The following is a 72,089-nucleotide window of genomic DNA, read 5'->3' as shown; positions in this document are numbered from 1 at the left end:
GACATTGATATTTTTGAGTTGTACGAATCAAGTGTTTTCCAAAATGTCCCCCAATTGGGCTTTGTCTGATGTTTTTCTCATGATTAGATTGGGGTAATAAGTTTTGGGGAGCAAAACTGTGGAAGTGAATTGACATTCTCATCACATGGTAACAAGAGTACATATTATCAATGTGACTTATCACTGCTCGCCTGAGGGAGGGTTTGTCAGGTTTCTCTGCTACAAAGTTACTTCTCTATCTTTTCCATACTACACTTTTTGGAAAGGAGTTTGCTATATGCAACTTAGATACAAGGAGTGGAGGGTTCTGCTCCCCCTCTTTGAGGGTGGAGTATCTACATAAATTGTTTGAAATTCTTCTGCCTGTGGGATTTGACTGCTTTTCCCTATTAATAATTTATTCAATCATTGATTTATGTCGGTATGTTATCATGGAAACATTTCACACTTGAGATAATAATTCAGCTCTGAAATTCTACTTTATTTTGTTACTCCCATTGTCCTGCCTTGGCCATGGGAAACATTTTCAACTGGCTCCTGTGTTATTTTGACATACTCCATTCTTGTCTGTCTTTCTTCTATTTCTTTCTCTTTTTTCTCTTTCTTTCTTTTCTCTCCTTCTTTCTCTCTTCTGCTTTCCTTTCTTTCTTTCATTCATTCTTTTTTCTTCATCTATCTCTTTCCTTCCTTCCTTCTTAACTTCATTTCTTCTTTCCTTCCTCTCTTTCTTACCACTTCCTTACTTTCAGACACTATAATATGCTCTGGACTCATTCTATACATTTCCAGTCAATTCCTAAAATCAGTCAAGTCTCAAGAAAGCTCTGGTTCCTTACATTGAAGAGTATTATTAGAATCTAATATCTGGGCAGTAGATATATTTGTTGCTGGTGAGATGTCAAGCTTCTAGCCCTTATTAGCTAGCAGAGCAAGGAAATATATATGTGTATACTAACTCATGTGGATATACATATCTATAACTATTTCATTTAGAAACCTTGGTATCTGTATTAAGCTGTACATGACTTCATGCTGATGACTCTGACACTGATCCATTATCACACTGATCGTTCTGGTTTCCTCTCATTGCTATTCTGCAACCTCCCACCCTAACAGTGAAAAACTTGGCCCCCAGTAAATGGATATGTGCCATCCATTTACTTGTTTAATTCCAGTATGCATGTATAATGGATCCAGAATTATTAAACCATATCCAAATGAGAGCTAACATTGTAACTAGAATACAGGACTACATACGGTCATTTCTGTCTTACATACTCTACTCATTTCTAATGTTACTTAGCTCAATACATTTCACTCCACTGCCTTCATGGAAATGTTTCACACATTTTTAATTTGGTAGATAGTTTTGTCACTTTCTGCATTCCATTTTTGGTTCCTCTGACCTCTTAAATGATTTGTTTTAATATTTGCATTCATTAAGATTTACACTTTTGCCCATAAACCTCTATGGGTATTTGAAAAAGGCAGTGTCACATATCCACCATTAGCATTTCCTACAGAACGGTTTCACTAGAGTGAAAAATAAAACCCTTGTGCTTTACCTATTTAACCCTTTTATTTTACCATTGAACCACTGACAACCACTGATCTGTTTACTATCTCTATAGTTTTGCCTTTTACATTATGTCATATAAAAAGAATATTGTTGGCTTTGCAAGCTAGTTTCTTTCTCTTAGAAGCATGCCTTGAAGATTCATCAGTGTCTTTGTATGGCTGGATAGGTCAATTTCTTTTATTGCTGAATAGTGTTCCATTGTATGGATGTATCACAGTTTTTTTACCCATTCATCTATAGAAGTATATTTGGTTGCTTCCAGTGTTTATCAATTATGAACATAGCTGTAATAAACAAAATTTTATTTTGAGTAAATCAAATCTTTTGGGTAGATACCAAGAATGTGGCTGTTGAGGTGGTCATGAATACCTACAGATTTGCTGATAGACATGGGCTGATTTGTTTGGAGTAGGGCTTGAAAAAACTCATAATCAGAGGTATTTTCAAGCCAAACATGATCTCAGTGATTTGTCTCTAAAAGCCCAAAGTTGTAGACGGAGTGAGATCACAGTGCTGGTTGGTATAACCAACAGAGTATATGAACAGCTACAGATTTAATAGAGTGCTCATGCTCAGTATCTTCCACCATTAAATAGATGCAAATTAAAACCACAATGTGGTTCCACTACATACCCTCTAGAATGACTCTAATCAAAAGGACTGATGAAATTTATGTGAAGTGTTAGGATGTGAAGAAACTGGAACACTCATATTGAATGTTGCAAAATTCTCTCTCTAGGCCCGCTATCTGAGGGTCTGAATGAAATCGAGTATATTTCTGACAGACAAGTGGTGTAGGTCCATGTCCAAGAATTGAACCCAGGTCACTGAAGCAGAGCATGATGAACTTACCCACTAGGCCACCAGGGCAGGCCCAGGTTCAAATATTTTTAGTAGATTAATTTCAAAGATGGATTATTCTGCTTATTCTTTGGAAATGCCCAGCATGGTTACATTCATTTTATAAATGATACTCCGTTCATATACTATCACATAGATTTACTCAATTCTGATTTAAGTCTGAGATATAATATAGTTGCCTCTATGTGTTCAAAGTTGTACAGTTTATTTTGGTGTACAATCACTGATAAAAAATCTATCAGAAAACAGAACAAGATATTTTGCAAATCAATTAATTTTTTTTCATCTAATGATATAAAGAATTTGCATGAACATGGTCCAGTGAATGCTTAATATTATCACAATAGAATAAATTTTTCACACACTAAAGAAGAGTCATACTTAGAATAATGAGAAAGGAAGAATTTTAGAGAATCCACAAAGTTTATCAATCAAATTGTACCCAGGATGAAAGCATATCCAATGATGGTACTCTCAGTCTTTCATAAAACAGTTGTATAAATTGCATCAATTGAAATAGAAAAAAATTCAATATAAATTTTGCAGATATAAAATCTGATGTTTCTGGAAAGTAGGTATCAGAGCAGGACAATGCTATTACACCAACAATGTTGCAGAAAAAATGATTAATTACATTGGAAGAGCAGTAAGACATAGAGAATACAGCAGATGAAGCCACCACAGCTGTGGAAAAGCTATAAAGGTACGTGAGGGATACCAGGAGAAAGCAGACCCGCTGAGATACAACTACCATGTAGAGCAGGGGATTGCAGATGGCCACATAGCAGTCATAGGCCATCACAGCTAACATGAAGACTTCAGCTACAATGAAAACCAAGAACACCCCCAGTTGGGTGGCACATTCATAGTAAAAGGTGGTTTTCTTCTTTACGAAAAAATTTATCAGCCTTTTAGAGGCAATAACAGTAGAATTGCCAAAATTTATCATAGCCAAATGTCGGAGGAAAAAATACATGGAGGTCTGAAGTCGAGAGTCAACACTGGTGAGAGTGATGATGATCAGGCTCCCCGCCACAGTCAGTCCATAGATGACCAGGAAAACAAAGAAGAGTGGAATCTGGAGTTCTGGACAGTCTGAGACACCTGTGAGGATAAACTCAGTGACCCGGGTGAAATTTCCAGGAGCCACGTAAGAGTTTGGAAATTCATCTGTTTGGGGAAGGAAAGAAGAAGTGGTTACATCATTTGGAGAATTCTTTTCTAGAACTGGCATTAGATAGCAAGGGCAATTCCTTGGGTAAGAAGTCCTGCAATTATGTATTAATCTGTTATTAAAGTTAAGGTTCGGGGCCGGCTCAGTGGCCGAGTGGTTAAGTTCACGTGCTCCGCTGCGGCGGCCCAGGGTTCGGATCCTGGGCATGGACATGGCGCTGCTTGTCAGGCCAAGTTGAGGTGGCGTCCCACATCTCACAACTAGAAGGATGTGCAACTACGATATACAACTGTGTACAGGGGGTTTTGGGGAGATAAAGCAGGGGAAAAAAAAGTTAAGGTTCTAGGTCTAACATAGAAACCTCACAACAGTTTGGGAGATAGAAAAAGTAAACGTGGTAAACTAAATAGATGATTCAGCATCATGTATGTTTTGAGGATTTACTTCCTCACAATTTCATTAAGTTATGGATATCTTACTGGCTTACATGACTTGCAATAGAAGCCATGATTCATTTCTTATGTCTCTTGCATTGAGTGTGAGAAAGACTTGAAGAATTGTATACCTCAAATAATTCAATGTTGTTTCTGATTTCTTAATTGAGATTTCTTGCTTTTTCTCAAGAATACATGATTTAGCCACAATCCTACTCCATTTTCTTTATTTGATCTTACTATAACTTCTATTCAATGTGCATTGAACTTGAAATTCTACCATCCATGTCTGTTAACTGCTTTTTTCAGACAAAAATACATGGAGATATGTCCTCAAGTGTATTTTTCAGTTTACTGATTCTCTTTTCAGCTTTAAAAAAATGACATCTGTGAAAATATTATCATTTTTGTAATTCCGTCACACTATGCTTTACTGGATTCGACTTCCTTTTCCTTCAATGTAACTCTTTTTCTTCTTGCCCCATAAGTTGATGAAATTCCTTATATTGTTTCCACTGTGTTTTTGCTTTAAGCAGTATTTTTATTTATATAATTTTAAAAATTTATGATATATATCTGGCCTTAATTTTTAGTTGACTTTTCCTTGATATTTTTTCACACTTTGATATTTTTTGTTATGTCATAATATTAAACACACTTATTTTTATAGTTTCTATGATAGTTACATTGCATATATTTGCCAAAGAATCAGCATGTAATTATAATATGTTCTAACATTTTTCTAGATATTTTCTTTTCTAAGATGGTCACCTGCTCCTAACCAAGCCTATTAAAGTCCATTTCCATTCACAACTGATAGTTCCAATGGGGAGACCTGGACCAAAAAAAGTCTTGTTATAGTCTCTTATCTGAAGATTTGTAGTTGAGTTGCAGAGTGTCAAAACTATGTCGTCATTTAACGTCCGATCTACCCATTCACAAAAATTTATGTATACATACACGCAAAATAATAATAAATTAAGGAGCAAGAGGAAACTTTTGGAGATGAAGGATATGGTTATGGCATAGATTGAGGTGATGGTTTCAAGGATGCCCACTTATCTCCAAACTCATCGAGTTCTGTACATTAAACGTGTTCAGCTTTTTGTATGTCACTCTTACCTCAAAAAAGCTCTTTTTTAAAAAAAATTGACCTAATTGTGAAAGTCCAGAGTTACTGACATGATCTCTCCTAAAACAAATGATAAAATAGAAAGAAAAATAGAAAATTATTCTGCAGTGAGAAAAAAAGAATGAAGCAACAATGCAAACAGATTCAGAAAAATAAGACAAAAATAGCTTTTAACATTGTTGAGTATATGACATCAGTTTGTTTCCAACACCAAACATCATCCTTTTGCTAAGTTCCATTGAATCATCCTCCTAATTATTTACCAAGTATTTGTTGATTTGCTACTTGTGCCACGCAATGTTCAAGTTTCGGATAAATTATTCATTCATCATGTCTTGGACGTTCTGTTTTAATCATAAGGAAGAGACAAGAAGCTGGTAACAAAACATATAAGCAGATTATTGTAAATTTTAGCAAGCATAATAAGAAAATTTAACATCAAGAAGCATCAGGATAACCTGGGAGAATTATTTCACATGGTATGTTAAGGGACGGCCTGTCTAAGAGGGTGATATGTGAGTCGGAACCTAAAAAATGGGATGGAACCAACTATTTAATAAATCATAGGAAGAACATTTCAAGATTCCAGACAGGAGTGTATTTCTTGAAAATGCTGCTCTACAGTAGAAAAGACGTTACATTATTTGTTTGTTTGCTTTTGAGAGGAAATTTAACTGAGCCCAGTGTCACTAGATAGTAATGAGGAAGTGGAGAATTACTAGAATCAGATAATGTGGGTCACAATAAATATTTGGATTTCATTTTAAGTAAATTGTAAGGCATTGATAAATTTTAAGGTAGGTGACCATGATCAGCTTTTAAGTTTTAAAAACATTACTCTTGCTATTATAATGATAATGAATTAAAGGGTAGAAATTATGAGTGAAAATTTAAAAACTGAGTCAAGTTGTTGTTATAGGATTCCCCATATAATATAATGTTGACTTGGGCCAAAGTGGAGAAGCTGGTGATAAGGGAAATAAGATACACTCAACGGTTGGAAGCAGAAACATGATATCTTCAACATAATTCATACTATGAATTATGTGAAAAACATATGAGGGAATGACAGATGAGGGGGTAGATCAAGAAAGACATTAGTGATTTTTTTGCAATTGAGTCAATGGCCATGACAGTTTCTGCATTTTTAGAGGATATGATTTAAGATGGAGTGATGGTTTTGAACATGATAAGCTTTCAGTGCTAATGACACATTTAAACAATCATTTAGGCCAGCTAATATTTATGTCTGGAGAGCCTAGATGTGGTTAGGCTTGCAAACTTAAGAAACCTCAATATAGATGATACACTATATTTTTTAAATCTATTTCAAAATCCTTTAAAAACTTGCAACAAAAATTCCTAATATGTTCCTCAATCAATCTGTATTCTTTTCCACTGAGGGACAACTGTCTGTTTTGAGATTGTAACTTCTTTTTATCCCCAAGCACTACACTAGAGGATGTTGCTTCTGTGCCCCCTCCCATGCCTCTGTCTTGTCTTGCCTTCTTTGTGTTTACAATTTGATTTGTTTTTGTGTGAGGAAAGTTGGCCCAGAGCTAACATTTTTTGCCAATCTTCCTCTTTTTGCTTGAGGAAGATTGTCCCTGAGCTAACATCTGTGCCAATCTTCCTCTATGTTTTGCATGTGGGATGCCACCACAGCATGGCTTGATGAGCTCTGTGTAGGTCCATGCCCAGGATCCAAACCCATGGATGTGGGGCCGCTGAAGCAGAGCATATGAACTTAACCACTCTACCACTGGTCTGGCCCCAAGTGTGTTTACAATTTTTAATATTTTGTCTGCAGACTTCAGTCTCTCCATCATCTTCGTTAGCAAACATATCAACTATCATCCAAAACTAATGCTTCTAAATTACACCAGCTCTTCTATTTCTGCTGAAATTTAATGTATTGCTGATTCTGTACTTTATTTTAAACTGCAATGATAAATTTTAACAAGCAAACATTGTAAACCACAAACACACATACAGCCTCTAATTTTCCCTTTCAAAGTTCCACATGTTATTATATGTCAGTTTCCATAAGTACTCTCTTATCCTAAGCATCTTCCTCTTCCACTTCCTCAGGTCAAGCTTTCATTAAGACTATCATTGACTGTTGTATCCTTCTTGGTCTCCATGCCATGATTCTCTCACATTAGCTGGTAGGCAAACGACAGTCACTAAGCTTTTGGAGTAATCAAGATATGTAATCAGAGCTATTTTTTTAGGATAATTGAAATATGCATTAGCCTCATTCCCAATGCATTCCACATTCAGGTCCATATCACCTTTCCAGTCATACAACCCTACCAGGCACACATTCAACATACATTTTCGCCTCTGTCCCTCTACATCCTTACTCATATTAATTGCTCTGAGATTACTCCACTTACTTTGATAGGTGGCATGTTATCTAAAAAAAGTCTGCTCAACATTTATTTGTAGCAGTGACCCCACACTATCAGAAAGTGTAAATGAACATAGGGTCAAAGGAGGCTGACAAACTTGATTTTGGAGAATTAAAAAATGTCATTCCTGATTATACCTTAGATATTAACAATCTTCTTATGAATACTAATGAGTAAAGGAAGGGTAAAAAGATAGTGCGTTGTCTTCAAATTAGCACAAATGTTTTATGGCTAATGATTAATAATAATAGCATTAAAAAGTGCTTATTAATGGGGCCAGCCCCATGGCAAAGCAGTTAGAGTGCCAAATGCTCCACTTTGGCATCCCAGGTTCATGGGTTCAAATCCCAGGTGCAAACCTACTCCACTCATCAGCTGTGCTGTGGAGGCATCCCATATACAAAACAGAGGAAGACTGGCACAGATGTTAACTCAGGGCTAATCTTCCTCAAGCAAAAGAAGGGGAGGATTGGCAATAGAATTTAGCTCAGAGCGAATCTTCCTCACCAAAAGAACAAATAAAGCATATAGAAATAGTTTCTATGTACTTCTATGTACTTAGAATGCTTATTATAAAATGATGAGGCAGAATATGAAGAAAATAAACTTAGTTTTGCACATCTTATTTTGGGTCTGTGGAACTAAGAGCAGCCAGAAAATGAACATTTTCTTCTGGGTTTTATTTCCTCCTTGAGAATGTTATAGAGGCTCTGTTCCATCACGCTAGGAATCTATGGGTCTGCATTTCTTAAAATCTTCCTCCTGCTTGTGCAGTGACTTCCCTCAAATAGAAGTCCTTCTTTTTGAGATCTTCTCAACTAAAATGTTGACAGATTATTTTACTATAAGATATGTGGTTTATCTAAACATGTTTCATCATTATATTGATTACTTATTATGCTTCTATATATACACTTGCCTGAATGTTTTCAAGTTAATTGAAAATTTTCCTGAGAAAATTAATGATCTAGAATTATATACTCAAAAAAGGAGCATCGTTTGGAATTTGGGTAGTTGTATGTCCAGCTTTCTTTCACAGGATGCTCTATAACACATGCTATTTTCATTTTAGATAATATTGCTGAAGTAAAACTATGATATCAACAATCTCAGTGAGCAATAATCCTATATTTCAGTAGTGATATAATTTATTTAAGTATACAAAACACAAGGATAGCAGTTCTAATTTGGAAACATAAAATCTGTGTCATTTTTGGCACCCTGTGTTGTCCAAAACAGTTATAAATCTTGGAAAAAAGCCTTAGTTTAAACACTGTATTATTTGTTTATATACAATACCCAGTGCCTTCCAAAATGAAAGAGAAGTGACTCATTTTAAGGTACAGTTTTCAATCATTTAAACGTCATAATACAAAAATAAGATAAATATTTTCTGCCCACCTGTTTCAAGATAATCTGTTTCAAGTTCTTAGGGAGAACGTCTATATTGCGGTGGCAAGGAGGGTTGCCATTGATGGTATTTATGCAAAGTGTTAGTGAGGATGTGAAGAAACTGGAACACTCATATTGAGTGTGTTAACATTCTCTCTCTAGACCCTCTATCTACCTGAGGGTCCAAATGAAATCAAGAATATTTTCTAGGACATTCTTCATGTACCAGGTACATGCCTAGCTTAGGGGTTCAAACTTCTTTTTCAATTCTGAGGAAGATTCACCCTGAGCTAACATCTGTTGCCAATCTTCCTCTATTTTCTATGTGAGCTGCCACCACAGCACAGCCACTGACAAGTGGTGTAGGTCCATGTCCAGGAATCAAACCTACACCACTGAAGCAGAGCATACTGAACTTAACCACTAGGCCACAAGGGCAGGCCCAGGTTCAAATATTTTTAGTAAAATAATTTCAAAGCTGGATTCTTCTTCTTCTTTGGAAATGCCCAGCATGGTAATGTTCACTATATAAACGATACACATTAATTTAATATCACATTGGTTAACTCAGTTCTGATTTGATAAGTCTTCGATATAATATGGTCACCTTTACATATTCAAAGTTGTACAATTTATTTTGCTGTACACTCACTAATCAAAATCTATCAGAAAACAGAACAAAAATTTTACAAATCAATTGAATCTTTCCTGTAATGATGTAAAGAACTTACACAAACATGGTCCAATGAATGCTTAATATTGCCACAATAGAGTAAATTTATTAGACACACTAAAAAAGACTCAGAATAACGAGAAAGGAAAACTTTTACAAAATCCATGAGGTTTATCAATCAAAATGTACAAAGAAGGAAAGCATATTCAATGACGATACTCTCAGTCTTTCATTAAAAAGTTGTATAAATTACATCAATGGATATAAAAACAAGTTCAGTTATATTTTAGCTGGCGTTCAGGATATAAGTCCATTGGTAGTATATATTTTTTCATTGAAATATGATATTTAAAAAAGTCAAGGAGTTTTATTTTAAATATATTTGTCAGTTTAATTTTGCTGACTTCACTTTAAGAAAGTTTTTAGCCATCTGCAACAACAGTTTTTCAAAGTTCATTGACTAAACATACCCAGGAACAAAAAAGAAGCCAAAGAATAAGAAAGATGGACTTACTTCTCTGATCCATATTCTGTTACTCGGTTTTAACTAATTTAATTTTTTTCAAGTTATATCTCTCCTGAATGTTAGAACTATTTCTTTCAATCTACCTACCTACATACTCTTTGGCAAAGTCAGTGAATAATGCTTTGTTTCTGTATTAACCTCATAACTCCTAGAGCTTCAGTTGATTTTTTAATTCACTGCTTTCTAAATCCTAGCTCCCTTTAATTCCCAGGATTATTTGCTTGTAAAGTAAGTAGGTCGGTCACCTAACCTTTACTTTCTCTGGCATAATGGCAGCCTATCTTAAACTTCTCTTCATTTACTTATAGAGTCCTAAAATCATATTGATTTAGAATAGCATGAATTTTTCAGAAATCTCTTCAAGGCAGCCTTCACCTCCTTATTTCGAAGGCTGTAGATCATGGGATTCAGCATGGGGATCACCACTGTGTAGAATACGGAAGCCAACTTATCAGTATCCATTGAATGGTTAATTTGAGGCTGTACATACATGAATAGCATTGTTCCATAGAAAACCGTGACTGCCATCATGTGTGAAGCACATGTGGAAAAGGCTTTTTTTCTTCCCTCTGATGACCGTATCCTTAGAATGGACAAAACAATGTTGAAATAAGATGTTACAACTATAACAATGGAAAAAACCAAATTTGTAGCTGCAGATATAAAAACTACTGTTTCTGGAAAGTAAGTATCAGAGCAGGACAATGCTAACAGAGGGACAATATCACAGAAAAAATGATTGATTACGTTAGAAGAGCAATAAGACACAGTGAATACAGAAGATGAAGCCACCACAGCTGTGGAAAAGCTATAGAGGTACGTGAGGGATACCAGCAGAAAGCAGATCTGCCGAGATACCACTACCATGTAGAGCAGGGGATTACAGATGGCCACATAGCGGTCGTAGGCTATCACAGCTAACAGGAAAACCTCAGCTACAATGAAAACCAAGAACACCCCTAGTTGGGTGGCACATTCATAGTAAAAGGTGGTTTTCTTCTTTGCTAAAAAATTGATGAGCATTTTAGGGGCAATAACAGTAGAATTGCCAAAATTTATCATAGCCAAATGTCGGAGGAAATAATACATAGGGGTCTGAAGTCGAGAGTCAACACTGGTGAGAGTGATGATGCTCAGATTTCCTGCCACTGTCAGTCCATAGATGACCAGGAAAACAAAGAAGAGTGGAATCTGGAGTTCTGGACGGTCTGAGACACCCGTGAGGATAAACTCAGTGACCCGGGTGAAATTTCCAGGAGCCATGTAAGAGTTGGGAAATTCATCTGTCTGGAGAAGGAAAGGAGAAGTGGTTACTAACTCTTAGGAATTCTTTCCTAGAACCGGCATTAGACGGCAAGGGCAATTCCTTGGGTGAGAATTCTTGCAATCATTTACTAATCTGTTATTAAACTTAATGTTCTAGGTCTAATATATAAACCTTGCAACCATTTGGGAGGTAGAAAAAGTAAATGTGGTAAATTAACTAGATTATTTAGCATCATGCATATTTTGAGGATTTACTTTCTCACAATTTTGTTAAAGTATAAATGTCATACTGGCTTGCAAACAATAGAAGGCATGATTCATTTCTTATGTCTGTTACATTGAGGTGAGAAAGACTTGAGAAATTGTATGCCTCAAATAATTCAACGTTGTTTTGTGATTTATTAATTGAGATTTCTTGATTTTTCTCAAGAATAGATGATTTAGCCACAATCCTGCTCCATTTTCTTTATTTGATCTTTCTATAACTTCTATTCGATGTACATTGAACTTGAAGTTCTACCATGCATGTCTGTTAACTGTTTTTTTCAGACACAAATACATAGAGATATGTCCTGAAATATATTTTTCAGTTTACTGATTCTCTTTTCAGCTTTAAAAAAAATCTGTGAAAATATTATAATTTTTGAAATTCCATCACATCGCACTTTGCTGGATTCAACTTCCTTTCCTTCCTTCTCATAACTCTTTTCCTTCTTGCCCCACAAATCGATGCAGTTCCTCATATTGTTTCCACTATGTTTTTGTGTTAATCAGTATTTTTATTTATAGAATTTTAAAACATTATTTAAAAAATTTATGGAATATACTTGGCCTTAATTTTTAGTTGACCTTTCTTGATATTTTGTCACATTTTGATATTTTTCGTTATTGTCATAATATTAAACATCCTTATTTTATAGTTTTTCTATAATTACATTGCATATACTTGCCAAAGAATCAGCATGCTATTATAATATGATCAAATATTTTTCTAGAGATTTTTTTTCTCTGATGATCACCTGCTCCAAACTAGGCCTATTAGAGTCCCTTTCCAATCACAATTGATAGTTCCACTGGGGGCACCTGGCCTAAAGAAAGTCCTTTCATAGTCTCTTTTCTGAAGATTTGAGTTCAGTTGCAGAGTGTCAAGACTATATCATCATTTAACATAAGATCTACACTTTCACAAAAATTTAAGTATACATACACACAAAATAATAATGATAAATAAAGAGGCAAAAGGAAACTTTTGGAGATGGGGATATATTTATCTCATAGACTGTGGTGATGGTTTCAAGGAGGCACACATCTCCAAACCATCAAGTTATGTACATTAAATGTGTTGAGCTTTTTGTATGTCATTCTTACCTCAATAAAGCTTTTTTAAAAAAGATTATGTATCATGAATGCCTGAATTGTGAAAGCCAAGAGTTACTGACATTATCTCTCCTAAAAACAGGACAGAATAGAAAGAAAAATAGACAACTATTCTGCAGTGAGATAAAATAATGAAGCAACAGTGCAAGAAGATTCAGAGACGTAGACTAAAATAGCTAACATTGTTGAGTATATGATATCAGTTTGTTTCCAACACCAAACATCTTTCTTTCACTAAGTTTCTTTGAATCATCCTCCCATTTATTTACTTACCAAGTATTTGTTGATTTCCTACTTGTGCCAGGCAATGCTCAGGTTACAGATAATTATTCATTCCACACCTCATGGGCCTTCTATTTTAATCATAAGGAAGACCCAAGAAGCTGGTAACAAAACAGACAAGCAGATGATTGTAAATTGTAGTAACCACGATAAGAAAATTTAACAAAAAGATGCATCAGGATAACCTGGGAGAATAATTCACGTGACATGTTAAGGGCAGTCCTGTCTGAGAGGGTGACATGTGAGCTGAAACCTGAAAAACGGGATAGAGACAACTATTTAATTAATCATAGGAAGATAATGCACAGATTCCAGGCAGGCTGTATTTCTTGAAAATGCTGTTCCACAGTAGAAAAGAAGTTAGGTTTTTGGTTTTTTGTTTTTGAGGGGAAATTTAATGGAGTACAGCATCACTGGATTATAATGAGGAAGCAGAAAATTACTAGAATCAGATAATGTAGATCACAATAGATATTCGGATTTCATTTTAGGTAAATTTTAAGGCATTCACAAATTTTAAGGTGGGTGAACATGATCAGCTTTAAGTTTTAAAAAGATTAATCTTGCTGTTATGATGATAATTAATTATAGGATTAAAGGGGTTGAAATTATGAATGAAAATTTAAAAAATGAGTCAAGCAGTTGTTATAGGAGTCCTCACGTAAGATAATGTTGACTTGGGCCAAAGTGGGGAAGCTGGTGATAAGGAGAACAAGATACACTCCACAGTTGGGAACAGAAAAAAGATGATGTCTTCAATATAATTCATATTATGAATTATACGAGAGAGTTATGAGGGAATGACAGATGGGGGTAGATCAAGAAAGACATTAATGATTTTTTTGCCATTGGGTCAATAGTCATGACATTTTTTGCATATTAGAGGGTATGGTTTAAAATGGAGTGATCAAAGTGATATTTCGAACATGTTAAGTTTTCAGTACTAATGAGATATTTTAATAATCATTTAGGCCAGCTAATATTTATGTCTGGAGCACATAGGATTGGTTAGGCTTGCAAACTTAAGAAACATCAACCCAGATGATATACTATATATTTTTAATCTATTCCAACATCCATTTTAAAATTTGCAACAAAAATTCCTAATACGTTCCTCAATCAAACTGCATTCTTTTCCACTGAGGGACAACCCTCTGTTTTGAGATTGTAGCTTTCCTTTTGTCCTCAAACACTACACTAGATGATATTGCTTGTGTGTCTCCTCTCATGCCTGTTTCTCATATTGCCTTCTCTGTGTTTACAATTTGTTTTTGTGTGAGGAAGATTGGCCCAGAGGTAACATCTGTTGCCAAACTTCCTCTGTTGCTGGAGGAAGATTGTCCCTGAGTTAACATCTGTGACAATCTTCCTCTGTTTTTTGTATGTGGGCTGCTGCCACAGCATGGCTTGATGAAAAGTGTGTAGGTCTGTACCCAGGATCCAAACCTGTAAACCCAGGGCCACCGAAGCAGAACATGTTAACTTAACTCCTACACAACTGGGCTGGCCCCAAGTGTGTCTATAATTTTTAATATTTTGTCTGCAGACTTCAGTCTCTCCATTGTCTCTGTTGGAAATATATCAACCATCACCCAAAAGAAATGCTTCTAAATTACATCAGCTCCTCTATTTCTCTTGAAGTCTAATGTATTGCTGGTAATATTCTTTATTTTAAATTGCAATGATAAATTTTAACAAGCAAACATTTTAAATCACAAACATATATCCATCTTCTAATTTTCTCTTTGAAAGCTCCATATGGTATTATATGTCAGTTTCCATAAGTACTTTCTCATCCTAAGCATCCTTGTCCTCGACTTCCTTCTTTCACTAATACTGTCATTAACTATTGTATCCTTCTTGGTCTCCATGCCATGATTCTCTCACATTAGATGGTAGGCAAATGACAGTCATTAAAGCTTTTGGAGTAATTAAGATATGTAATCAGAGCTATTTTTTATGATAATGGAAATAAGCTTTAGCCTCATTTCCTATGCATCCCACATTCAGGTCTATAGGACCTTTCCAGTCATACAACCCTATCAGGCACACATTCAACATACATTTTCGCCTCTGTCCCTCTACATCCTTACTCATATTAATTTCTCTGATATTACTCCACTTATTTGTGAGAGGTGACATGTTATCTAAAAGAAGTTTGCTCACCATGTGTAGCAGTGGCCCCATGCAATCAGAAATTGGAAATTAACATAGTGTAAAATGAGGTTAACAAACTTGATTTTGGAGTATTTAAAAATGCCATTCTTAATCATACTCTAGCTATTAAAAATTTTCTTCTGAATACTAATGAGTAAATGGAGGGTAAGAAGATAGTGAGTTGTCTTTACCTTAGCACAAATGTTTTATGGCTAGTGATTAATAATAATAGCATTGAAAAGTGCTTATGCGGGGAGCTGGCACCATGGCCAAGTGGTTAAACTTCCACACGCTCCACTTTGATGGCCTGGGTTCATGGGTTCAGATGCTAGGCACAGACCTATTCCACTCATCAGCTGTGCTGTGGAGGCATCCCATATACAAAGGAGAGGAAGACTAGCACAGATGTTAGCTCAGGGCTAATCTTCCTCAAGCCAAAAGAGGGGAAGGTTGGCAATGGATGTTATCTCGGAGCGAATCTTCCTCATCAGAAAAAAAAAAGAAAAAGCTTATGGGAGTAGTTTATACTTAGAATGTTTTTATTATAAAATGATAAGGCAGAATATAAAGAAAATAAATTTAGTCTTGCACACCTTATTTTAGGTTTGTGGAACTACGAGCGACGCAGGAAATAAACATTCTCTTCTGGGTTTTATTTCCTCTTTGCGAATGTTATAGAGGTTCTGCTCCATCAAACTAGGAATGTATGGGTCTGCATTTCTTAAAATCTTGCTCCTGTTTATGTACTAAATTCCCTCAAATAGAAGTCCTTCTTTTTCAGATCGTCTCAATTAAACTGTTGGCAGTTTATTTTACTATAAAATATGTGGTTTATCTAAACGTTTCATTATTATATTGATACTTATTATGCTTCTATATATACATTTGCCTTTATGTTTTCAGACTTAATGGAAAATTTTCCTGAGAAAATTTGTGATTTAGAGTTATATTCTCAAAAAAGCATTGCTTGGATTTTGGGTACCTCTTTATCTAGGTTTCTTTTACAGGATATTATACAAAACATGCTGTTTTCATTTTAGGTAATATTGCTGAAATAAAACTATGATATGAAGATTCTCAGTGAGCAAAAATACAATATTTTAGTAGTGATATAATTTATTTAAGTACATAAGATACAATGATGGGAGTTCTAATTTGTAAACATAAAATCTGTGTCATATTTGGCACCCTGTGTTCCCCAAAACAGTTATAAATCTTGGAAGCAAACCTTAATCTTTGTATTGTTTGATTATATGTAATACTGAGTGCCTCCAAAATGAAGGGGAAGTGGCTCATTTTAAGGTATAGTTTTGGATGTTTTAAAGGCCGTTATACAAAAATAACATAAATATTTTCTACTCACCTGTAATGTAGAATCTGTTTCAAGCTCTTAGGTAGAATTTCTATGTTTCTGTGGCAATGAGAATTGATGGGGCTCTATAAACCTTTGAGACCAAAACTCTAAAGCACAGGTGATTGAAGGATCTACAAATTTCCTTTTACATCCTTGGGGAAGATGCCACCTGGGGTTGGTTCCTTAACAAGGTCTTCCTCCAGAAGTTCAACCACACACCCCATGAGTCTTTGTTGCACTTTGGGCCTAAGCTATTGAAGTGAACTCAACTCCATGACAGCTAAGGGGCAGAGTGATTAAAGTGTGTCTCTCAAAGTAACTCATTTGCATTCAGACATTCATTATTACAAAATGCAATATTTACGAGCTAGAAACCAAGGGCCTAGCAGTGAAATTAGATCAAACTCTATCTATAAATAGTATTTTTATCATACCACTATCCTTTTTTTTTCCACTTTTACTTCAAAGTATACAGTTGACATAGTCATTATTTCAAGGAATGGGGTAAAGTGGATGCTAAAAGGAGGATGTGATCTCCAAAAAAAATAATTTTAGGCAATAAAAATATGATTTTATTCTTTTCATTATGATTGTATTTCAGGTGAAAAGAGGAGCATGTAACTACTAGAGAAGAGCCAAACAGAATAGTTATAAATGAAGCCCTTCTGTTATCTTCAACATGTCTATAAATTCCCTTTCACACAAATGTGTTTTTAAATATCAAATATCTTAGATATATATTTTTTATGCATGTAATGACTAGTAGAATTGTAAACTATTCAAATTTTAGTATATGCGTTGCTATAGCAAATCTATGACTAATATAATTATGTAGAAAGAAAACTGCACCGGGGCAATTCTCTTCTTGGGGGCTTAAGTCTTCTTTGCAGCAATACTTATTTTTTTGTCATCAGATATTCCTCTATAGGCCATAAATTTAAAGCTAGAAGTTGAGATATACGGCAAAACGACATTTATATAAAGTATAAATGCATGCACATGAAAGAGTAATATATATTTTGTAAGAACATAAGAACATTAGCAGATTCACATTAAATATATTGGGATGGATACCTGATGGTGGTAGAGGGAACTAGTTATAGAAATAAAGATGAAGGATGTATTAGTTACTAGTGTTGCCATAGCAAAATACCCTAGACTGGCTTAAACCACAGAAATATATTCTCTCAACTCTGGAGCCTAGAAGAGCAAGATCAAAGGGTTGGCAGGTTTGATTTCTTCTGAGGCCTCTGCTTGGCTTGCAGATGGTCACCTTCTTGCTATGTCTTCATATGGTCATTGCCGGGTTGGTGTATGTGTCTAGTGTCTCTCTCTGTGTCCTAATCTCCTCTCCATATAAAACATCAATCAGATTGGATTAGAGCACACCTAATGAGCCCATTTTAATGAACTACCTTTTTAAAGGCCCTGTCTCAAAATATGGTCACATTCTGAAATACTGCTGATTAGAGTTTCAACACATGAATTTTGATGGGACACAAGACAGCCTATAACAAATTGAAATAAAAAATAACTTAAGAAAAGAGATGGGCTTTGCCTCACTCAATAATGATAAAGTGTCATGAACTGAGGAACATAATTATTCTAAATCTCTTATCTTAGGTCCAAAAATAGTTGAAAACACGCATATCTAAATTGGATGGAAAACTTTCTCCTAGAAATCTGTTCTGCAGAAGCAACACAAATTATTAAAATACACAAAAATATTCATAAGATTATTATTAGTATGGTGTAATGCTGGAAACCAAATACATAGTTTGTAAGTTTATCAAGTAAATTATAGACATATTTTAGTATAATTTTATATATCTTATGAAACTTTGTCCATATGCATTACATAGAAATTCAAAAGCTTCTGAGAAACAAATTAAGAATAATATTTAAAAGGTCATATTGCATTGGTTTCTTTAAAAAAAAATTATTAAGGTATATTTTAGGTACAATAAAATGCCAAGAGTGCATGGATAACATTTGAAAAATGATGTCACCTTTGCTACTACTGCTTCCAATAAGATAGCATTTGCAATACCTCAAAATGTTCTTCAATGTCTCTTTGTAGGAAATTACCCAACAGTATATCTCAGAACACAAATACTACGATTTCTATCACCATTGGTTTATTTTCCTTGTTTTCAAATTTCATATAAACGAAATGATATACTATGTTTGCGTCTGGTTTCTTTTCCTCCACTTAATGCTATTGAAATTCACCCACACTATTGCATGCATGTGCAGTTCATTCCATTTCATTGCTGGCAGTATTTTATTTATGTATCACCGCTCATCTTTTTACCTGTTGATGAATAGCTGAATATCTCCATTTTGTACCATTATAAATAAAGCTATCAGTAACAGTAATATACACATTTTTCTGGCCATGTTCTCATTCATCTTGACTTAGCATCATGAGGGGAATTCCTGGGATGTATGGTGGTAACTTGTTTAACTTTACTTAAAACTGTCAAACTGTTTTCCAAAGTGAAGTACCATTGTGCTCTCCCACCAGCAATGTGTGATAATTTCAGGAGCTGAAAGCAGGAGCTGAGATGATACTTTGTATTTGGTAATTTAGTATTTTTAATTTTACCAAGACTAGTGGGTGGGAGGTAAAATCTCATTGTTATTGTAATTTCATTTTCCTGGTGACTAATACCGTTAGGCTTTTTTGGATGTGTTTATTGACCATTCATATTTTCTTCCTTGAAATGTCTTTCCAGATGTTTTCCCCCAGTTTTAATAAGTTGTATTTTCCTTATTGATTTGTAGAGAATATTTATATATATCTTGGATCCCATTGAATTATTTTGGCTTCTTAGCTGATAATCTATTGAACATATACACGTGCACAAGTTTTAGACTCTTCATTCTTTTTTTTTATTTTTGGGATTATAGGTAAGATTTTTTATTTCTGTGTTTTGTATTTTTTCAAATTCTCTGAATTGATCATGTATCACTCTCATAAAAAGAAAAATGTTTGCTTAAAAATCCACTGAAATTTAACAATACATACAATATTTCATTTTTGGTAACTTCTATTACATTTTTCAATTTATATTTAGTTAATAATAATGGTCTCATTTATATAAACTTAATACATTAGAATTTAGAAAACCTCTTGATAATTCATAATATTTCTACATCGTTGAGGTCTCTAAATCAATATCTGAAAGTGTACTGTCCATATGTATAATTTATTAACCAGAAGTGTACTAAATAATTAATAGATCTTTGAAAATTTTTCAAAAAGAATTCATTTATTTATTTATGTTTCATTTGTGCTCTGGTTGTTTTTTTGTTTTTTGTTTTTTCAATTTTATTTATTTATTTATTTTTAATTGCAGTGACATTGGATTATATAGCTTTCGGGTGTACATCATAATAGACTCTTCATTCTTTTCCATTGATCTATTTAGTATCTTTATAAAATATTGCACTATCTTGATTACTATAGATTTGTAGATAATCTTGAACACAGTATTATAAATTCCCTTACTTTATTCTTTTTCTAGATGGTTTAACTATTCTAGATCTTTCCTTTACTGTTGAGAAGCAGATGTAAAGCCACACATGGGGACCTTGTTTGTCTTGGGAAGAGGAAATTTTACCCCCTCCCCCTCTTGAATTCTTATGGCTGGACTAATTATAAAATTGACACAAGGCCAGATCAATGGGGAAAAAAAAAATTGATACGTGTGCACTGGAGAGCATAAAAGATGATGCTCAGAGAGGGAACACAGCAGGCAGTTTATACATTTTTTTGCACAAAGTAACAATGAATTTGTGAGGATTTGACGGGACAAAGAAGCTTTGCTTTGAGTGCTTAATTAGTGAGGGATTTAGCAGAGTTTGGGTTTGGGGTGATAAATTACCAAAGAAGTAACAATGTTTGTTTATATAGCCTTCTCAGCCCTGATTTTCCCACTTCAGTGATAAAAAATGTAGAGAAAGCACCTTTCACATGCGGGAATTATTTCCTGATTTCAGGAGGAAGAGAGAGAGGAGGGTCCAAATGTCTCTTCGTTTTTCGTGGACTGCTTCACAAGTACCTTTACTTCATAGCAATCCATATTCCATTGTGGGATACTTTCAGGAGGCCTGCCCTGGGCCTCAATAATTGTATTCCATGTGCTTAGGTCCAGAACTGTCTACTCTGAGAACAATCATATTTGGTAGCTGTTATTAAATTATCTGAATATTAAAATGTGATCCCTAACTTAAAAGTGAACCTTGTTAAAAATTATAATTTAGTCTCAAAACTATGGTGTTAAATTAAGGGTTGAACAACTTGAGAACTTTGTTAAGATGTTGAAAGAGAGAATTCTTTTTTAAGCCATCTCTCTCCGTCATCTTAAAGCCAGAAGACTTCTTGATACATGTTGAAAATTTGAAGTCTTTGAGGAAACCCCTTCAAGAAAGAGTATATCTTGCTCTCTTCATAAAGAAGTCATGGAATATGAATTGAAGAAACTTTTGCAGAGTATGTAGGAAATCCACATTGGGGAATTTTATAAATAATCAGAGGTTGAGTTTATGCAATTGAGTCGTTACTGCTTTGCAAGTATTTCCGTTTAAGAATTAATACAAATCTACTCCAATTTCTTAGCTGAAAGCTTTTGGTAGAGCAAGCCATTAATTAGATATGAAGTGAAAATAAATAATCAAAAGAAAATTAAAGTTTCTAGCTCTGGGAAGAATTTGAGAGTGTACAAATACTAAAAGATTGTCACATAAATTGGCAGCATTATTTCTAAACTATTCACCAGTACAATGATGATGACAAAATGTACTTTGTGGCAATAAGGGACAACGGCCCTATCCAGTGACATCAGGAATACTGTAAGCTTTCTATAGAAAACAAGGTAATGTTTTAGAACACTTCTTGTTGTATCTATGATATCAAATATGTGATGCTACCCACCTATTATCAGTTTTGCAATTTTATCATCACACAATGAAAATGATATGTCAGCAAACATTAGTATCCTTTCTTTGATAATAAAAAAACAAAATATTACTCGGCAAAAAATCACAATGCATAGAACCTTTTCTCAATGTTTTCCTTTTGATCTCAAATTATTATGGATATTTGTAAAACATTGAACCAACATCTCATCATTAGCATTGGACAGAATCTTATATATTTATTTTAGAAATAAAAAGCAATAGTATTTTATGTTATAATCACAAGGCTGTTCATTACAGCATTTTCTATAGTGGAAAAACAAATAAAAAGCTACAATCAAATGTTCATCACCCAAAGTATGGCCAAATACAAAGTGATTGATCTATACTCAACTGTATATTAAAAATGACATTTATGCTGATATTCAAAATAATATCTAATGTTTATTGGCTAAGAAAGATGTTGATGGTGAATTCTCATGTAAGAAAAGTAAGTTGCCAGGAGTATGATGTATTATGTTTTTTTTAAAGCCCTTTCCATATGGATGATATTGGGAAATGCTGTTAATATTATTTAACTTAACTTTTGGTTTGTAAATAGTAATAGAAATGATAGAATTTGTTAAAAATTATACTAAATGGTAAACAAATTAATATGATTATAAAATGTAATTTTGTGTTTCTTCTATTGTGTTCAATTTATGTTTTATTTTATTTTTTAATTTAAAAATTTTTGTCCAGCTTTGTTGAAGTTACAAGTGATAAACAAAAAGTGTGTATATTTAAGGTGTACAATATGATGCTTTGATATATTTATGTATTGGGAAAAGACTACCAAAATCAAGTTAATTAACATATCCATCACATCACATAGTTTTTTTTTTTATTTTTGGGATGAGAACACTTTAGATCAACTTTTTTTAATAATGTAAACATCACTACATTAAAAAGGGGAAAAATTAAACAAAATTCATGAGTAGATGTGCCCAAGCTAGTGTTTGGCCACAAACTCGAGAAGATTTTGTAATGTAAATACTTCAAATGCAGATGGATTAAATTCTACAACGGCAGATACAGGCAAAATGGATTTTAAAAAATCATGGTCCAACTATATGCTGTTTGCAAGAGACTCATTTTGTTTACATTGTTGTTTTAGGTTCAGAAAATACAATGAAAACAAGATTCAGAAGATACATGCTTTAAAAAAAAACTGACAGAAGCAAACACATAAATTATTGATGTCGAGTTTGATAAGAGTTTCCACTAGGAGAAATATGAGGTTCTACTGGATCACTAAAGGGAACATTGAATCAAAAACAAGGGAATATTGAGGAAGGAGTGACAATTAATTGAGGTCTAAAATATGAGAATTAATTTGGCTGAATATATGGGAAACAATCTACTTGTGCATTATAATTAGTTTTTGCTCTGGAGCCAAAAAAATGTAATTATATCTATGAGAAAAATTATCAAGTGACACTTGCCTTTTTCATAGTTTATTAAAACAACATTCTGCATTAAATATTAGCTACAAAGTTTGCACTGATTCTTAAAAACTCTGTGAAATGCATTTTTTACCTCTTTGTTCCTTAAGCTGTAGATCAAGGGGTTAAGCATGGGGATCACTAAAGTGTAAAACACAGAGGCCATTTTATCAGTATCAAAAGAATGAGTGGATTTGGGCTGCATGTACATAAATAGTAGAGACCCGTAGAATACAACCACCACCATCAAATGAGAACCACATGTGGAGAAAGCTTTTTTCCTCCCCTCTGTGGAATGCATTTGAAATATGGCTATCAGAATGAGTATGTAGGACACTAGGACTACCATGAGGGAAGAGATCAAATTCAGTGCTGAAAATATTATGATCAACAATTCTATTTCTCTTGCATTTGAGCAAAGCATAAGTAACAAGGGAAGATCATCACAGTAGAAATGACTGATGATGTTAGAGCCACAGAAGGTCAATGTAAAAATCTTAGTAGTAAACATTAGAGCCTGAAAGGTACTATAGACGTATGGAATGCCTACCAGCACATGACAAAGTCTCCGGGACATGATAACATTGTAGAGCAAAGGGTTACAGATGGCCAAATAACGGTCATAGGCCATGGCTGACAAGATGAAAAATTCACTGATTATGAACATAAGGAAGAAAGCCAACTGTGTGGCACATGCATAATAGGAAATGGTATTTTTATCCACCACAAAATTTACCAGCATCTTGGGACAAATGACAGTAGCGTTACCAAGATCAATGAAAGCCAGGTGTTTGATAAAAAAATACATAGGTGTGTGTAGATGGGAATCTACCTGGGTCACGATGATCATGCCCAGATTGCCCACCACTGTGACTGTGTAGATGATGAGGAAGATTCCAAACAGGGGAACCTGAAGCTCAGGCTGCCTTGTGACTCCCATCAGAATGAATTCCGTCAGCAATGTTAGATTCTGTTGGCTCATTTAGCCCAGTTAGCTCTTGTGGGAAGAAACAGAGAGGTTGTTATTAGCTTTCATGTAGGGCCATGTAAACAAATTATGTTTCTAGACAGAATGGAGGTTTTTCTTCATAATAAGGAGTATAAAAATAATTCTCATGTCTAATTTTAAAACTAAAACAAATGATGGAAGCTTCTACTTCCCAAGAGGAGGGATCCATATGAAACGCATGCACCGTTATGACAGATTAAACGCCAAGCAGACTCAGCAATGTTCGGAACATATGCATTGATCTAAAATGCCATGTAGGAATTAATATAGAAGTATTAGACTTTATTTTCTCTATGCAATTGCATCAAAAGTTTAATTTAGCACATTTCCATTCTTGTCTGAAATTCTTGTGGAATTTTGATACTCGTAAAGAGAGAGGTAAAGATAATAGAAAGCTAATGAAATTTAAGATATAGATTCCTTCAACTGTACTTTCAAGGACCTGGGTGAGGCCTTAGCAACAAACTCACCAAGGAGATATATCTTTGTAAAAGTTGCAAATGTAAAATATTTTAACCTTGATCCATTAAGCCCACTTTCTCTTTTCGTTTCAATTTTTGGTCCATCACGCTTCAACTAATATCAGGATGCTCTGGCATGTCTGCAAACATTTGTAAGGTCCAGCAAAGGGAAGACTGAATTAATAATACTTTGTTTTATACTTAAATGGTATGGTTATATGTTTAAAAATCAATTACATTTATCATTGAATAATGCTATATTTTGGTGTAGGAATGACTTCCAAGACCAATCCTGCCACCAAATATGCTGAGATATGTCTGCAATTTCATTAATAAAAATGTTATACTTATAGATTTTATGATATCTGTCACTATGTTTTTAAAACTGAACTTTTATAATTATTTTGCCATTCTAAATAAATATTCACATTTATGTCTCAACTTACACGTACAATTTTATTTCTTTTTCTTGAAAATAAAACCTTCAAATTAGTGTTAGCTTCAAGACGCATAAGATCTGGATCCATTCCTGCTAAAATATATGATTTATATCAATATTCAGGGATTTTGAATATTTAATTTTATGTTCCTTATTTCCTTTAAATCCTGATTTATATGCATAGGTTAATTCCTTCACTGTGGATATTATTGGTACATAAGGCATTTAAAATATCTATTTGAGCATTTATTACAGCTCATATTACTGCCAATTTATTTCTTAAATTGTACAATGAAGTATGCATAAAGTATAGCACTGATTTTAAAATATTTCAGTGATGAGTCCTGCCCTCTTCATTTCATAGAATTTACATGGGAAGTCAGTAAAACAAAGTGGAACTTCTCTGATTGAAGATAGTGAAGCTGCTTTAGCTTAATCCACTCGTATTTTCTTTCTCTCACATTCAGTTTCTCCTCAACAAAAATCTGGGCCTCTATGAGCACAATTTTCAGTTGAAGGAATGATTAGAGTTCAAAATGCTGTCAGTTAAAACACAAGATGAAATTATTATAATATAATGTAATGCTCAGCCTTAGCCTACACTGCTGTCAAGTAGAACCTTATGGAAGTCTACCACAAGACCCAAACCCAATGTTTGGAGCAGGTCAATCTGGTTCCACCCTGTGACATTTGGCAGAATTCTAGGAATCTGCTAATGTTTGGTGTTGATTTAATCAGTCTGAACCAAAAAGGGGGCTGGGGGAGGAAGGTACTACTGGAGATTGCTGAGCCACTTCTATCCCTTTTTCTAGTTGAAGCTGTCTGCTGTTTCTCCATTGAGTCTCACTCTGCTTTCATGTCCTTTCCTCTTTCATAAATAAGAACCAAGTGTTTCATGGCCTGCTATCATGGATTTTCCTAAAGAATTCAAGATACACTGGGTTAGGCAAAGGATTTCAGAATTCCAGTACCAATCTCATCACTTTGAAGCCTTTAATTCTTTGCTAAGAATTATTCTAGTGTTTATTGATTTTTATCTCAATTTTCCTCCTCCCTCTAAATATATCTGGATTCTTTTACCCTGCTCACTCTTCTTTTTGTAATTTCAATTTTTATCTTATTGTGGTAAGAATGGTTAACATGAGATCCACCCTGCTAAAAGATTTTTAAGTGTACAATACAGTATTGTTAACTAGAGGCACAATGTTGTAGAGCAGATGTCTAGATCTTATTTATCTTGCCTAACTGAAACTTTATGCTTGTTAATTCAGTAACTCCCTATAAGATCTAGCAATCCCACTTTGGGGTATTTATTGAAAAGAATTTTTATCAGGATCTTAAAACTACGGTAGTACCCTGCCCTTTCTTCTCATTTAGAAAAGGATACATCTGATCAGTTTTGAACATCTTGATATATACATTTTAAATAGTTCCATTTGAGCTAACAATTAGAGCAGACAAGATATAACAACGATGCAAAAGGATGACTGACTTTTCAATCTTAAAACAGTTAGGAATTATTTGAGGATGAGGGCTTTCGCCATAACTCTTACAAATCATTCTATTTATTTGTCAGTCTATTCAATCAGTCTGTAAAGTCCATTCTGTAAAAAACAAACTGAGTAGTCAGCAACCAGTAGGGAGAACAAGCAAACAACTGAAAAATCTGTAAGTTCAGGCATGGGAGATTATCCTTATATATAGGGATATATATATATCCTTATATAAAAATTATTTGCAGTTTATAAAATATTACATGGGTAATACATATCTTAAAATGTTATTTTTCAAATATTTCATTGGGTATATTCATATAAAAGAATACTTATCAAATATTACATAGGACATATACTAAAAATGATTTGTTATTTACCTAAAATTCATATGTAGCTGGGCATTCTGTGTTTTATCTGCAAATCTTAATCTTAATAGCTTCTAATAGGTGAAATTGATGATGATTTTTTTCAGATATTTCTAACTTTCTCTTCACTTGCAATATCCAAGTGCCACTATTAACTCTCACAAATCAAATGGATCTATGACATCTAGTCAATTCACAGGATTTAATGCCCTAAAAATACCATACTATTCCAGGAAACCCAGTTAACAAAGGAGATAAGAAATTTTTGTGATGTAAAGAATCAGCTGTCGGTGACCATAAGAGTGTCCAGGGTCAGAAGCTAGGAATCGCAGGAAATTACCCACACCTGCAGGTGGTGATCTAAATCAACAGCAATTCCTATTTACTCACCTTTAATGAAGAGTTGAATTTTCTTCTCCCAAACTACTCTTATTTTTTCTTTGGATAGGGAGAATTTATGCTTCTTCTCTCTTTGTAATGCTCACTGAGGAAGTAGCATGTAATTCACTCAGATGATTATGCCAAAACCATCTGAGATATTTAAAAATTGCCTTTTGTTGCCTACTAATTATGCAGAACACTCTACATATTCCCTAGTGAGAAAATTAGAGGGATGATTCAAGGAAATGAACAAAACAACATAAATTATCTGTACAGTTTCAAGGAGACCTACAGGATGTAAATGTACTTACTCCCTTGACACAGAGACAATGATTAAAGTATCAGTGGAAAATACTTTGACATCAGATTTCTCCAAGTAAAATTGGAACTATTCAAAAACTGTAAATGACATTACTATCATCACATGGGATTTTTTCTTTGAATTTATTGTTCAAACAAAAATATGTAGTAGGCACTGAGTTAAAACCATATCATTTAACCTGTGAGATAGATATTATTATTACTGTATTCAGAGGACACTAAGCTCAGATAAACTATGTAATTTGCCCAAAGTCATATGATTGATAACTATAAGATTTGAAATTAATGTTTCATCTTAGAAAACTGATATATATGCCTTGTCTTTACATATGGCAAACACATAACAGTTATTATAATGCAAAGTGTTATTATAAAGAGTGTCTCAAATGCAGTATTTCCTGAACTGAGATTCCAGCACTGCTTGGACAATGTTCATGAAAACCTCACTGAGCGTAAAATCTAATATAAAATAACACGTTCCTTCTTTCATAAACTTTACCCATGCACTCTTTTTCTATGACTTCTTTTGTACAAGAATTAAGGTAGATTTATGTACATGGATCTAAATGGTACAAATTGGTAAGTTTTGAAAAAATGTGTTTAATTGTTCCTAATACCTACATCAAGATATAAAACATTTTCAACACGGAACAAAGTTCCCTAATGCTTCATACTCCCCACATCCTAGGCCACTCCCTTCATAAGGAAATTTTCCTCATACCATAACCCTCAAATAATATCCTCACACTCCCAGCATAAGCCACTCTGGTTCTATGCTTAGATGTATTTTCCTTGTTTCTGAATTTCATGTAAATGGAATCACACAATACCTACTCTCAATTTGGTTTCTTTTACTCAGCATAGTGATTTTAAAATTCATCCATGTTGTGTTTATATTGCTGCATGATATCCCATTGCATGAATATACCACAATTCTTTAACTATTCTTCTAACCATGGGTACTTGAGATTTGGGTTTTTATGAAAAGTCTAGTGTAAATACTCCTATTAAGTATATTTGTGGATATATGCATTAATTTCTCTTTGTTATATATTTGTGAGTGAAATTACTATATCACAGGGTAAATGGATGCTTAAGTTTGTAAGAAACTGCCAGCTTTCCAAACTTATGGTAGCATGTTACATTACCTGTAGCTATGTATGTTAGTCCCGTTTCCCCCACTTCTTTGCCAATATTTGACTAGAGATCTTTTTAATTTTTAAAAATTTTTAAATTTATTTTATTGTTATTTTATACATTTTTAATTTAGAATTGAAGATTGATATAAAATGATATCCCATTGTGATTTTAATTTTCCTTAACTGATGACTAATGATAATGAACACTTTCTATGTACTTGGTGGTCATTCATACATCTTTGTAAAGTATCTAACTTTTGCCCATTTTAATTTGGGTTGTTTTTTCTGGTGATATTTTATTTGTCCTCTAGAAAAAACTACTTTTTTCAGGTTTTCTTCTAGAAGTTTCATTGTTTTGACCTTTATACTTAGTTCTTTGGCCCAAGATCCTGCAGTGTTGCAAAGCAGAAATGTACTACACCAGAGAGGACAGAAAACTCTCTCCCAATTAAGAGCTATAAATATAAAAACAGATTTAGATGCAGAGACGGAAAGTGTAAGAGAGACAAGAAAGCTAATAAAACCGCAACACCAGTTACACATAACTCTCCCAACTTGGAAAAAGGAGCAGGAGAAGTAAGAACCACTCTCTGTTACCACTTCAAGGCTCCCTCTAATTTTCCTGTACATTTGCATGTCAAGAAACTTGGGATTCTATCTTGGACATTGCGCTTTATGCTGTGAAGATGTCTGAATTTTGTTATATTCTTCTTAGGAGTGTTGATTTTGTGTGTTCTATTTTTTTTAATTTTAGCAGGAAGTTAACATGGTTTTATTCAGACTGCAAACTCTGTCTCATGGGTGGTAATACAAATATCAATTCATATTTTTAGCCTTGTCAGAGCTACTGGAATCTGCCCCACACATACAAAGTTCAGGGTGAGTGAAGTGGACAGAGTTTGTACACAGAATACAGATCTAACTTTCCCTGGCTGTCTCCTTTCTGGAATTCATCCCCAAGTTTCCTATAGTTGGGGTTGTCCCAAACTCTGTCTTGTTCTTTAGATCAGAAATACTGTGGGTTATATATAAGATTTCTATTTGAATGATACAGACTGGGGAATTCCTCAAAACAGAAGTTGTAAAATGGGAAAATCACCCATTCCGTTAATGTCTAATAACTTTCAGAATCTACCTGATTTTGGTTTCTCTCTAGTACTTCTTTTTCCCCCTACGATGTTAGCTTTTGACTGTGGGTGGTGTATCTTAACGAGGCTTACTTGGTCATTACTAGAAACAGATCAGTAAATCAAATATTTCTTTCAGTTTTTCAACTGTGCTTTTGATTGATATAGAATCGTAGTGAGATATTTTTCCAATGTTTTAAATAGGTTGCTCCTTTTTCTTCTGGCTTGCATTATTTTTGTCACAAAGTCTTTTTTCATATCCTTTTTTTCTCTGTGTGATGTATTTTCCACAGATCTTGAAAATACATAAATGTTTAATCCTTTTTTGTGTGTCTTGGTACTTAAATTTGGATAATTTCCAATCTCTTATCTTCAAATCCACCATATTTTTCTGCAACGTCTAATCTCTTTTAAACAAATGAACAATGAGATATTAACTTCTGTTATTATATTCAGACCTCACAACTCAAATAAGTTCTCTGTTATAATTCTTATTTATCTTTTTAATATTCATGTTTGCCTTTAAATTTTTTCAGATATTTCTAGCTGTTTTAAAATCCTTGTCTGCTAATTCCATTATCTGTTACTATTGGGTCTAGTACTGAGGATTAATTCTTCTCAAGGTTATTGGTGACAGTTTCCTGTTTCTTCAATCTGCACACATATATTTCTTTGGATGCTGGATACTGTGAACATTTTCCTGTTGAGTCTTGGGTTTTAATTTTTCTTTAAACAACGATGAGTTTCTATTTGGCAGACAATTTATTTACTTGCGAATCTGCTTAACTCTTTTGAGAGTTAATCTTGAGCTCTGTTAATGGAGGTTAATGAATCCTTTCCTCTGGGTTAAGTTCTTCTCTCCTGCTGTCTCCATTCAATCCCCTAAATATTCCATCAGTTTCCTCACTAAAATGTGACAGAATTTGAACATATCCCAACCCAGTGTGTACTGGTGATTTTCATCATACAGATCTCTGGTAGTTCTCTTTTCCTGGTAGTTATTCTACATCTGTCCTTAAGGAGTCATATCTTAATATGTACAGTTTAGGAATCATTCAAAGACTCAAGCAGACTTCCTGATGATATCTTTATAATTTTATCTGCTTATGTCTCTCCAGTATTCAGGTCCCCATATTCCAGGCAACTCAGCCCTTCCTGATTTGATTTTGTGTCTTCAACTTAACACGCTTATTGTGCTCTACCATCACCCCATGTTAGGGACCAATAAATGTGTCCCTTCTCTCACAAATCATAGTCCTGTGCCACCATTGTCAAATATCTGGAAATATTTGTTACTGTGTGTTCTCCAAATTTCCAGTTGTTTTCAGTAGCAGAGTTATTAAAATCCAAGATTCTAGTTACAGAGATTGAAAAAAGTCCTTAGGAAATGCATACTACCAATTTTCTCTTACCAGTCTAATTTTTTAACATCTCTCTCATTTTTCCCTGTGATGAATACTCATTTTTTTAGGAATGATTTTCTAGATATTCTGATATAAGAGTCCTTGGGAGTATATTTATTCTTCAATTTTTCTAAAAATGAATGTTCAATCATTTTTGATAACTGCTTTATCTCTAGTATGTAACAGAATGCCTAAAGTATATCATCCACGGGTTTGAGGAATGTAAGCATTTAGTCTAAGCCAGGTTTCTGGTAGGATTCTTCCCAACTCAATCTGCATGTTAAATTAAGAATAGAGATAGGCATCCTAACCATCAGAAATTCACCGTGTACTCTGTGTGTGTATGTTTCTTTTAATTTTTTTTTAAATTAGTGGCACTTCTCAGGATCCTTGTCTTTTACATTTGCATAAAGACACAGTTTGTAGGAAGCCTAGTAACATCTAAGCATTTAGCAGTTAGATAATTCACTATTCTATTGAGCAATTTCTTTTCAATTATTGTTCATATTATATTTTACCGAATTCAAGAATCCTTCCATCTTTTGCTTGATGTTTTCTTAAATTCTTCATAGCATTTTCGTTAATTATATACTCTAGGGAGATATAGGAGTCACGGGAAAATGTAAAATCCCTTAAGAAATAGAGTGTTTCCTAAGGTTACATTTGTTGCTCTATAATATTTAAGCTGTGACAGAGCTCATTAGAGGCTGATGTAAATGTAAATACATAGCTGTCCCTTCTATCCAAATTAACCCTTTTAGAGGAAAAAAAATAAATGTGTTAAGACTTTATTTGTTCGTTTGCTATTCTGCTTGTTGTGTATTAATAGTTAAGTTTTAAATTTATATTCAGCTGCATACTATTAAATTATTTAATAACTCTGTATATCATATAGTCGTTAACTGAATATTTTTTAGTAAAGGGCAAGAAACCATGGAAAAGGATATGACATTACTAAAGCTGAATTTTTTTTAAAGTTTGTCCCCTGCGCTAACATCTGTTGCCATTCTTTTTTTTTTCTTCTCCTCCCCAAAACCCCCCAGTACATAGTTGTATATTCTAGTTCTGAGTTCCTCTGGTTGTGCTATGTGGCACACCACCTCAGCATAGCCTGATGAGCTGTGCCATGTCCACACCCAGGATCCAAACTGGGGAAATCATGGGCCATCAAAGCAGATTGCACGAACTTTGCTCAACCACGGAGCTGGCCCCTAAAAATTTTAAATATTTTCTTTTGTAAGTCGAAATAGATTTTTCCTTTTTATTTAATTTTCCTCATATTTATTAGATCAGTTAGAAACTTTGTTTTAAATTTGGTAGAATCATATGAGTTGTAATAATAATAGAGGTCAATTAATCCAACTGTGCAACCTATCATTCATTTCTGTTACAATATGACCTTAAATTCTGCAGAGAATGGGCATCTCTTAATATGTAAGATAATTGAATTTCTAAATTCCATTTACTTAATTGTGTTTTCAATGATAACTGTTTGCAATGTAAACTGTTTACAATAGATAATCCTTTCTTGAGAAAATTGTATTCAATTGGTATTCTAAAGAGATGAATCTGAGAGTTAGATGAGACCTCTAACCAATACAACTTTCTGCAATAATGAAAATGTTCTTCAATCTGTGTTTTTAAACATAGTGGCTACTAGTCACATATGGCTGTTGAGCACTTGAATTGGGACTAATTCAAAGAGCTAGTCACTAGAGCTATCAAAAATTTAATTTTATTTAATTTCAATTTCTATTTAAATACTCACATGAAGTTAGTAGCTACTGTATTGGACACTTCAGATGTGATGAATTGATATTATATCCACTTTTGAAATGTCATGTCTTAACATTATTTGTTGAAAGATCTCATGCAATTTGGCAAATGTTTTGGTAGTTTCTAGCAGCATATGAGAAATTGTGAAAATTTATAGGCTAATAATTTATCAGAGAAAGTTGTAGACCATGTGTCTGCATTTCCACTTAATTATCATTTTAAATTAAATAAACTAGAGATTTAAAATTGAGTGAAGGGGAGGAAGGCATATTCCTTTAACCTCTAGTTCTTCTGGCTAGTCTAAGAAATAGATTGACATGAGACAGAATAACACGAGAAAATCAAGCGAATTTAATAACATTTATACATGGGAGAAACCCAGGTAAACTGAGTAACTGGCCAAATGGCTGAAGCCACCACCTTAAATACCATCTTCAGATAATGACGAAGGAGGATGTTGGGAGTAGTTGAGAAATGGTTTATACATAAACAATACAAAACAAACAATAAACTGCTATCCACTCTCGGTGTGGTTAACTTGATGGTCATTGATTTGGATGTGGGGCACATTTTTATTGAACACCTACTCTGGGCCAGGCTCTTTACTTTGATCTGCTCACTTGGTGCTTATAGTGATGCTTTAACTGTGGAGACACCAATAATTAATTTCCAAGTGTATGCTATTAAAGGCCTGAATAAATCACCTGACTTTTTAACAACAGGTATTTATAATTACAGTGGTTTATGCTTATGTTTTACTTCATACAAATTATTATATCAAAAATTAACAATATTTTGGTGTAATTATGACATTGGGAATCAGGGCAACTACATGGTCCCCTTGATCAAGCAGAGCATACCTCATATGAGCTGCTAACAATTCAGTTCTCCTGTGGCACACGCAACTGGAGCAAATGGACCACAGAAGGATGTGATCATATACATTAAGTTGTTTTGATTTTTCTCAGTTTTCTTACATCTAAAAGGAGCTACTAATATTTGCCTCGAGAATTTATATGTATAGAAAAGAAGTTTAATAAACAGGATGCAAAAAGTGATTATGTAAAGCATTCAAAATCAAACAATTCAGAAGTGGAACAATTCAGATTGGAATTCAGCCTGTCGATTCCATGTCTGACTCCTATTGCTAAGTTACTGAAATACTAAACTTAATAAGTGTTCTGGGAGCAATAGTTCCATAAGATGAGTAGTGGAAATGGGTGGAATGGAAGAAAATTTATAAAAATCATTGGTCACTATTTGACCTTCACAAAGCTTATAAAAAACACAGAAATAGAGAATTTTGCTCCCATGAAGATCAAGTAACTTTACTTTCCCCTACTCAACCACTAAGGACCCTAGACGTGTTACATAAAACAAACTTAAGAAGACACTGAAAAGTGGAAATAAGAAGACAGACACACTAGGGACCCTGAAACTTAAGGAATAACACAGTGGTGAGGGCCCTGGGTTTTCTTTTGTGATGTATATCCCAGATTGGAAGCTGAAGAAACCAGAACACAGAAATTCCAACAGGTGCAGACAAAGAAAAGCACCCACCAAAATCAAGCTCTCTCAAGACAGACGACCAGGGAAGGGGCAGTCTAGCAAGGCAAGAAATGTTTAGAAAATAATCCCTCTATTCCTGTCAAACACTTTAGAAAAAACTTCTGCCACATCACCAATCACAGAAACAAATGTGAAAGGGGGAGCCTAGACTTCCACCCACATAAAGCTGTAAGGAGGTGTTCTAGCTATCCTGTAGGAATGCATGATGTCAGAGAAGGTCAAGTAGAGAGCCAGGATTTTCATTCTAGCCTTCTGATAACGAACATCTTTCCCCAAATATATGGTGTCAATGGAGACCAGGTATGGAGCCTGAAAGTTCACTCATTGGCAGTATCGAGGTACCTCTCCCCATATATGCTAGCGTGGTGTCAGATGAGGGCATTTCCCAGTGGCAATGAGGCCACCCTCACTGCACTGTCAGTAGAAAGCTTCTACAGTATTAGAACTCTGATGACTTCCTGTAATGAAGATCCGACATCTGATCATTTTTTTACAGTTGAACCCCATTGCTTGAACCTGGATTTGTTGAGTGATCCACTATAGGCATGGGAAAAGCATTCTTAAGTGATGCAATGGGGAATGGCCCAGTGCCACATGAAGTCGTGAAGGTTGGGAACCACGTTATTTTAGAGTGTGCGATTCATATAGATGTGAAAAAAAACATCTCCCCAAAGATGTACAATATATTGAATATTGCTGTGATTCACGTAAATACCCAAATTCTCCCCACCACAGTGATTAGACAGATAAAAGGAACAGCATACAATTCCAAATGGCTATCAACCACCTGAAAAGAAACTTCACTAATCAACCTATCTAGCTTGTCATTGAAATAGCTCCTGAAAACCAGAGATATTGACAGGGACCAAATGGGGAATCTAGACTTCTGCTTTGACCTGGCATTCATGAGGCAGTTTCCTCCTTCCCCTGCCAGAGCATTGTCAAAGAAAGTCAGTTCAACAGACAATGGAAAATAAGACCAGTGTCATATAATACAAACATATTCAAGTTTCACCTATGTAAAAGAAACCTGACAGAAAGGTCCAAGGATGAGATGATTACATTTCTATGAAATGGCAGAATGGGCAAACTCAGACACAGGAAAGAAATTGTTAGTTACCTGAGTCTGGGTATCGAGGACATGGATGGGAAAAGAGGACTAACTACTAATGGGCACAAAGTTTCTTTGTGGGGTAATGAAATGTTTTAAAATTGATTGTGGTGTTAGGTGTACAACTCTGTGAATATACTACAATCACTGAATTGTGCACTTACAATGGGTGAATGTTATGGTCTGCAAATTATATCTCAATAAAATTTCTATAGAAATAAGATTAGCAACAAGAGAAAAAAGTCAATTTGTGTGATTATTACTAGATCTGGAATCAAGAGGTTAATATATGTACAACCCATCCTTCAAGAATAGAAACCATGTTTATTCAATATATATTAAATTCTTTATGACTAGACAAAATACATGAAAATTTGATGACTTTGTCAAAAATAAAGGCTTGAAAGAAATCTTTATATTTTTCTATTGCTAAATCATTTTTAATAAGTCCACAATTTTTAGAGAATTGATGTTGACTGTGACGACCAAGGAATAATTCCATGAAGAGGTAAGTTTTAAAAATACCAACATTTTCTATGACAGAATACAAACAGAAATTTTACTTTGTCTACTCTTTGGTTTACTGATTTCTAACTCTGAAATATAAACCAATATATTGAACTATGAATTATATAAATAGACTGCTGCATCTGATGATATATCTTGGTACCATTCATGTATTATCCCACATAAGTTTCTTGGGATTTAAAGAATATCATACAAAATATTTTATTCCCTATCACCAAGGAGCTAACAAAGGTAAGATTGACTGTAAATACAATGTAAACGTCTCCTCAAATATGACACAGTAGGAAAAGAGACAAATAGTACATGCTCTTGGGAAAAGCATGACCCTCATAGTTCCAGGGTCTGCCACACACATATACTAGAAATTAGAGTACAGCTCCTCCTTTTGCATGACTTCTGAGACCTCTCTACCTCGTAGCATTCCTGTTCAGCTCTCTAGCGGTTACTCTTTTTCCAGGGAGTTCCAAGATACATGTGGTACCAATTTGTCTTTTCCTGTACACTCTTTTCCCGGTGGTGCTTTTCTCCAATTAAGAAACCATGTGCAGATGCAATTTGACACAGGATTATGATTATTGTGGGTCATTAAACATTTAATGAATCACAGATTATTTCTTATTCTAAAGACAATATTCAAATTTTTCAATTAGTATCCTCTTTCTCCCATATTTTCAGGATCTTTTTCATTGACAAACTGTGTAGGTTGATTTGTGAAACTTCTTTTCATGAGGTTGATAGATATTCTTGAGTCATATGTTGTTCTTTTTATCTAGCCTAATCACTGAGATGGGCAGCCTTTCAATGTTTATGTGAATCAGAGCAATGCTTAATATATTGTACAACTTCAGGGAGGTGTTTTTCATATCTTAGTCAGCATGGATGACACATGCTGAAGTAACATGGTGCTTAACTTTTGGAACTGCATGTGGCATCCTTCTTTTCCCTATTGTGTCATTTAGGAATGCTTTTCCCATGCATTTAATGGGTCACTCAACAAATATTGGCTCAAGGAGGAGGACAATAACAAAACAGTGATCACCTGTTGGGCCTCATGTCTTTCATTGGTTCAGTAGCTCAACAATATTGGAGTCAATATATTCTCTTGTCGTTAAATTAATTTCCCAAATGGCTTAAACTCATATAAAAAGTTCCCTCAAATTCTGAGAAACAGAAAGGGATGGAGAATGAATTCCTTACAAAGACATCTCTTTTTTTGGGAAAGAACATTTATATCTCATATTGTCCCTGGCAGAATTCCTCCTAGAAATCATTAGCAATAGACATTTGGCTTTTTTAGAATTCTGCTTTATTTCTCAATCTTCATTTCTCAAATGCAACACAACTTAGAACAAAAATCATTTCTTAAAATGGGAGCATCCTTATTTCCTTTTCAGTATGTTCCTGACAACGTAATGGCAATTCTTGCCAACCCTCCAATTTATTGTAGATCTCCTCAGACTTTGCCTTGCCTTCACTTTGTTATGGTTTTTTATTTGAGCAAATAACTCATCCAAAATGGTCTGATCAATTGATATTTCTATGATTCAGTTTATTTATTTTTAGTTGACTAATTACATCTTTCTTGAATTCACTTTCTGTGCTGGACATGAATTTCACTGTTTTTGTTTTTTGTTTTTTGAATCTCTCTGTTGGTTCTCCTCTTCCAATATGAGATCTGCCAAAGGGAAATTTAACTTTATGTCATCTCTGGGATGACATCAGCAAAGCATAAAAATAATACTAAGAGAAAATGTAGGGTACTTATTGAGAACATGAATCCTCAAGCATGATCTAGACCACCTGGCTTTGAAACCTGGTTGTAACACCTAGTACCTTTGTGGATTCTGACAATTTATTTACCCTCTCTGAATCATCATTTTATAATGTGAAAAATGGAAATTTTAATAGACTATGTCTCATGGAGCTGTTCTGATGACTAAATTCATCAAGACTTGAGGAATATCTGTCACATAGTACTCAAAAGTGTGAGAAATTATTACCTGGTAGTCTTTATGACCATTGTAAAGATTCCTTTTAACTGCATCAACATTTTCCTAATATTTACCCTCACATGCTGCTGTATCATGTGTATGTTTTCTATTTTGAGACTTTTTAGAGAAGTTTGAGGTTCATAGAAAAATTAAGAGGAACAGATATTTCCCATAAATTCCCTACCCCCACACATGCATAGTCTCCCCCATCGCATTATCTACATCCCCCACCGGAGTGGTACATTTGTTATAACTGATGAATGTACATTGATGCATAATCACCAGAACTCCATAGTTTGCATTAGGGTACACTCCAGGTGTTGTATCTTCTATGGGTTTGGATAAATATATAATGACTTATATCCACTATTATAGTTTCACACAAAGTATTTTCACTGCCTTAAAAATTCTGAGTGCTCCTCCTCTTCTTCCCCTTCTCTGCCCAACTCCTGGAACCACTGTGCTTCTTACTGTCTCCATAGTTTTGCCTTTTCCAGAATGTCATAGAGTTGGAATCATACAGTACACAGCCTCTTCATATTGGCTTCTTTCACTTAGAAACATGCATTTAAGGTTCCCCTTTATCTTTTCATGGTTTGATAGTTCGTCTCTTTTTAGTACAACCCCCACTACAATACTGATCTATTCCATCACCACAAAATTCCCTTTGGCTATCCCTCCATAGCCACAACCCCTTCCTCCTCCTCTGCCACTGTTCCTAAGCCCTGATAGTCACTAATCTATTTTCCATCACTATATTTTCTGTCATTTAAAAAATGTTTTATAACTAATATTATACCATTAGTGATCTTTTAGATTGGCTTTTTTCACTCAACATAATTCTCTTGATATTTATTTGTGCTTTTTCATGTATAAATCATTTGTTCCTTTATTGTTGATGAGAGGTATTCCATGGTATTTATGATATAATTTTTTTAAACATTCACTCATTGAAGGCATTTGAGTTCATTCCACTTTTCAGCTATGATGAATGAAACTTCTATAAACATCCACTAGAAGTTGATTCATGAAATAAGTTTTCATTCCCTTGTGATGAGTGTCCGAGAGTGTGATTGGCAAGTTGTTTTAATTTTGATGAAGTCCAGTTTACCAATGTTTCTATGTGACAGATGGTGCTTTTTATATCATTTATATAAACTCTTCAGTAGTTTTAGGTCCTGGATATAGATTTTCTCCTATGTTTTTATCTAAACATTTTATAGTTTAGCATTTTACGTTTAAGTTGTTATTCATTTTGAGTTAGTTTTTATATAAGGTTTTGGTCTACATTATTTGTTTGTTTATTATTTTTGCCTCTGTACTTCCAATTACATCAGTGCTATGTTTTAAAGGCTATCTTCCGTATATTGAATTACATTTGTACCTTTATGAGAAATTAGTTGAACTATTTGCAAAGGGCTCTCTCTCTGTTGTCTATTCTGCTCCATTGATTCATATGTTTCTATCTCCACCAATATCACACAGTGTTGATTATTGCGGCTATATTGTAAATCTCAACATAGAATGGAGTATTTTCTTCATCATTAAGCTACATCGTAAATTTGTTTTGTCTATGCTAGGTCCTTGACCCATCATATAAATCTCAGTATAAAGTAGCCTCTACAAAAGATCTTGCTGGGATTTTCTTTGGATTTGCATTAAATCTACTGATCAGTTTGGAAAGAATTGATATCTTTAGTATGTTGAGTCTTCTAATATACAAACTCAATATGTCTACTAATTTATTCAGATCTTTTATTTCTTTAATAAGTATTTTGAAATATATAGATCTTAGACATGTTTTGTTGGTTTCTACCTACATATTTCAATATATGTGGGGTGAATGTAAAGGGTATAATTTTTCAGTTGGTTTTTATGTGTCTTTCTCTACATATACGCGATTAGTATGTGTTTTTTAATCATGTGTCATGTCACCTTACTGAACTCACATTGTCTTTCTAGATTTTTTTCCGATTTGCGGAAATTTTTTATTAGATAACATATTATTTGTATAGAAGGAAGATTTCATTTCTTCCTTTCCAACCTGTATGTATTTTATGTCCTTTTCTTGCACTTTCTGGGAATTCCTATTTGAACTGCTTTGAAAAACTATAGATGATTTTGCATTTTTAGATTTTTTTGAAGGTATAATTATAAATTATTTAGTCTTTTTGTTCTAGCGTCCTTCACTCAGCAGAATTATTTTGAGAACATCTATATTTTTGTGTGTACCAATAATTCATTACTTTTAATTGTTAGTGACATTCACTTGCTTGCACATCCTACAACCTATTTTTCCATTTTCAAGTGGGTGAACATTTGGACAGTTTCTGGATTTTGACCCTTACCAATAAAGCTTCAATAAAGCCAAAGGGGAAAAAATGTTTCTAGATGGGCATAAGAATTAAACTGTGACATAAGACAGATACACAAGACAAAAACATACATATTTTATCTAGTAATTTTTACATGTATGGGTGAGTCCTCTCAAGAAGAATGAAAACCCAAGAAGTGGCTAAGCCTAAGTCCTTGTATATTAGGTTGTACCATGAGTGACAATTGTAGAAATGTAACTAAAATATATGGTATACAAGGAGACTACAGGCATAAAAGATATTTTAACCATGTGTTTGCACAGATTTCTCTTGGCCTCAAGTTTCCAGGTCCGGTAGAGTGTTTCTTTTCTCCTGGTATAAGGAAAGCATCTTTGAAGTAATAGTTTTATCTCTTGCTTTCAGGAAGAGAAGGGGAGTCCAGAATGCCCTTCTTGCTCCTGCTTTTTTTTCAAGTGTCTTTAGTTCAAAATAATTAATATGCCAAAACAGCATATTTTGGAGTGATATGTCCTGAACTTCTTCAGTTACTATAGACATTTGTATACAAATCTCATATAGAAATATGCTGTCATTTTTCTTGGGTAAATACACGGGAGTTGAATTGCTAAATGTTATTTTAAAAGCAGATAATTTTTAAGACACTGATACTTATAACAAATTGCTTTCAAATATTTATGCCATTTTACTTTTCTACCAACAGTGTATGAAAGTTACTGTTCCTCTGTGTGTGTATATATATGGATATGTGTGTGTGTGTGTGTGTGTGTGTGTATTTATAGATGTTATCTTACACACATTATAGGATACAGAATGTTATCCCATTAAGGCTTTAAATTGAATTGCATTGATGAATAAGGATGCTGAACAACTTTTGATCTGCATATCTGCCATCTTTATATGTTATTTGGTAAAGAGATTATTCAAGAGTTTTGTCCTTCCTTTATTAAGATTATCAAGCTGTGAGAACTCTCCATATATTGTGGAACTAGCCCTTTATGAGATGCATTACTGGAAAATATTGTCTCCCAGAATATATGTTTGTTTTACTCTTAAGAGTAACAGTATCTCTTCGGAGTATCTTTTAAAAGTAAAAGATTTAATTTTGATATTATCCAATGTATCAAATTTTTATTTTATCTGTTTTACCTCTAGTATTGTATCTAAGAAATCTTTACACAACCTAAGGTCATGTATATTTTCTGTTATGTTTTCATCTGAAGTTTTTAGACTTTTAGGTTTTACATTTACAACTGTGATCCATTTTCTGTGAATCTTTGTATGAATTATAGATCAATGTTCAGTATTTGCATATGCATATCTAATTAGTTCATACTGTTTGTTAAAAAGTCTTTTTCCCCCTCAAATGACCTTTTGTCTTCTGCTTTGTGGAGAATCCATTTTTCATATATACATGAGTCTACTTCTGGCCTATAAATATTGTTTCATTGATGTGAACCCTTTGATAACTGTAGCTTTGGAATAAAACTAGAAATCAGTGTTTGCCTTAGTGTTTGTATTACAACTTTGTCCCTTTTTTTTAAAGTTAATTCAGCTATATTAGATTTTTTGTGTTTCTTTATACATTTTAGTTTCAGTTCCCTAATTCCTACTAAAACATAATGCCTGCTTGGATTTTCGTTGGTGTTGCATTGAATTTATAGGTATATTTGAGGAAGTTTGGCATTTTAACAATATTGAATAGTCCAGCAAATGAACTTAGTATATCCTTCATTTATTCAGGTCTTCTATAACATCATTCAAAAACATTTCTTAATTTTTATTGTATAGGCTTTTCATATATTTTCAGACTTATTTTTAAATATTTTATCACTTTGATGCATTTGTAACAGGTATTTTAAAATTTCAGTTCTGATTTCTTACTGGCAGTGCATAGGAATAAAATTTCTTTATATAATGATCTTTCTTTTGAAACCGTATTAAATTTTCTTTTAAGTTTAACCATTTTTTCTGTAAATTCCATTAGATTGCTACCTGCACTATCTTGTCACCTACTAATAAACACAGTTTTACTTCCTCCTTTCCAAACTGGATACTTTCTATTACTTTTTTCTCTTGCCATATTGTGTTGTATATAACCTCCAGTACAATGTTGAATAGAATTAGAATGAAGATCCTACTTGCCCTGTTCCTAATTTTAGTGGAAATGTATTTGATTTCTTACTATGGTAGATCAGCTTAGTTGTAGGTTTTCCATTGGTGCCCTTTATCAGTTTTACAAAGTCTCATTTAATACCTGTTTGGTCAAAATTTTTATAACTGATGGATATTGAAAATTTAAAATGTTTTGTCTGCTGCATTTATTAAGATCTGAAAAAATTTTCCCTTTTTAGGTTCTTGATATGATGATTTAATTTTGAATATTAAATTAACTGTACATTTCTCGGGTAAACCTAACATGGTGCATTATTGTTTTTACATATTACTGCATTAAATTTGCTAAAATTTTAATTAGAATTGTTGTATAAATGGTCATGACTGATATTGCTCTTTTGTTTTCTTTTCTTATAATGCCTTTGTCTGCTTTTGGTATCAGGGGCAAGGTCTCCTCATAAAGTTGGGATATACACTTCCACTTCAGTTTTCTAGAAGAAAATGCAAAGAATTTGTTAATTGATATTCCCTAAATATTTAGTAGAGTTCCCCAGTCAAGTCACCTGGACAAATTTTGAATTAGCGAGGGTTATTTCTCATATGTATTTCCATATTGAGATCCTTTCCATCCTAGATTTTTATATTGTATTTCTGTGTCCATATACACGAAAATATATAGTGCACTCATTCTTAAGAAGCTAGCCTATAACGCAAAACGTTTCTTCATAGATATCTTTAGCATCTCTAAATTTTCTGTACTTGTCTTATTCTGTTTTATTAATATTTCTGAATCATTATTGCATAAAATATTAAATTCTTATATTCTTCATAATATCAATGAAAAATTGCAGTTATGTACCAATTCCTGATTTTTTCAGTTTTTGTGTTTTGTGGAAAAATATTAAACTTTAGGAAATACATGTGTACTCAATAATGAAATAAAGTCTAAATTTTAAAATGAATGAATTATATTATCAAAATTAAATAGAAAACACAGCAATTTTTTTTTTAGATATGGGGTATCGGAATATGTTGAGTTACAGTTTATTTTTTAAAATCCCGGTACTAAAGACTTATACCTTTTTGCATTAAAAAGTCATAATTATTCACTGAAGATAATATGTGGAAACCAAAAATATTAATTTAAACATTTCTGTAATCTCAACAGCCACAAATAACTAATGCAATATTTCAATGTGTCTCTGTCCAACATACGGTTTGGAAAAGCAAAACTATTTTCTTGGGGGTAGGACCCATGGTGTAGTTGTTAAGTTTGGCATGCTCCACTTTGGTGGCTCAAGTTTGTGGTCTCAGAACCTGGGCATGGACCTACACCATTCATCAGCCATGTGGTGGCAGCAACCCACATACAAAATAGAGGAAAATTGGCACAGATGTTAGCTCAGGGTGAATCTTCCTTAGCCAAAAAAAAAAAAGTAGTTTTTATATTTGCAAAGTTCATACAGATTTTCAGTACAATTTTTCTTAATAATTAAATTATCAACTATACAAACTTTTTAGTAATATTTATCCTTATATGAAAATATACATTTTTTATTCCAATGAATTATTTTCATTTAAATTTGACTGACTACACAGAAAATTTTATTCTATGATAGAGGACAAAGAAAATAGTCCAGTCTTTGTATCATGTAAATAAATTTCCGTGAATGTTGAAAATAGTAAAAATAAACAACAAATAAAGGAAATTAAGAAAGGTTAAGAGGAAGTTTGTCCAGAGGACATGACATATATATAAATTGCTACATATCTTACTACACTTTCGCCAGAAATATAGTATAGACAAAGTCATATGATTATCTCCTGTTTCTGTTGACAAGAGTGATTATCAAATTTATGTAGTCAGACAACAGATTCTACTAAAAATATATCACACTTATATGAACCAATATTGAAGAAAGTCACCCTATAAAAAAGTAACAAAACTAATTCAACATAGAGTAGACCTTTTATGCAAAGAAACAAAAACAATTAGAACATGAATTTTAAACAAGAAATATTCTAGGTTTTGAGAAAGATAAGGAAGCGTAACAATCCTATTAGACATAAAGAAGCAGTTGAGAATCAAGATCTCAAAATAGAAAACAAAAAATTAAAAATTGGAAGCTTCCATGGGAGTCTTCAAGCAATTTGTCTTTTTTCTCCAACTTTATTGAGATGTAATTGACACATAATATTGTGTAAGTTTAATGTGGGTGTGCAGTGTGTTGATTTGATACACTTATATACTGTAGTATGATTACAACTTAGCATTATCTAACATTTCCATCACTTCACATTCACCATTTTTTTTGTTGTGAGAACATTTGAGATTTACTCTCTTAGTAACTTTCAAGTATACAATTCAGTATTGTTAACTGTAATCAAGGACATTTATCTTAATTGGTATATCCACTGGTATGGAGAAATGGACTGATTAAGAAAAATAAGATGCTGCACTGATCTTATGAGTCACTAAATGGCTAAGTATGTTGAGTTAATTGATTATCTAGGGCTCACATATGAAAGCAACTGCACTGGGGCCGGCCCAGTGGCCGAGGGTTAAGTTCGCACGTTCTGATTGGTGGCCCAGGTTTTCCCCGCTTCAGATCCTGGGCGCGAACATGGCGCCGCTCATCAGGCCCCACTGAGGCGGCGTCCCACATACCACAGCCAGAGGCACTCACAGCTAAAATATACAACTATGTACAGAGGGGGTTCGGGAAGAAGAAGGAAGACAAAAGAAAACAAAAGATTAGCAACAATTGTTAGCTCAGGTGCCAAAAAAGAAAGGAAGCAACTGCACCGATGAGAAAAGAATAGGACAGTAAGATCACCACTTGGTGTGGGAGCATTTGAGCAAATTCATATGACTGATGACTTCAAATCATAGTACTACACTAAGCCTCTTTGAAACAACAATAACTTTGATTTTAATGCACACCATAGAAGAGTATGAAGCCTAAAACAGAAAGATGTGCTGACACGAACACACACACACACATATGCTCTAACACATACATAGACACTGGGAAGTTTATTCTAATAGTTGAGAATAACGCAAGAGTCATTTTAATACACCATCTTTACCTACTATTCTACTTTGCTCTCACATAGCATACCGACTTTCTTTGTCTTGTCTTTTGTGTCCTAACTTATTCTACTGTACTATAAAATTCACTTAATCTTCATGCTTATATTTCATCTCTTGCTCTGAAAGAAGCAAAGATTTTTACTGTTCTGCTCACTAATGCATTTACAGCACTTATAAGTGTGACTGGCACATAGAGGATATTACCTAAATATACGATGACTTTTGCAAGGCTTAAAGTCTGAACCTAATTTATGGGAATCACATTGGACAGCAAACCTTAAGAGAAGATATTGCATATTTTTTCCACATCCTTTGTAAAGCAAATTTTACATCTTTGTTCCTCAAGCTATAGATCAAGGGATTCAACGTGGGGATAACAAGGGTGTAAAATACGGAAGCCACTTTATCAGTGTCAAAGGAATGACCAGACTTGGGCTGCACATACATAAATATCAAAGTCCCATAGAACACTGTGACCACTGTCAGGTGGGAAGCACAGGTAGAAAAAGCCTTGCGTCTACCCTCAGCAGAGTTCATCCTGAGAATGGCTATAAGGATGAGCAGGTAAGACACAAGAACTATCAGAAGGGAGAAAATCAAATTAAAAGCTGAGAAAATCAGAATAATCAATTCAATTACATGTGTGTTTGAGCAGAGCAAAGATAACAAAGGAAGACTGTCACAGTAGAAATGTCTGATGACATTATAACCACAGAAGTATAAACTAAAAATATTCACAGTGATTATAAGAGAAATAAGTGTGCTGTAGAGATATGGGACTGCCACCAGCACCTGACATAGCCTTTGGGACATGATGACTGTGTAGACCAGAGGGTCACAGATGGCCACACAGCGGTCATAGACCATTGCGGACAGAATAAAAAGTTCACTATCGATGAACATGATGAAAAAAGCCAGCTGCGTGGCACAAAAATAATAGGATATGGTATTTTGATCCACAACAAAGTTTACTAACATTTTGGGGACCACAGTTGTTGAATAACCAAAATCAGTAAAAGCCAGATGTCTGAGGAAAAAGTACATGGGTGTTTGTAGCCTGGAGTCCATCTTGGTGAGAATGACCATGCCCAAGTTGCCCACCACTGAAACGATGTAGATGATGAGGAAGATCCCAAATAATGGATCCTGTAGCTCAGGACGATCTGTGATTCCTATAAGAATGAATTCTTTCAGCACGGTTATATTGTGTTTTTCCATCCAGGTTGATCAGAAAACCTATTCTAGATGCAGATATCAGCATAGTCAATAGCGTCCATATAGTAAAATCTGGTCGCTTTCTAGTATACAAAGCTGGTATAAATAAATAAATCCAAACTGATAGTTTAGGCTCTATTAAAATAATCTATGCCTGCAAATAAAATACACATTTAAAAATAGAAACCGAGATAGAGCTTGAGGTAGAGAGAGAGTTATAATTTTCCGTTGGTGAAGATTAGTCTCCAAAGAACAATTTATAATGTTTTGAGGCATTTTGGTTGTCACAACTGGAGATGGGTTATTACTGGCATCTAATGGTTAGAGTCCAGTGAGTCTGTTATTCATCCTATTATATTGAGGTAGCCCGCCCCCAACAAAGAGTTTTACAGTCCAAAATGTCAACAGTGCCAAGGGTGGCAAACCTTGATGCATGTATAGATATAGATGTAGATATAGATATAGATATAGATAGATATAAATGTAATAAAGAAAACCAAAACAAAAAAAATGATATAAACTGTAAGTGTTAGTTTTGGAGGTGATAAACTTTACTTTTGCCTTGCATATAGTGTCAATAACATTTACAAAATTAGAATCACATAACATGACATAATAAATACTCTAATTGCATAATAAAATTTTAAATTTCAAATTCTAATTATATGTGGAAATATTTAGCAGGCCCTGCTTTGAAGCGTATTCATCTGAAAGCATAAGGATGCCTGGAGATGGTACAGAATGAAATTAATATGTTCACCATTATTGGACGGAGGTGTAAAAATAAGAAAATTCTGACAGATTATTGTAGATTATTTTTCTTTACATAGGTAAACATGTCATGAAATATACGTGGGTTGATATAGTCACTGCTATCCTTAAATTTTTATTGTAAGCAAAGGAGTACTTGGGCAAATGTTGTAAGTTATCTTAATGTCTTTATTCACATCAGCAAAATAAACTGTTTCTTGTAGGGTTGTTGGGAAGATAAGTGAGAATTATAAATTTCAGTGAGTTTATGGTATCTGGAAATATCCTTCAGTGCCAAGTACATAGGATTGTTTGTGTGTTTGTTTTAATTTCTTACTGGAGACAGTGAGTTACCTGAAATGGATTATTTTTGTTATGTACATACAATTTCTTTTTGTGTGACTTTACTTCTTTGTCAGGGGTATGATGATGATTAGATGGAACAGTGTGTTATCCGGATAACTGTCCCCAGTGCCCCTTCACCATGACCCAAATCCATGACTACCACCTGACTATCAATGCTTTCTTCTTTGGGGTAATTTATCTTCCACCTTACTTAAGATATTTAATATATATTTGTCTTAAAACTAACATACTTCCAGAGCTCATGAAGCCCAGCAAGAGGCAGTGCCCCATTCCCAGAGGTTCAGCACTAAATTGGTGACTGAAGATCTAAGGTTTGGAATTTACCTTCTTGGAGAAGTGCTGTTGGCATAGCTGAGATGCCTAGGCAATGATTCCAGCCACTTCATCTATAGGCTGTGACAAGAAGCAAAGAGTCATGCCCCTTCTCCCTGGCTACTACAGATTTTGCTAATACCAAGGATGCCCTTTCTCTGGTGTTGGGCAAATCCTAGGATCTTACATCTTTCCCACATTAACTTGACCAACAGCTGTGAACTTGTTGGAGAAAAAATTCCAAGAAACTTTGGGGCGTTTAGATATCAAGTAGGTTTCACTTCGCAACTTTGTCGTAAAGAAGTACTTGTTCTTAAAGCCATTCCAATAAAATACTTTAAAGCAAATTTAAAATAAAAACTAATGTATTTCCTCTTCCCCAGGCACATTTTTTGTTACAGCTGATGTGCTAAGTTGCTAAATATGCTAAATTGTTTGTGACACATATGTTATATTTTGAGATGGATGAACCTAGGATAGCACGAGGACATAAACAAATTGGGCAAAATGAGGTCACTGGAATTGGTTTTATATAATGAAGATTCACATACATTATCTTTGGATAAAGAGATTTTCTGCTTTAAAGAAAAAAGCCAGGTTTAAAATCGCTATATTACACATAGCATACTGGAAGAAAACATACTCAGGCTATAAATTCTGGAATGTTATTTTAAGTCTGTCTGCACATTAAGACCACAAAGAACTTCACTATACATTTAATTTAATGTGGACATGCATAAGTATAATGAAATAAAGATGTATGTGAGTATCTCTAATAAACCACTAAGTATAATACAGAGCAGGGTAGAATGAGGATGACAGGCTAAGGTAAAAGAATTAGTGTTTTAAAAATTGTGAGTATCAGTGTTTCCTTGAATAAATAAATAAGTAGAATTGATCCTGATTACAAGGCAAGAAGCAGTGTCAGCAGACGGAGTGAGCTCTAAGAAAGCAAATAAAAGATACAATCTTTATAACATTAAATGATAAAGATGTTTACAGGAAATCCACACTTTCTCACATAAATCATTGCTAATAAGTTTGTGAGCTGCTGATATCCTACCCTGTCCCCATGTACTTACCTTTCTTATGTGAGACATACTGAACTATTGTTAGGAAAAAATATTTTAAATCAACGGAATAAGAAGCAATGTAAATCTTGTTTAAGTGCAATGGTGAAAAGCTAAAGAAAACAAGTCACATTGGTAAGTGCTGACTTCCTGTAAGATGAGGAAGGATAGACCGGCTTTTTCTCACCAGCTTTAGAATTCTATGGAAAGCATCAAATTACCTTTTCATTGTTTACTATCTGTGTTATCAGATTATTATTTTCTAGAGGTATACTCTTTGAGAAAATTACATCAGCTTTCTGCCAGATCCCACTGAAACTGAACTTGCTGTTCATTGTACCATCACCGTAAGACAGGGTACTTGAAAGTCTCCTAACCTCCAAAAATTCCTTTTCACATCTCAGTGTAAGGTGGAAATTTCCTTTTCATTCATCAAGAGATCAGAAGAAAATCCAATTAAATGAATTAAATGTATATTAACTGTCACAATATTTTTGAGAAGGGAATAAGAAAAGCCTAGTGTCACTGAATGACTAAGGATTTTGAAGGATTTCAGACTAGAAACATAATACCTGCAGCTTCATAATTCTGCCATATCTATATTTTTTTCTATTCCCAGTTCTTTAATTAGGCTTTATTGTCTCTTAATTTTGACCTCTATTATTCATGTGATTAAGTATTTGCAAAAACATAAATATTACATAAGCAATATGGCATTAACATTTCAAATATGCTTAACTGTATTTGTGAAAATATTTTAACAATCAATCTGAAGAGAAAGGAGCACAGTCTTATTCTGTTCATGTATTGTCATAGCAGAATGTACGTGGAAGTGAATCAGAAATCCTAATATTTTGATGTGCTTTGCCATAGAATAAAGGTGTTCTTGCAGATTTCAAACAGACTATTTGGATATTGGTCAAATATGGCACCCTGTGAAATATTCTGTTTACCTGTCATGAAACCTCTGTTTTGGCTCCCACATGTGTTTCATAACATGGAATAGTGAGAGCAATTTATGAATCGTTTTTCACCATCTGAGACTCTCCCTGAGGAGAAGCCAAACAATTCACGATTGTCCCTGAAGTATTTGAAAGCTTAGCAGAATGCAAGGGGGCGGGGGATGTGTGTTTATTAATAGACTAGAACAATTCTTATTTACAAGTCGGTTAGATTTATTTGTTTGTGCGTTACATTTCTACCTTTTTATTCTTCATTAACCTTTTTTCCCCCCACTTTGATGATTAAACTTGTTTCCATGTTACTAGGCTTGGTACTCAATTGTTTGGTCAAACATCAATCTACACGTTGCTATGAAGATATTTTTTTAGATGTGATTAACATTTATATCAGTATATTTTGAGTAAGTTGAATTACCCTCCTTAATATGGGTGGGCCTCATCCAATCAGTTGAAAGCCTTAAAGAGCAAAAACTGAGATGCTCAAAAAAAAAAGGAATTGTGATTCCAGATTGAGTACAGAAATTCTACCTTAATTTCCCAACTTTGTACTCAAGACTGCAGTATCAATTCTTTCAGTGCCAGCTTGCCCACAGATTTCTGCCTTGTCAGCCCTGACAGTCAGGTGAACCAATTCCTTAAAATCTTCTATCTCTGTGTATATATATATACACACACATATATAAATATGTATGAATACATGTGTTTGTGTGTCTTCGTGTGTGTATTCTCCTTTTGGTTGTGTGAATCTGGAGTACACTTACTAAAACAACCATATAGGGAAATGGATTAGGATGTTTTCTCCAAACAATAATGTTTTTAGTATTCTTCTAGTTCTACAATGACCTCCTCAAATAGAGGACACAATGGAGATGTATTTAAACACTGTCCTGTTGCATTATTTAAAATATAAATGAACTAAACCAATAACATATTGTGTATAAAGGATGTTATTTGTTCCCTTCTCTCTCTCTTTTTTTTTTGATTGTTGTCATTTTCTTTTTTTACCTTCTTCTGGACCATTGGAAGAGGAGTCAGTTTCTCCAATTTCTCAGTCTCACTTTATAGTGAATCAACATCATCTGTCTGTTTAGGATATCTGTCCATTACATTTGCCATTATGGCATTTCAGTATTTCTTGTTTTTCCATCAAGTCCAATACCCATTCTAATTCTTCTTGTCCATCTTCAAACACGTCGTACTGTGTTTGATATATACCCATATGGTGAATATATTCTTCAAAAATGTAATATTTAGGTTACCTATGTTTTACTATTTTTCTGTACGTTGTATTGTGGAATTTAATTATTTGTGATGAATCCATGTTGTGACTTTTTTTTGCTTCTTTATTACAGTCAATAATATATAAAAAATGTCATGAGTCTATACTTTATTGATAGATATTTTGTTTGTCTGTAACCTCTGCTATCACCAACACTACGATGAACAGCTCCTGAAAAGATGGAGTTTGCCATGACATATTGTGGACAAATTCTCCTTGTGATACATATCAAATATCTGCCTCTGTGTGTGTGCTTGTGTGGATATACATATCAATAGACGTATACTTGCATCTACACATAAACCCACACTTTTGAAAATATACAGCAATGTGATCTCTTGGTAAGAATAGATATAATACATAAGTTAATTTTGTTAAATATTTCAGATTGGTTGTACCAATACACTTTTCTACTGGCAGATACATGAGGTTTCCAGAATGTTCACATCTCTGACAGGAGCCTGAATTGCGTTTTCTCTTGTCAATTATTATCATAAGAGTATGTTTCTATTATGAGTTTCCCTCTTGTTTTTGATTTGATTTCTTGGCATGTTTAATAGTTTAAAAAATACTTATTAAGGGGTATCACTGAAAATAATAAAGTGCACATATATAAAGTCTAAAATTTAATTAGCTTTGATATAAGTATGCATTTGCAAAACAATTAATATGATCATGATGATGAACATATCTGCAACTCCAACGTTTCTTAGTGTCTATATAATACTTCCATTCTACTCCTTCTTGCCCCACATTGTCCCAGGCACACTTTGGCTTGCTTTTTTAAATTTTTAAAGTAATTACAGATTTACAGGAAATTGCAGAAGAAAAACACAGAGAGTTCCTGTGTCCCACTTAGTTTCCTCAAGTGGTAATAAATGTCATAAATGCATTGTATAAATACAGTATAATATAACTACCATGAAATTAACATTGGTACAATGCACTGACTTTGTTCAGATTTCACCAGTTTTCCATGCACTCATTTGTGTTTTTGTGTACATATAGTTCTATGCACTTTTAGCATATGTGTGGATTTGTATAACCACAACAGTCAGCGTACAGACCTAGTCCGTCACCACAAAGGCCCCTTATGCCCTTCCTGTGTAGCTGCACACCCTCCCCTTCTTTCACTTACGTGGATTTAGTCAACCGCTAATCTGATTTCCATCACCATAATTTTATCTTTTGAAGAATTTTTTATAAAGGAAATACCATTTATAACATTCTGCAATAGGCTGTTTTCCCTCAACTTGATTCACCATCCATGCTTTTGTAGCTATCAATTGTTTGTTCCTTTGCTTTTGCTGGGTAGTATTTCATGGTGTTGATGATTCAATTTATCCCCCCATTCGGCCACTGGAAGACACTTGGGTTGTTTCTGGTTTTCAATTATCATGGGTAAATCTTCTATAAACATTTTTGTACAGGTGGTAGATCTGAACATGTTTTCATTTCCCTGAGGTAACTGTCCAAGAGTGGGATTGGTAGCCTCTTTTAATCCTGATGCAGCCCAATTTATCACTGTTTACGTTTACAGATTATGCTTTTGATGTCATGTCTATAAACTCTTCACTAGCCCTAGGACCTAGATTTAGATTTTCTCCTATGTTTTTTGTCTGAATGTTTTACAGTTTTACATTATACATTTGTGTTCTAATCTGAGTTATTTTAAATTAGTTCAAGTTGCCTCAGGTTTAGGTCAACATTATTTGTTTGTTTCTGTGTTTTTCCTATGATCATCCAATAACTCCAGCACCATTTTTTTAAAAGGCTATCTTTCTTTTATTGAACTATCTTTGTACCATCATGAGTTTATCAAAATTTTCAAAGTTCTATTTCTGGGTTCTAAATTCTGTTCTTTTGATATATGTTTCAATCTATCCAACTATATCACACAGTTTTGATTGCTGTAGCTATATAGTAAGTCAACGTGGAGTAGAGTATTTCCTTCCTTATTATTCTACATATTCAAATGCGTTTTAGCTATGTTAGGTCCTTGACCTTTCGTATACATTTTAGTGTAAACTCAGCTATATCTCAAAAAAATCTTGGGGCAGCCTACGTGGCCGAGTGGTTAAGTTCGCGCGCTCTGCTGAGGCGGCCCAGGGTTCGGATCATGGCACCACTCGTCAGGCCACGTTGAGGCGGCGTCTCACATCCCACAACTAGAAGGACCTGCAACTAAGATATACAACTGTGTACCGAGGTGGGGGAGGGGTTGGGAAATAAAACAGAAAAAAAAAAAGGAAGATTGGCAACAGTTGTTAGCCTAGGTGCCAATCTTTAAAAAAAAAAACTTACTGAAATGTTGACAGAGCTTGAATTAAATGTATGATCATTTTGTAAAGAACTGATGTCTTTCCTATATTTACTTTTCTAATCTATGAACTCAGTATGTCTACTTATTTATTCAGATCATTTTGATTTCTTTGATCAGGATTTTATACTTTTCAGCATACAGATCATGTATATATTCTCTTAGTTTCTATTTCGTTATACTTGGGGTGATTTTAAATGCTTTTTAGTTTTTATATGTTGGTTTATTAAAGTATCTATCTATCTGTCTATCTATACGTATATATGTCAGATTGATTTTTGTTTGTTGAACTTGTATCCTGTCACCTTACTGAATGTACATGTTTGTTCTAGGTTCTTTTGTTTGTGTTTGTGGATTCCTTAAGATTTTCTGTTAGATATCATGAAATTTACAAATAGGGACAGCCCATTTCATTCTAGCTTATTCCAGCTATATGAGCCATTCCAGCTCATTCCAAGCTATATGTCTTTTATGTCATTTGCATGTACTTTCTAGGACTTCTTATTTAAGCTACTTTTTGTAATTACAGATTAGTTTGCATTTTTTTGTAAATGTAATTATAGATTACTCACTCTTTTTAGTCTGATGTCTTTGACAGCATAATTCTTTCAAAAGTCACCTATATTTGTGTATGTACCAATAATTTATTACCTTTTATTTCTGAGTAGTATTCACTTGCTTGGAAATTCCGCAATTTGTTTATTCACTCTCAAGAGGATAAACTTTTGGGTGGTTCCTATTTTTTGCCTATTACAAATAAAGCTGCTATGGATACTTGCATGCAAGCATTTGTAATGAAATGTAACGTCATTTCTTGGGGAAATACATGAGAGTGGTGTGGCTAAATATTATGTTAGATACATGTTTATTTTTTTTAAGGATTAACACTGATCTAACATCTGTTGCCAATCTTTTTTTCTTTTTCTTCTTCTCCCCAAAGCCCACCAGTACATAGTTTTATGTTCTAGTTGTAGGTCCTTCTAGTTCTGCTATGTGGGACGCCACTGCAGCATGGCTTGAGGAGCAGTGCTGGATCTGTGCCCAGGATCCGAACCAGTGAAATGCTAGGCCACCAAAGCAGAGCACATGAACTCAATGACTCGGCCACAGGGACAGCTCCATCTTTAATTTTTAAGACCGTGATGCTTATGCCAAGAGATTTTTTCTAATATTTATATATGTTTACTTTTCTATTACCAATGTACGAAAGTTTCAGTTCCTCCACATACTCATTAACTAGATGTGATATACAGCTCATTGAGCTTTTTTGTTTAGCTTTATTGAGATATAATTGACATATTACATTGTGTAAGTTTAAGTTTAAGGCATACAAGGTGATGAGTTGATATATCTATGTACTGAGAAATGATTGCCATGATGATGTTAGTTAACACTTCACATAATTACCATTTTGTTGTGGTGGTGGTAGTGAGAACATTTAAGATCTAATCTCTGGCATCTTTCAAGTATACAACACAGTATTGTTAACTATAGTCACCAAGCATTGAGGTTTTAAACCTAATTTCATTAATGAATAATAATGATGAGCAACATATTATGTGTTTATTTGCCATCCTTCTATCGTATTTGCTAAAGTGGTTTTTAAATGGTTGGCCCATTCTGGGGATCTTTTTAAAAAATTATATAGTTTTTAGGCCCCTGTATACACAGTGGAATCAAATATTTTATTAGAGACATTACTTGAATATACTGTGTCCCAGAATGTAACTCAGTTTTACACCCTCTTAGATGATCTTTGGAAGATCAGAAGATTTAAATTTCAATGTTGTCAAATGTATGAAATTTTTACTTTATGAAATAGTTTTGCTTTTGGTGTTGTATCTAATAAATCTTTGCATAACCAAGGTCATGAAGATATCTACTATGTTTTCTCCTATAATTTTTAGACGTTTAGGTACTACGCTTACATCTATGACCCATTTTTTCTGAATCTTTGAATGGGTTATGGATCAACTTTCATTTTTTTGCACATGTATAATGAATTATTCCAAGTCCATTTGTTGATAAATCTATCTTTTCTCCACTGAATTGCATTTTTGCCTTTGTTTTTGTGGAAAATTACCTGTTCATATATATGTGGGTCTATTTCTGGACTATCAATACTTTTGCATTCATCTATTTGTCAATTTTTATGGCAGTACCACACTGTCTTGATAACTGCAGATTTAGAATAGGAGTAGAAATTGATTAGCGTTTTCTTAGTATTGATAGTACAATTTTTTCTTCTTTTAGTTTGTCTATTCTAGGTATTTTGCATTTCTTTACATGTTTTTGTTTCAGTTTCTCTATTTGTACCAAAAAATACCTAATTGAATTTTGATTGGAGTTGCACAGATACGTTTAAGTAAATTTTCTATCGTAACAATATTGGATATTTGAGCAAAAAAAAAATGGTGTATCTTTTATTTATTTAAATCTTTTTTAGCGTCTCTTATCAGTGTTTCCCAAGTTTTATAGTATGCGATTTCATGTACTTATTCAGATTTATCTTTAAGTATTTTGTAGTTTTGGTGCTTTTGTAAAACAGGTATTTTAAAATTCCTTTTGTCATCTTTCACTGGTTGTATGTGGAAATATATATGTTAAAAATCTCTTACACGACATATCAACATGAAGAAATATTATTGACATTTTCTTAAAATATGTCAAGAATTTAATCATTTCTTATCCTCTGACTGTTCCCATCCTAGCTTAAGCCTCTTTCCTCTATGAAATTTATTATAATTAAACCCCTCAGGACTTGCCATTTCCACATCTTAGTATCCTATAATCTATTATTTGCACAGCAGACATAGCTGTCCTTTAATGAAAGACAGATTAAATCACTCCTTAGCTCAAAACTCTTCATTTTTTATCAAGCAAAACAAAAGACATATTTTACAATGGCTTCTATAGTCCTACAAGGTCAAACTCTATGTTATAATCTATCGTTATCTCTTCGATTTCATATTTTATACTCCAACCACCTCTGACTCTGATGTTCCTCAACACAATAGTCCTATTGTCATTTAGAAACTATCGCATTTCCAGTTCTATCTGGAATAGACTTCCCCTAGATAGCCAAATAGTCCACTCACTCAGCTTCTCAAGTGTTTGTCTAAATGTCGTCTTTGCAGAAGTTTTCCTGACAATCTTAATTAAATTTTAACCTCCATCTTGGCTACTTGCTCTATTTCATTTTCATATTGCTCATTATAATCTATCATACTGTATAACCCACTTTTCATTCAACCTGTTTTCTGAAAGCCTCATAAAGAAAGGGATTTCTGTCGTCAAACTTAGCAATATCAGTTTACTTCCTTTAAGGAATCCATTTGTATAATATGTATCAGGCCTCTTTGTTTGTGTCTTTTCCTGTGATAGTCAGTACAGATAAAATTGTGAATGGAATATACAGAGTCTGTGGCTTTATAAAAATAAACGTTTAGTGGAAGACACACTCTAACAGGCTACATGTAAAAGGTCAGAATTATCAATTTAATTTCATGTGTATCTGAGGAGAGCAAAGATGTCAGTGGCAGACTATTACAGCAGAAATGCCTGATGACATCACAGCCTCAAGATGATGAAATGAAAATTTTTATGGAGGTCAGCAAAGACAAAAAGACACAGTGTACATGGAGTACTACCGCCGGTAGCTGACATAGTCTTTGTGATATGATGACTGCGTAGAAACAGAGGGTTACACATGGCCACATAGCAGTCAGAGGCTATTGCCAGTAGAATAAAAATTTCACTAGTGATAAGCATACTGAGGAAAGTGAGTTGGGCAGGCACACCAATTATAAGAGATTTTATCTTGGCCTAAAACAAAATTTACTAGGATTTTGGGTTCTGTAGCTGTTGAATAACAAGGATCAGTGAAAGCCAGGTGTCTGAGGAAAAAGTAAATGGGCATTTGTAGCCTAGAGCCTATCTTGATTGGAGGATGATTAAGCTCAGGTTGCCCACTACTGAGGCCATATAAACAGTGAAGAGTCCAAATAATGGCAACTGCAGCTCAGGGAGGTCTGTGATTTCTATTGGAATTAATTCATTCAGCATTGTTATCTTGTTTTTATTCATCCAGGCTATTCAGGAAAACTACACAAGGAATAAATATAAGAATAATCATTACCTTACAAGAGGTATGATTGAGGTTACCATGCAATATATGATTAAAGGCTTTAATCTTTCATTTGTGGCTTGTTGCTTTAATTGGCTACTCCAACATCTGGCAGTTCAATTCTTTCTATCCCCGCTCATCTAAGCTCTTGATGGTTTCTTAGATATGACACCAAAAGCACAATCAACAAAAGTAAAAATTGATAAGTTGGACTTTATCGAAATTTAAAAAACAAAATTTTGTGCACTGAAGGATATTATTAAAGAATGAAAAGATGACCCACACAATGAAAAAAATTACGAGTCAGGTATCTGGTCTAGAATATAGAAGATACAAAGGACTCACAGCTCAATAACAAGAAAAAAATTTAAAAACAGGCAAAAGACTGGAACAGACATTTCTCGCAGAATCTATACAAATGGTCAATAAGCACATAAAAAGTCGCTCAAAATGATTAGTCATTTGGTAAATGCAAACCAAAACCACGATGAGATACAACTTCACACCTCTAGGATGGCTATTAAAAATAAAGGAAAATTATGAGTGATGACAAAGGTTTGGAGAGATTAGAACTTTTGTTCATTATTGTTGGGAATGTAAAATGGTACAGCCACTATGAAAAAAGTTTGACAGTTAATAAGCTTACCATGGAATTACCAGTATGACCTAGCAATTCCACTCATAGATATACCCCCAAAAGTGTTAAAACCCACAGGTGTTCATACGAAATAATGTACATAAATGTTCATAGCAGCATATTCATACTAATCAAAAGGTAAAAACAAAAAGCACATCAACTGATGAATGGATAACAAATGTGGTATATCAATACAATGGAATATTAATAAACCACAAAAAGAAAAAAGTGCTGATACACGCTACAACATGAATAAGCCTTTAAAACAATATCCTAAGTAAAATAAGTCAGGTATAAAAAGCCACATAATGTGCAATCCCACTACATAAAATATCCAGAGTAGGCAAATTCATAGAGACAGAAATCAGATTAGCTGTGGCTTGTTCAGGAACATAGAATTAATTCCAATAGAGAATACATTTAGAGACATAATTTTAGTGGATATAAGAAGGATTATAAATCTCATCTGATTGAATAAATGAGAGGTTGAAAAACTGTGCTCTTTTCTTAATTTGTGCTAGTAAATACCAGTCTTGCTGTATGTGAGGAAAGATATGAGATAGTTCTCTCAATATATTTAGAGTTCTATGTAAAGCACTAAAGTCTTTTTTTAAATATGGTTCTATTTATATTTACATTATTTTATATGATTATTGAAAATGATCCAGTTCTGACATTTTAAGTATTTTTCTTTTCCGCTCTCTAGACTCTGAAACATATGAAAAATACAGTGGGCAGAGCTGAGCGTGGGACCTTCACTATAAAACTGCCCTAAGTATAGAGGTTAGAGACAAATCATTCCTCAGCCCTGCCCCCAACCCTCCCAAATCGAGCTTTCAACACTAACATGTGACTATATATATTCCACAATAAGAAATCAGTACAATATGCATTTAAGAACATATATTTAAACACCACAGTAATTTTGGAGTGGGATTAGATTTTTTTATTAGATCTATTCCAAAATTGGGTTTATTTTTTAATGGTTTCATAAATGTTGTATTTCCTTCCATTTTATTTTCTAACTGTGGGTAGGATGTAGAAATAAAGTTGATTTTTCTACATTTACTTTGTATCCAGCAAGTTAGGTAAATTCACTTATTTTTAGTAAATTATTTATAGATTTTCTCTATGTATTTAATCTTAACATTTACCCAAAAAATTAAAAATGGCAGTTTGTGATTTCCTATGTTTATACCTTTTATTTCTCACCTTATTGCAGTGAACCAGCTACAATTTCCAAAACATACTGAACATACATGGTGAGCCTGGGTCTTCTATATGTCAACATGCCAGCATGATGGGCACTAGTATTTAAGTGGTGAATGAGACACAAAGAAAATATTTTATGAAAAGACACATGAACACATTTTTAAAAAGAGTATCTAATGGGAGATGCATTAAGAAAGACTTTTCTTCCATTGTGTTATAACCACTTGGCAATGTGAGAACAGAGATTCAGACTTCAGTCTCTTGCACTGAAACTTGAGGACAAATCAAAGTTGATACTAGAAGGATGATCACCACTTTAACAGCTATACGTTGAAAATAAGAAAACCATTTTTAGTTTCCCATGGCTTTTACACATAAAAACTTTCTAAAGATTTCTTATATATAATACATTATATTTATTTATTATAACAAAGAATTGTCTATTACATAATTTATTGTATAGATATCTTGAATATTGTATAGATATCTTGATATATTGAACTTTATAATAGTGAATTTCACAGATTTTTCCATATCCTGTGAAGGGCAGCTGTTACCTCTTTGTTCCTTAAGCTGTAGATCACGGCTTTCAGTATGGGAATTACCAAAGCACAAAATACAGAGAACATTTTATCAGTATCAAAAGTGTCATTGCACTTGAGCTGCATGTACATAAAGAATAGAGTCACATATAATACAACTATCACTGTCAAGTGAGACCAAAGGTGGAGAATTCCTTGTGCCTGCCCTTAACAGAGTTCCTCCTAAGGATGGCCATAATGATCAATGTATAGAACATGAGGACCATCAGAAGAGACAAAACCAAGTTAAAAGCTGAAAAGATCAGTATCATCAACTCAATTTCATGTGTGCTTGAGGACAGCAGTGTTAATAAGGGAAGACTGTTGCAGCAGAAATGATGTTATAGCCACAGAAAGATGAAATAAAAATCTTCGTGGTGATTATCAGAGAGAGAAAGTCACTATAGAGACAGGGGACTGCCAACAGAACCCAGTACACCGTTTGTGACATGATGACTGTGTAGAGCAGAGAGTTGCAGATGGCCACAGAGCGGTCATAGGACATTGCTGACAGAATAAATAGGTCACTAATGAGGAACAAGATGAAGAAAGCTGGCTGCATAGTGCACCAATTATAGAGGATTGAATTTTGATTAGTTTACAAAACTTACCAACATTTTGGGTCCCATAGCTGTTGAATAACCAAAATCAATGAAAGCCAGATATCTCAGAAAAAAGTACATGGGTGTTTATAGTCTGGAGTCTATCTTGGTGAGGATGACCATGCTCAAGTTGCCCACCACTGAGATGGCATAGATGATGAGGAAGAGCCCAAAGAATGGAGCCTACCGTTCAGGGTGGTCTGTGATTCTTATCAGAACGAATTCTTTCAACACTGTTTTATTTTGTTTGTCTATCCAGGTCATTATGGAAAATTACTGTGGAAAGAACCATCTGAGGAGTCATTGGGTTTTGGGAGCTATGGTTGGTTAAATTTTAGTATGCAAAGCCATTATGTGTAAGGTAAATCCATTTTTTAAGATGCAATGATTAAAAAGGTGTAGAACCAAATTTAGAAACCATTATAGCCTAAGGCATATAGTAGCCATTTTCATTTTTGTGTTGCATCCTGGTTATCATTACGAGGTATGTACAGTCCCTTTATGCTTCTGTCAATAATATATCATTAGAAAAGTTTGGTCTAGAGTGGGAATCCTGATTTTTTTCCCAAAAATATTTTTCATTTAGAATACATATAATTAGTTGAAAGATATCAAATTTTAGAAGGAATTATAATAAAAAACAATATCCCTCTACTTTCCCCTGCAACTTAAGTCCCAATCTTCAAAGAAAACAATAATTAACTCATTTAATAGACTTAGATTATGACTCTGCATATATAAATGAAATTCTACTTACACTACAACAAGATGTTTTAAAATTGTATTCTTATTCCACTATGGTTTTATGAGTTTTAAACATTTTTAATGATTTTTTTATAATGCAGAAAATAATTTTGCTACTTTGCAGAAGTCCCCAACATGCCCACTCTAATGCACATAAATAATCTTATTATTTCCTCTAGAACTGTACATCTAGAACTTCAGCACTTCTGTGCTGATCTTTGAAGCTTCTGATTTTTGCTATGTTGCATATCTAGTGAGGGGTGCATCTATAATTTATTCAATCTAAGAAAGAACAATTAGCAGGCATTCCTACATTTGCTTTGATCTTAGAACTAATGTATCTGAAATGATTAATTTAATATTGTATTTATTTCTAACACATTTTAAGACAAGTAAAACAATTGTTAAAACATATTTCTTAATGTACCACCTAAAATCATCTGGTAAACTACTACGAATATACTTATCCAACAAAGAGAAACATCACTGTAAAGTAGAGAATTCCATCTCAAATGCCTCAGGGTCTGGCAAAAAATATCATTGCATGAAGGATAAATATGAAAGATAAAGAAAATGATAGGGAAAAAGGGGTATGAGATATTGTGTAATTCATTTGAATTTCACTCAAATTTTACCTGTTTAAAATGTTCATGGACAGCACAGATAATTATGTGATCCACATAAAGCCTATTGTGCTTGGCATTGATGGAAATGGAATATATGTACTGTATTTTGCTTTGAATACTATTTTTCTACCTTTATTTCATCATCCATCAAGAATACATCAATTTTTTTAAAAATACATTTTAATGTAATGATTGCTTTTTATCTACATCTACTTTCCCAACTCCTTTCCCCTTCAGGCTTTTTTAAGGTCAGGTGTTTCCAAACTTTCATGGAAAAAAATCATCCATATTTATTACAAACTCTTCCAGAGTATAAAAAATGAGGATCACACTGCAACTCATTCTAGGAGGCCAGCAAAATCCTGATTTAAAAAAAAAAATATATATATATATATAAAATAAAACAATGTATTTAGGTCTATGACTTCACTTAATATACATAAATATCCTAAACAATATTAATATCATTTATATAAATTTTTTAAATGTATAAGAATTACAGTACATCATGTTCAAGTGCATTGATCTCATGTTTGGCTGGATGGTTTAATATTGAAAAATGTATAAATATAATTTACCACATTAACAGACCGACTTAGGAAAAAAAAATATATAAGCATTTGAAAAGAGGAAGAATACCATTTAGATAGGCCAAAAGTAATAAAACTTAAGAATAAAAAGGAAATTCCGTAACTTGATACAAAATCTTATATAAACACTAGACTAAGCCTACTCTTAAAAAGAGAATAAGCAAAACTTTGTTTTGAAACATTATAGAAGACCTAAATAAATTGGTAAAAGTACTATGTCCCCGGATTGCAGAAGTCGGTGCTATAAAAATGTCAATTCTGCTCAAATTAATCTATTTACTTAGCACCATCCCAATCAAAATCTCACTAGGTGATTTTGTAGAATTTGACACTGGTTTAAAATGTATTTACAATGCAAATTTTAAAGAATATACAAGAGACTTTTGAAAAGACATGAGCTACCAGATACTAAAAATTATAAAGCTAGAGTTTTTTAGACAATGTCACATTAGCACAAGGATGGCCAAATACATCAATGGAACAGAATAGAGAACTCAGAAAAAGACTCATGGTTGTATAGCACTGTGGTGTATGACAGAGGTGGTATGTTAGGACAGTGAGGCAAAAATAATCTATTCAATAAGTGGAGCTGGAGAAAATTATTATCCCTATAGAAGATGATGTAATTAGATGTTTAACTCATCCATATAAAAATCAATCTTAGACTGATCAAAAACTTAATGTCACAAGAAAGTGTTTAAACTCTTATAACCTTAAAAACTAGAACTTCTAGATGTCCCTAAAAAAAAAAGAAATTTCAAGGACATCAGAAAAAGTTCAAAATGAATTTGGAAGATTAAATCTCACAAAATTTACTCTATCCAAAAATCTATTCATAATATTAACTAAATATTTACCAAAAAAGTAAAAATAAGAATTTATCAGCAGCAACTAAATAAGGAAAATGGCAAAGTTTAATGCCTTAAACTATAAAATTAATACTCAAAGTAATGAATGTTCCACAGTTGTTTATGCAGTTTGGCCAACCTCTTCAGCCCAACATCACTGTTTTGTAATTTTACAACTCCCCGGACTTCTGAAAGGCAATTGAGTTGATTGGAATTCCACCCGTCCCCCCTCCCCCACCCCCGCCCCAACCACCCCTACCCAATCACTGACTGGAAAGAAACACTGAGACGAACTTTTTATCTGTTGGAAACACAAACTCCAGAGCTGGCCCAGGACTTGGGGAATGGATCTGAAGCCCAAAGATGTCCTCTTATGCAAAAGCAAACATCTAATCTCAACTAAGTATTCTATAAGATTTTGCAAATAGCCTCAACTGAGATAAATGAGTTGGTCAAATTGAGAACATTGTCTTCTCATTCAAAGGAGGGAGAGAAAGAAAGAGGGAAGACTAAAGAAGAAACTATCTTGAATGACTCTAAAAAGACGTCAGCCTCAGTAGTCTTTGGGTGAGTTATCATCAGCAGAAATATGAACACATGTTATTTTAAAATTATAAAAAAAAAAGTACAAACACTCATGCTTCTCTCATCCAACACAGCCAAAATGGCTATGAGTGCTTATACATGTTTCCATTCCTCATTGTATAAAATACACTGCATCATCTCCATGAGGGAAAACTCACTGTGCAATTATTAGTGAAGGATATAAAATCAATATAAATATTTTCTAATTACAACTTTGGAATCTGACAAAAGGTGCTCCTTGGCCAATATTATGTAGTGAATACTAAAATTTTGTAACTTAAGATTTACAGAATTATAATCACCAGCTGTGGGGTTCAATGACAATCCCTAAACCACTATTATGTGGCTTGTCATAATCCTTGAAGTTTTTTAAACTACACTTCTTCATTATAATTGTGTCTCCTTCTGTTATATTCTCAAATATATGGGAAAAATTCTATGAGCTGAGTAACATGGTTTATGTTGTACCTGTGCCATATACCTGGGGCATGTGCAGAGGTATGGGAAGTGCTCCAACTCTTCTCTTCCCATCCTTCAAAATTAATTTTGCTTATTCACTTGTGGAATGAGCAATTTATAACATGAAGAATAATAGATCAAGAAGAAGAATTCCCTTAATGCATTGTGAGAGAGGAAAGGGAGTATGCAAGCTTTGAATGATAGTTTACCAATAATGAAAGCAGAAAACATGTACCCAATTAATAATTGTTCCAAAGATTGATCTTCCTCAAACCTTTAATTAAACTGATTTTAAACTTGTTTTTTCTCCCACTATAAATATGGTAGGAGATACTTCCAAGCCTTTAGCCTCACTATCCAAATAAAAACAAATTTAATACAAAGACAGGAGGGAAAAGGACATCCTAGTGTTGTGAGGTCATGGGCACATTAGCCTAAGTCTATTTTACATTATTTTGGCTTTGCCATCGTCTTCCTATTGCAAATATCACTGTAGCAGACACATCTGTCTCCCCATCCCTTGTCATTTTGGGCCACCTCTGACTTGACCTACAGTCTTAGTAGACTTTTTCTAGCATGCTGGCACCTTCCCATCTCAAGCATTTTACTTCTTTTCCTGAGGGCAAAGTGTCTTCAGAGCTTCCTCAGACCATATGCAAGGCAGTTTGGAAGTGCTTGAGATTTAATGTGTCAAGGAGAAATATTTGACCGGCAAGGGATAGGAATCAATGGATAAACAACTAAGCTTTCCCAGCCTTCTTTTGGACAATTCCTAGAAGACTTCTGAAGGATACTTCAAACCTTCTTGAGCGATTGAACCTTAGCTGCTTACGGTGGTAAGCTATAATTTATTGCACATTTAATTAACTTTCTCCCTTCTCAATATCATTTCTGTAATCTCTCATTTTTCCTCCCTGGAATCACGTACAATATAAACGTTATATACCCAAGTACTTGCCTCAGGGTCTGCTCTTAGGAGAATTTACACTCTGACAATCCCAGTCTCTGTATGGTATTGGCAAAATGAGGCCACGCATATCTATAGCACAAATGACATTCTACAGATGCATGATAATGAGATTATAATATCATATTACTGAATAACTGGAAGTGCTATTAGAAACTATCACTATCTGAGGCATAGATACTCATTTAGCATCAATAACCCTGATGTGACTATCAATATCTTTGCTTAGACAACATTCTAGGTAGAGATTCCAAAAAATTCTTACTCCCCTTTATTGTCTAGATTCCCAGTAGCAATATAAAAATAATAATGAATAGAATGAAGTCCATTTCTATCCTCAAAGAACATAGAAATAGTGGTAAAAACATATCATTATTCCAGAACATATACTTATAAAAAGAGATTATTTCCACGCATTGTATAATGCACTCAGTCTGACATTGGTGTCTATACTTGTATCTATAATTTGAATTGAAGACAGGTCTCAAAACTAGTCATCTAGTAATCAAGATAATCGGTGGCATTTGCTCACCTAAAATTAGAAATGAGTTCCAGTTCCTTCATGTGAATAATAAGATGACTGCAGTAGGAATTTGTGAGTGTCTCTCCCCTTTCAGACACTACCCCGGGGACTTGAATGCAATTTCTTGGTTATTTCCAAAGCATCTGGGAACAAGAAATAATGCCACTTTTCTTTGTTAATTATCCAGGATACCTTCTATTTTCTTGTTGAGGAAGTGTTCTTTTATATACAATTCACCTGCTTTCCTTTGTTATTACTTTTATTGCATCCATTCACATATCTGGATGTAAGTATATTATTTGTTGGATACATGCTTTACTCACCCACAAATTGCTTTAACATTCGCCATTTTTCACATGGCTTCTTCCACAGTTTTACGTCTGAGGATGAAGACAAAACCCCTTTAAACATGTACTATAGTGTTTTAAAAGATTCACAAAGATAAAAAGCATGAATATGCATGTAACTCTTATTTTGATTTCTTTTTGTGACTTAAGGAACTAAACTGAGTTTATGATACCCTAATTCCATATCCCATAGTCATCATCAGTCCTTATTCGCCATCGCCACTTCAACTTCCCTTCCCCACATGAGCACCTCTTCTACAGAAGTTGATATATACCTTAAAAAAGAATACAGCCTCAGAAAGTAAATAAAATGTATGCTTTAATTGCACACGTTATTACATCTCATTTTGATACCTAAAGCTGCTCACTCAACTATGTTTTTTTGAAGTATATTGATTTTACTACATACACACCAATATTTTGCTGTTTTGTTATTATAATCTAGATCTATTTTCATTTAATATGCATTTGTTCCCATAATAATAGGCATTTATTAGTTACCAACTCTTGACTTCTACACTTATCATCACAATTAACAATTTTGTGTGTGTCGTCCTCACTGATCCCTGAATGAATATTTCTGTGAAACATCTCCTGAAGTGGGTCCCTGAAATGGGAGAAATAAGCATGCTTAATTTATTTAAATAAGTATGCGTGTATTTCAAGATTTCTTCTATCTATATACATTCCACCATCAGTGCACAAGAATTTCATACTCTGGACATCCAACTTATGAATATATACTACATGCACATATGGTCAGGGGTTGCAATAAATAATTAAATCAAATATAATGGTTTTACCTGTCTTGATATATTATTTTTTGAAATAATCCAAATACTGGTTTGGATTTGAAATAGAAAGCTATACTAAGCACAATCCATGTCAATCAAAAAGTTCAGAGATTATAACAGAGACAGATAAACACTGATTTTAATATAGTTTTAATATTTAAATGTCTATAATAGTGATAAGATAGACAACTTTGGATAATTCTTATGAAGTAGTTGTTGAAGTGACACAAAAAAGTGACACACTCTATAACAGAGGGGGCTGGCTGATCACCTATCTTTTTGATTTTCCCTTGCGTGTATGGCTAGACTGTTTCTCATACTCCTTGCAGTTAGGGGTGGTATCACAGCATCTTCCTCTCTATAAGTCATTCTCTCACCGCTATGTGTTTGTTCTGAATGGCTTTCCACAAAATGTTTCTACTTTAGACCTTGTAGTTTCCTCTGGTTGAACCCCAAATGTTGATAAAATATTGAAAAATTGTGAGAGAGGAAGCAAAAAATGAGAAATATGATTACAACAGAGGTGAAGATGCCACCACAATCAAGAAGCTCTTTGTTTGTAGCAATATTGATTATTCAGTGATGAAGAAGCAATATTTTAAGTCTCCATATCTTAATATGAATCTTATTTAAATATTTCATAAAAGATTTTAAATTAATATAATGCAATCTCATGAATCTATGCCTTAGAATAATCATTTTTATGATTCTGTGAACATTCATAACCTTTATCATTCAGTAATATATTCTATTAGATCTCTGAAATATACATTTTATGAAGTGTTTATTTTTTTTTTAATCGTCAGTAACCTCTACTGACTGAAATAGATCAGAATTGCTTTTGTGGTTAGAATTGCTTTTTAAGAATTAGATATTATGATATTTCATTATCACTATATATTATATTATACTCTATATTACTTAGTTTTATATTTTAGTTAATCCAAATTCATGTGCATTTTGTGAGATGAGGTGAAGGGTTTGTTACACCAGTTGTTTTTGCCAACAAAATTGCTCCAACTCAGACAATGGTGGTTGTTTATGCAAACGCTTTTATACGTATTGAAAGAGTCAAAAACAATTCTGGACACAAACTTGGAGTAGACGGTGACAAGCAGGGGCATAATTTATGAAAGAATCTCAAAGCTTCATAAAGTAATAGCTCTGTTTAATACAAGGAAAGGAAAATTTTATAGCTTTTAACTGAGATGCAGAGAGAAAAGAAAGGAGAAGGTAGAAGAAGTTGTAGAGCGGAGCCAGTATGATGGTTTAAGGCTGGGGGAATAAATAAGAGGGGCAAGTGAAAACTTCTTTTGTGGTGCAGAGTTGTTACTCTAAGAATACGGAGGCATGATGCTAGATTATAAAACTTTGTTTTGCCTGCTTCCATGCATGTGTACCTCGAGGTTTACTTCTTTTTTGAATGATTTCTTTGAAAGGACGTTTTCCATTTCCATAGAAGTGGCTTGTGGAAATAGCCCTAGGAAACTAGAGGTGATAAGTGTGACCTATGGCAATGCAGAAAACTGGAGCAATGCCCTATGGACTGCCAGGGAAAAGGCATTAGGTGCTAAAATCAAACTTATCTAGTCCTTAAGGGATAAGAAAATCTCCATTGGAATCCTTGAAATTCCTCAATTTTACTTTTGAATTAAAAAAATTCTGAAATCATGACAATTTCTGTTGTTTTTACTTGGCATGTCATGCCTACTCTCCTTCACTCCCTTTAGCAGTATTTTACATGTAAAGACAGAGATATGGCACAAAATGACTGTTTTTTTTTTTTTTTTTTTTTAGGAAGATTAGCCCTGAGCTAACATCCGTGTCCATCTTCCTCTACTTTATATGTGGGACACCTACCACAGCATTGCTTGCCAAGCTGTGCCATGTCTTCACCGGGGATTGGGACAAGTGAAGCCGGAGCTGCGGAGGCAGAACGTGCACACTTAAATGTTGAGCCACCGGGCCGGCCCCACAGAGCGACTAACTCGTTTTTTGGCCATGAGTACCCTTGAGAATTCGTGTCACTTTGAGGAAAATAACTTTTTTTGTCTAATAACTTTTCACTCCCAAAACACACTAAATAAAAATACTAAAGGAAATTATGTTTGTGGTTATGATTTTATAACAAAGACAACTAACTCCACACAGCCATTTTCAGGGTGAAAATATGATATGGAAAAATTAATTAGACGTATCTGGATGGATATCAAGATTTTGCTTTATATATATGCACCAAGTGAGAGGATAAAAACAATGCTCCTTTTATATATTTTTTCAGTCTGTTATGCCACATGTCTTATTTCCATGTATATCTAAGCATTTTTTTGTTTAGTTTTTATTTTCCCCTAAAAGTTTATTTTTTCTGTGATATAAACTTATTTTAGGCACAATACAAAAATGGGTCTAAAAAATATGAGAAATTTATGGATAAAATGCTGCAAAAATAATAAAACTTTTGAATACTTTAGCAAGTCATCTGTGGCAAGGAAGATGATGTGTCCCTCGACCACCGTCCAAGAAGAGATTCTCATAAACCTCCACCACCAGCTAGCAGGCTTTCCCTTGCATGTTGAGAAATTGTAAAAATCCCTTTAGTAAGTTGTAGTTGATTTTAAAATATGTTTACTTTCAAATTATTGTTTATTACTTATATAAGTATGTTTTCTTTCGTCAATTAATACATTTTTCTGCAAGAGAAATTGGTATTTGTGATTGGGATAAAAAAGATTAACATTCTTTCCATTGAAATTAATGGAATTTTTAAGTATTTATTGCCTCCTCATTTAACGGTAGGATTTTCAGGAGCAAATGAAACCCTTAAGTGAAGATAGTTCTAGTTTTAAATTTACATTAGTTTGAACAATTAACATGGGTTATCAAGAATCTCTTCAATGCATCCTTCACGTCCTTGTTCCTTAGGCTGTAAATGAGGGGATTCAGCATTGGTATCACTAGAGTGTAGAATACGGAGGCCATTTTATCAGTATCTAATGAGTGATTAGTCCTTGGTTGCAAATACATGAAGAGAAGAGTCCCATAGAACACAGTGACAGCCATCATGTGAGAAGCACAGGTGGAAAAGGCTTTTTGTCGCCCCTCTGAGGAACGTATCCTCAAAATTGCAAAGACGATGTTGAAGTAGGATACTAAAACAATAATCATAGAGAAAAACAAATTGGTCCCTGAAAAGGTAAACACAGCTGTCTCTGGAATATAGGTGTCAGAACAGGATAATGCTAACAGAGGGACATTATCACAGTAAAAATGGTTGATTACATTGGAAGAGCAATATGACACAGAGAAGACACAAGAAGAGACAGTTAGTGCTGTGGTCAGACTGTAGAGGTATGTGAGGGCTACCATCAGAAGGCAGATCCGTGGAGACACCACCACCATGTAGAGCAGGGGGTTGCAAATAGCCACATAGCGGTCATAGGCCATTGCAGCCAGCATGAAAATCTCAGCCACAATGAAAACTAAGAATCCACCCAGTTGTGCTGTGCATCCATAGTAGGATATGGTTTTCTTTGAATCCAGGAAGTTCACTAGCATTTTAGGTGCAATGACAGTAGAATTGCCAAGATTGATGATAGCCAAATGCCGGAGGAAAAAGTACATGGGGGTTTGAAGTTGAGAGTCCACACTGGTGAGAGTGATGATGCCCACATTCCCTGCCACAGTCAATCCATAGATGACCAAGAAAACAAAGAAGAGTGGAATCTGGAGGTCTGGACGGTCTGAGACTCCCACGAGGATGAACTCAGTCACAGGAGTTTGATTTCCTGGAGCCATTTATTTTATTTCTTTCATATTTTAATGGGGAAAACAGAAAGAGATTAATAGATGGTAAAATTGCTTTTTCTCTTAGATGCTAGATTGTTAAACGCTTGATTTAAAATCAGTTTATTTTCACAAACACTTAAAATTTTCATGTCTTAATTGCTTTTCTCTCTGTCCTTTCACAAAATTCAGAAATACAAACTCTCCAAGGACCAATTTCAGAATCTTAGAACTGTTTGACCAAGATATTGCTTTCTTTATTCACTTTTGGATATATTTTATACTGGGTGAATATAACTATTTTTATATTATTGTATGTATTAACATTTACATGAATATATTAACCATATTAATATGTATTATAATTAATATGTAATATATTGCATGACTATGTATACATGCATGTATATATTTACATATATATTATGTAATTAAATATATATTATGCAATTATATATGTACATATATATTATGTATATTTACATATAGCATTCTGTATGCCCAGAACCATGCTAGCCCTTTTGAAATAATGTCCTTGTTATTCTGCAGGAGAGTTCTAGAAGATGGATATAATTACTTCTTTGTCTGATAAGACAATTGAGAACCCAATGAGAATTAGCTCCTCAGAGGACATTGGTTAATGGCATGGTTTTATGGTTTTGTGTCATGTGTTTTGTTTGTTGGTTTGATTTGGGTGGTTTGTTG

General features: G+C 33.8%; 5 protein-coding genes and 1 pseudogene across 6 annotated transcripts; all 6 read right to left on the bottom strand.

Moving 5' to 3' along the window:
- Positions 1–2,867: 2,867 nt before the first annotated feature.
- Positions 2,868–3,674, bottom strand: LOC103562677 (olfactory receptor 8J1-like). The gene has a single exon (XM_008537799.2). The coding sequence runs from the start codon at positions 3,672–3,674 to the stop codon at positions 2,868–2,870; it is 807 nt and encodes a 268-aa protein (XP_008536021.2).
- Positions 3,675–10,503: 6,829 nt separating this feature from the next.
- LOC103562678 (olfactory receptor 8J3-like) lies at positions 10,504–11,448 on the bottom strand. Its single transcript, XM_070565991.1, has one exon. It carries the CDS (start codon positions 11,446–11,448, stop codon positions 10,504–10,506), a length of 945 nt encoding a protein of 314 aa, XP_070422092.1.
- An 11,620-nt stretch (positions 11,449–23,068) lies between these two features.
- LOC103562679 (olfactory receptor 8K5) lies at positions 23,069–24,013 on the bottom strand. Its single transcript, XM_008537800.2, has one exon. It carries the CDS (start codon positions 24,008–24,010, stop codon positions 23,069–23,071), a length of 942 nt encoding a protein of 313 aa, XP_008536022.1. The 5' UTR covers positions 24,011–24,013.
- A 21,931-nt stretch (positions 24,014–45,944) lies between these two features.
- Positions 45,945–46,904, bottom strand: LOC103562680 (olfactory receptor 8K3-like). The gene has a single exon (XM_008537801.2). It carries the CDS (start codon positions 46,902–46,904, stop codon positions 45,945–45,947), a length of 960 nt encoding a protein of 319 aa, XP_008536023.2.
- A 13,549-nt stretch (positions 46,905–60,453) lies between these two features.
- On the bottom strand, positions 60,454–61,382 carry LOC103562681 (olfactory receptor 8K3-like; annotated as a pseudogene).
- Positions 61,383–66,874: 5,492 nt separating this feature from the next.
- LOC103562669 (olfactory receptor 8J2) lies at positions 66,875–71,623 on the bottom strand. 2 transcript variants are annotated; one of them, XM_070565990.1, is made up of 2 exons: positions 70,478–71,623; positions 66,875–66,903 (listed from the first exon to the last, which is right to left on the bottom strand). In XM_070565990.1, exons 1-2 carry the CDS (start codon positions 71,394–71,396, stop codon positions 66,875–66,877), a joined length of 948 nt encoding a protein of 315 aa, XP_070422091.1. In that variant the 5' UTR covers positions 71,397–71,623. The 2 variants fall into 2 exon arrangements, with proteins under 2 accessions (XP_070422091.1, XP_008536015.2); XM_008537793.2 differs by lacking the exon at positions 66,875–66,903 and having other exon boundaries at positions 70,444–71,623.
- Positions 71,624–72,089: the final 466 nt, after the last annotated feature.

This window comes from Equus przewalskii, chromosome 11 (genome assembly GCF_037783145.1).
Source record: "Equus przewalskii isolate Varuska chromosome 11, EquPr2, whole genome shotgun sequence".
NCBI lineage: Eukaryota > Metazoa > Chordata > Mammalia > Perissodactyla > Equidae > Equus > Equus przewalskii.
The sequence above is the reverse complement of the archived record's forward strand: the minus strand, read 5'-3'. Positions and strand labels throughout refer to the sequence as shown.

Coding starts and splice junctions, on each gene's coding strand:
- LOC103562677 (XM_008537799.2), bottom strand. CDS start 3,674: ATGCCAGTTCTAGAAAAGAATTCTCCAAATGATGTAACCACTTCTTCT.
- LOC103562678 (XM_070565991.1), bottom strand. CDS start 11,448: ATGGCTCCTGGAAATTTCACCCGGGTCACTGAGTTTATCCTCACGGGT.
- LOC103562680 (XM_008537801.2), bottom strand. CDS start 46,904: ATGGAAAAACACAATATAACCGTGCTGAAAGAATTCATTCTTATAGGA.
- LOC103562669 (XM_070565990.1), bottom strand. CDS start 71,396: ATGGCTCCAGGAAATCAAACTCCTGTGACTGAGTTCATCCTCGTGGGA. Junction 66,904..70,477: donor ATTGAAGAGATTCTTGATAA/CCCATGTTAATT, acceptor TTCATGCTTTTT/ATCTTTGTGAATCTTTTAAA.
- LOC103562679 (XM_008537800.2), bottom strand. CDS start 24,010: ATGAGCCAACAGAATCTAACATTGCTGACGGAATTCATTCTGATGGGA.